The sequence below is a fragment of the Zingiber officinale genome, chromosome 2B (assembly GCF_018446385.1).
Source record: "Zingiber officinale cultivar Zhangliang chromosome 2B, Zo_v1.1, whole genome shotgun sequence".
NCBI classification, from domain to species: domain Eukaryota; kingdom Viridiplantae; phylum Streptophyta; class Magnoliopsida; order Zingiberales; family Zingiberaceae; genus Zingiber; species Zingiber officinale.
Window position 1 is genome coordinate 91,465,655 of NC_055989.1, and position 72,089 is coordinate 91,537,743.

The window sequence follows — 72,089 nt, forward strand, 5'->3', positions numbered from 1 at the left end:
TAAGGATTGTCATGTTAAATACTGCAGGTGGACTTAGTCCGACATGACAATGAAGTTGAGTGGTACTACTCTTGGAGCTAGATATTAATTAAGTGAGTTGTCAGTAATTTACTTAATTAGTGGACATTCGTAATCTTAAACACAGGGAGACTAACACACTCATAATATGTAGGGGTCCATAATGTAATTTGGGATTGGTGTGGTAGTGCGGTAATAACTCTCTAGTGGAATGAGTTATTATCGATGAACTTGAGTTGTGTGTTCGGGGCGAACACGGGATACTTAAGCTCATCGGAAGGCCAAAACCAATTTCTCCTCTAAGTCCCTGTCATAGCCTCATTATAGCCTCAAGTCCATCCGAATGTAAGGCTCTTCTTGGTGTCTAAGAAGTGGGCCGGTCCAATGCTTGGTGACCAAGCAAGGGCCGGCCACATCTTCTTTATAGGGGCCGACCCTTTGCTTGGTGACCAATCATGAAGGGGTCAGCCACAATATTCAAACAAGGAGGGTTGTTTTTAAATTTTTAAAATCTTCTCTTTGTAGAAAACTATAAGTTTTAAAAGAGAGATTTTAATTTTAAAAACTTTCCTTATTTGAATTTGGCCACATGTTATAATAGAGAGTTTTAAAAGTTTTAAAATTTTCCTTTTTTAACCATCCTCATGGTTTAAGAAAAAAAAAGGAAGATAAGTTTTAAAATTAAAATTTTCTATCATCATGTTAAAAAAGTAAATTTTATAAGAGAAGTTTTAAATTTTAAAATATGGTTTTAATTTTTTAGAACTTTCCTTTTTTAACTCCTACTTTAGGAAAGATAGCTTGTAAATTTTATAAGAAGATTTCTTCTTGTAAAATTTTTAAAAAATATATTTCCTTATTCCTCTTGATGAGGTGGCCGGCTACCTTGCTTGGTGCTCAAGCAAGTGGCCGACCATAATTAAAAATATAAAATCATCACAAAAATTAATTTTGGTGATTCAATCAAGAGGAAAGAAAAAGAAAAATTAAAAGGGAAAAGGAAAAACTCTTGGATGATTTTATTTTTTGTAAAAACTTTTTCCTTATTTGCCTTGGACAAATAATATAAAAGAAGGGGTGAGGGGGCTTTATGAGACACAATTCTTATTCTCTTGCTTGAAGATCATTAAGTGGTCGGCCCTCCCTCTCTTCTCTCTTTTTCCCTTTTGCTCTCTTCTCCTTGGTGGTGTTGGTGGCCGGATTTTAGAAGAAGAGGAGGAAGCTTTTGGGTGGTTTTCATCTTGGAGGATCGTCGGCCACACGACGTCCAAGGCGAGGCGAGGAATACGGCAGAAGATCTCGAGGTTATTAGCTTACAAAGAGAAGGTATAACTAGTAGTTTTCTTCCGCATCATACTAGTTATTTTCTTTGTAAGAATTGTAAATACAAGAGGCAATTAGATCTAGTTTTTCGAATTTATTTTTCAAGTTCGTGTTTTCTTCTTTTTCGAATTTATGATTCAATTGTTCTTTTTGGTTAAACTAGAGTTATTTAAGGAAATTAAATATTAGCTTTCCTTAAAAGGCTTTGCCTAAGCGGTGTTGGTTGTTCTCATATCCAAGAAGGCCATGTGCCTCGCCATGCAGTCATGGAAGCTAATTTTGGAAATTAATATTTAATGAAATTAATAACTTAGGTAGATTTGAATCAATAGTGTTAAGTTCTGCTTGCAATTCAAATCTAAACCATCAAGAACAGATAAGTTAAATTTGGAATCAATGATGTTAAGTTCCGTCTGCGATTCCTAATTTAACTTCTAAAGAACACAATAGGTTATTTAAAGAAAGGTTCGACACTTGTATAAAAATTTTTATACAGTGAAACCGGTACGTTTTCCTAGGATTCACCAACATTTCCACCTAGGGTTACCCCCTAGGACTTTTGCCTGAAGCTCTCGACCCGCCAAGACTTTTCACATAGGGTTACCACCCCCTAGGGTTTTCCACCTGCTTAACCGCTGCTAGGACTTTCCTGAAATACTCAATTAAGTGTATTAGATCACAAAACAACTTAACTTTGAATTCCTTTACCATTATCAAAATAACGGTCGATCGTCGGATGTTTCCTGTATCAATACATAAAGAAAGAAAAGAGAGAGAGAAATGATAGAGAAAATAAAAAAAAATAATAAGGAGGATAGAATAAAAAAATATATAAAATATATATCATTTGATAAATTTAAAAGTCGGAATATATCTTTTGATAAATTATTATTATTATTTTAAAGTTTCAATGGGTTAAGCCACATCAAAAATATAAACTTTATTATTCTCTTTACTATAAAAAAAATTAAAATTTTACTATTATTCTTAAAATAAAAACCTCAAGCGTCGTAACTTTTTCATTCAACTTTTACGTTTCAGAAATATCCAGTGGCTTGAGACTTTGCTCGGAGACAAGAAGACATTTCTGCATTGGAAATATTCTCCAGCATTTCTGCTGTTCTGCATGCCCGGCAGAGAACTCTGTTCCATAAAACAAGTGTTTGGTAAGAGTTAGGAGTTAGGCAGAGAAGAGAATTAATTCATCTACACTGCGGACACACTTATAATAACTCAATGAACAAGTTTTTTCAAAGAGAGAATTAAAAATAATAATTAAAGAACAGAAATTAGGCCAAACTCACAATAATTCAGAAGTGAGACAAATTACTCAACAATATTATTTTTTTGTCATATTATATATATGATTTTTTTTTCAAAGACAATTACTCGCCAACTAACTAAAACCAGTTCAAAAGTTGGGAGGAAGCTTAAATAATTGAAAGAGATGGCGTTCACATTTTCAAGGAAACCTACCTAACTCTTATGACAGATATTTCAATGAGGATCCGTATGCATATAATTTTTATTTTATTTTTATTAGGTGTTCAAATTTTATAACCCTGACTAAATTTAAGATAGAGAATCTAATCTTATATTTCACCTATTAAATAATTTCAAATACACATTATGTGATAATTGAATCCTAATTATTTGCCATTACACCAATTCTTGAGAGGCAATGAGAAACTGCCACCTCTAGATGACCTTAGTCTATAAAGGAGGGTATATATATATATAATAATAATAATAATAATAATAATAATAATAATAATAATAAACAGTAGAATTTGCTGGATGATCTCATGATTATCTATGAAAAGATAAATTAAGAAATTATAAATGACCAATAGTAAGATTGTTGGTTCAATTTTACTGAGAATCAATCTTGTTAGTAAGTTATGTTTCTCATAAGTCAATTTTATTTAAAAAAAAATTGGAAATTGAGAGCTGATATTTTGAGTAAAATATTTTTTTTAAAATATGAGAATATTAAATTGGTTTGGTTTTCTAATATCGGTAGAATTTGTTTATGGTGTTATTAGATTTAGTTCTCATAGATTTGGTAAAGAAAGTCAGCATGGTTGACTTAAATGTGTGGTTGTGGTTTCTTTGCTTTTTGTCTATTATCAACCGGATACATCATTTGATTTATTTCCCCCAAATAATAATAAATATTATTATTATTATTATTATTTTTCATCCTAAACTAAATTACGGATATCATTTCATTTCTCTATATCTTTAATATTTAATATTATTTTTAAAATATTTATATTTATAATTTTTATATTCGAATATTAAATATTTGTGCGACTTTTACTAAAATTGGTTAAATCCTTGATATTTAATGTACCTCAAAATAGCTCATGAAAAAGGCAAAGGGCCACGGCAAATTTTGGGAAAAATTCCGCACTTTCTTCGATCGCCTCCAAAAGTCCACTGCGATTCGGTCCAAGTTTCTCCACTACATCGCATGCTTCTCGCTTTCTCTTCCCTTCGCCGCCCACATCCTGCGCCTCCCGGTACGTGTCTCCTCACCGTCACCGGACGATTCTGTTCTATCGCGATTATTCCGACGGAGGCTCGATTTGATTTGAATTTTGAATGTTCTGTTGTCGATTCATTGGTTTGGAGCTTCCGCGATCTTATTTCTCTGGATCCGGTTTTCTTGCCGATCGGAAGTTCCGAACTTTTTGGTTCTGTCCGCCCAAAAGTTGGCTTTTTTTTTTTTGGCCCGTAATGAAACGGAAACGTCCTGCTGTGTTTCTGTTTCTTCGATGATTCAGGGTTGTGATTCCTAGTCTTTGCCGTTTCATTTATTATGGTCGGTTTGCATTTCGTGCCATTTTGAGATTCTTCTGACCTCAGTAATTGACGCTTACAATTTCAAGGCTTCGAGTTTTTCTGATTTCTAAGAAAAGCTGATTGCGATCTTCTCTTCCAAGCCGAGTCTCTAACGTTTGTTTACTGAAGTTGGTAACCTTTTTTTTTTTTCTCTCTCTCTGCTGCAGCTCTATGCATCTGGTTTGCAATTGGCGGCTAAGATCATTTGACGGTAGAGAGTTGTTTTACCCTAATTTCCATCTGATTCTAGTAGCCTGATATGAAGGATCTCCCTCACATGCTACCTGCTAATAGAAGTCGCAGTCAGCCCAGGGCTAGTAGACCTTGGCCTCTATCAGGTTAACATTATTGCTTTAAGCAGACTCACTTGTCTTCTACTTAGTTATTTGAATGATCATTTTTCTAAGTTTTAGAATGACAAAGTTACACCTTTTGTGAATGGTTAAGTTATATAATTGTGGTAATGATAAAGTTACATCATGCAGTATATTTTTCTTTGATGGTGAACTTATTTTTATTTGTTTGCATTTGAAGAAGTTTGTTTAAAAAAAAAAAAAGAAGAAAAGGATTATCTAAGATAATTCAGATCCTTTATGCAACTTGTTAAATTATCTGAAATTTTTTTTCTCAAGGTTGTTCTGATGTTGACGATTAGTTCAGCTTGTTCCTTCTCGTTAACTTTTTTTTTTTTTTTTTCAAATTTTTACTGATCAAAATACTGGATTTTACTATTTTCTTCTTTTAGGCATGGACAACTCAGAGTCACGCCGCAGGCCACAGATTATTGGAAAACTTGCAATGGCATTCATGCTTACAGCCTTATGCATACTGATCTTAAAGCAGTCCCCAAGTTTTAGTGGCCCTAGCGTGGTATGTTTTATTCAATCAATTTGGGTAATTGTTATTTTTTATGATTTTCTCTTTTTCATGAAAAAAAACAATCAACCTGTGTAAAAATAAAACAATTTTGTCTATGGTGTAGTTATCTCTGCCATACTTTCTTGTAACTGTTTCCTCATCCTTATCATGATTTTTACAGTTCCTTGGAAAAGGATTATGGAGAGATAGTGATTATTCTATGCAAATATCATCAATTGCTACTTTTTTTCCTACATAATTCTTTCATTTTCCTTGTTCCTTATTTTCACTATGTTATAAGCTAGATTAGGTTCATCCTGATCCATGCTATAAATTCATACAATCTCAAAGTACCCTGTGAATTCACTATTGCTCAATTTACAGTTTTCTCGTCATGAGGCTGGAGTGACTCATGTCTTAGTGACTGGAGGTGCTGGCTATATTGGTTCTCATGCTGCACTTCGGCTTTTGAAAGACAATTACAGGGTCACCATAGTGGTATGGTAACTTCACTAAGCAGATATTAATGCACTACACCCCCAGTCTATTAACCATCACCTCTGTTGTTATAATTATTCCTTTTGGCTGATTTCAACAGGATAACCTTTCCAGAGGAAATCTTGGAGCAATTAAAGTTCTTCAACAGCTGTTTCCGGAACCTGGAAGGCTTCAATTCATTTATGCTGATTTAGGAGATGCCAGAGCTGTATCCTGACAATTTGACATTCTGAGAAACTAACATTTTACCTTTGTTGACATTTTGGCCAACAGTTGCCCACGAGTTTATTCCTTAACAGAACACTAGGTCAACAATATTTTCGAAAAAAATGCATTTGATGCTGTTATGCACTTCGCTGCAGTTGCTTATGTGGGAGAAAGCACACTCGAACCTCTTAGGTATGCCATTTATCCAATTATATCAGAAGACATGGTAACATTTTTACCTACGATCCATTGACAGTATTCTTTTCATGTTAAGCATACATTAAATACTAGCAACCAATGCACTGCCTTGTTGTGAACACAAGAGTTTGAGAGGTAGTATCTGAATTATTCAGTATTATAATATTGTATTTTCTATCCATTCTCCCTGATTCTAAGTTTGCTTTCTACTGATATTTTCTCAAATATAATAATTTCCAAATAATATTTGTTTCATGTAGCTCCAAAAGGTTTTGAGATCACATACATTTCCTTGTTTTCTTTATGATTACGATCATAGAACCGCTTGTGCTTCCTTGTGCAATAGCAGTGTTAAAGAATTGTAAATTACTGAAACTTAATCCTCCCTAGATCTATTTAGTTTAGTGTGTTCTCAACTTCTCATCACATGACATGCACTTCAGACTTTGTTTCATGGGAACAACCTAATTTCGTCGCTTAATACAACTTGAATATCAGTCTAGCAGTTGTTTATTTGATTTTTGCCTGCCCATAGGTACTATCATAATATCACATCAAATACTTTGGTAATTCTGGAAGCCATGGCAGCACATGGTGTTAAAACTCTTATTTACTCAAGTACATGCGCAACTTATGGGGAACCGGAAAAAATGCCTATTACAGAAGTAACTCCTCAGGTGAGAAACCATGCCTACTTTCTCGAAGAATTTCTTTTTCCAATATTTACTAATATTGTCGCACTCATGAACTTGGTTATGTTTATCACGTCATGTGCGATACAGCATCCTATCAACCCATATGGGAAGGCCAAAAAGATGGCGGAGGATATTATTTTGGACTTCTCAAAGAGATCAGACATGGCAGTCATGATCTTAAGGTCTCATTCTCTGATGATAATTTAAGACTGGCTAGCCTGCTTAGAGCACGATCTAATCTCTCTGTGTTGACAGATATTTCAATGTTATTGGATCAGATCCTGAAGGAAGGTTAGGTGAAGCTCCAAGACCTGAGTTACGCGAGCACGGGCGCATATCCGGTGCTTGCTTTGATGCAGCACTGGGTATCATACCTGGTCTGAAGGTATCTTCATCATCCTCTTTATGACAAAGTGAAACAACAGTGGATGTTAAATTTGCATCTGGCAAACCTCATTGATACAGATGCAAATATAAACAACAATCTTTTTACTGGCTTCACTTGTAGGTTAAAGGAGTAGACTATGCTACAAGTGATGGAACCTGTATCAGAGATTATATCGACGTTACTGATCTCGTTGATGCTCATGTGAAAGCCCTCGACAAGGCAAGGCCTAGCAAAGTCGGCATATATAATGTCGGTACTGGAAAAGGTGCCTTTCTATTTCCATTCCTGCATGTTCTGTAGAGCAAGAATACGGCAACAAAACAACTGATGAGTGTTCTGTGTTATATATCCAGGTAGGTCCGTGAAGGAATTTGTCGAGGCCTGCAAAAAGGCCACTGGGGTGAGCATCAAAGTCGACTACCTCGAGCGCAGACCTGGAGACTATGCTGAAGTTTACAGTGACCCGTCAAAAATCAACCGCGAGCTCAACTGGAGTGCCCGCTACACTGATCTTCAGGAGAGTCTTTCGATCGCTTGGAAATGGCAGAAGTCACATCCAAATCGTTATGAGTCGGAAGCAGCTGTGGCTCTCTGATCGGGTCGTTTCGATCTTTAACTTATCTGTACAATACTTCATAAAGATGAGCTTTTCGCTGCTAGCCAACTTTTGGTGCTCATTGAGAATGGATTCAGAGTATATATATATATATATATATAAATCTGTTATCTTACCATAGTGAAGATAGGAAAAGATAACTAAAGATTGAAGCTGATGATAATTGAATTCATTCATCAATTTGGCATATACTATTCTTTACTTATTATAAATGTCATTTTTATTCTTTTTCTCGGATCAAAATAGATTTGTGATGTTTTATTACTTTTGTAAACTTTGCTGCCAAAGAGAATTTTAATGATCATCCCTATCTTTATGACTTGTAAGATCTTTAAAGTCATAATATACTGGAAATCTTTAGCAATTATAGCAATATTCAAGAGATCCTTCTGATGATCTCTGTCTTTATAACTAGTAAGGTTTTTTTCTTGGGAGTGACCGGTTCGGTCGATAGAAATTTTTTATCGATCATCAAAATAAATTAGGAAGCATACGTGATGGTCAGACTAGGAAACGGTGTCTCATTTTCCGTCTTTACAATATAGACAATTAAAATAAATCAAATGGGAATTTTAAAAGTAAAAAGAGAGAGAAAATAGTCTAGCTCTCGACAATAAGGAACTGCAAAAAAAATCTGCCATAATTACAGTATGGAAAGTACTGTATAGAGTTACTTTGTCGTAACTACAGAATCTGACATTAAAAAAATAACGTAACTAGACATTAAAAAATAACGTAACTACAGAATCTGACATTAAAAAAATAACACTATGTATAGAGTTCTATTATGTCAAAATATTGAATTAAAATTATTTTAATATGATCACTCTCATTTGAAAATTTTTGTAATGGCCACTTTGTAGTAGTTGTCTTTGAAATTTTGCTTGTAGTAGTAGTTTTAGTAACTATCTAAGTAGCTCTTTTTAACAGCTACTAAATTACTTTTATAAAAAATTTAAAATTATTTTAGTCAAATTAAAAATATTTTAATAGAGTTTAATTATTTTAATTAAATTATAAACTATTTTGATATAATAATTTTGAGTATAATGTGGAACGCCATTTTAATTTTTGTTCAAAATTTAAAAGCAATAATAAAAAATAATAATTAGGATATTAAATAAATCGAGGAGATAGAGATCCAGAAGGCACGCACTGCTATTGGAGTCGGTTCCCTTCCCCCGAAGCCAAGCCAACTCCGATTCGTCTCCTCCGTTCCTCGTCCTCCCATCTGCTCCGTCGATGATCCAACCCATCCTCCATTGGCTCTCCTCCGACGCTGAGATCCTCCGCTAGGATTTCCCCTGCCGGATTTGAGGCTTCGGGGCCGAAGCTAGAAGGCCGGCCGCCAGCGCTGCCGTCGCTTACAATTGGGGAAATCTGGGCATCTGAGTTCCTTGGTGATTGATTTAGGGCGATCGGCTGCCAAACCCTGGGTTCTCTTCGGTAACTCTGGAGGTCCATTTTCGCCTGCCTGTCTCTTCTTAGCGGTTTAGGATTTTGTTGCTTAGACTAGTCGTTTGTGATTTCGCTCTTGGTTTTCGATTTTGATGTTTCCGGTTCTTCATCATGGCGTGTCTCGTTGGAGTGAGCATTTAGGCAAATGTTTTTAGCGGATGTAGTTGTTGCTGGTCATCGAATAGATAGTGTGAATATGTTCGATCTTCACCTTTTTTTTTTGTTGAAATGTTTCTTAGAAAAATAACTGTTGCATCCTGTATATGATTCTATCCTTGCAAGTAGGATGTTATGAAGCCATCCAGTTAATTAATGATACTGTCTTTTTTCTCCATTTGTGTTTATTCTAATTGTGTTGCACTGACATTTTTGTTCTTGTGAGCTTCTAATATGGTCACATTAGAAGTACATTAGTAAGTTTTGTAAATGTTGTTTATTTGGCCTGTTTCTTACATTATCCAAGGTGCAGCTCGTGATGAACATGAATCAATCATGTGATATGCATTGTTTGCTCCTAGTTTGTTAGTGTTAACTTTGATGTCTCTGTTGCCTCATCACTTTGCTGCTTCCTTACACTCTCTCCGATGCTTTCTAGATGTTTACTGATTAGACCATCTGTCTCACGAGGTATGATTAGACTAGTTGCAACTCATCTTAGGCAATAGTGCTACTAACCTTTGGGAATTACTTTATGCAGGAAACCTTTGAGTACCTATTTGCCAGTTTGGGCAGGTGTTGCATTGGTCCTGTGCGTAGCTATAGTTTGGCTGCTGAGATATATGGGATAATTCTGGCATTTCATGGGAGGTTTGGAGGATGATGAACCGGCAGCAAAACGTGTGAAAGCATCCTCCATAGAATTGAGGAGCCCCTGGAACACCTCATCTCTTTTAGTGCTCACTGGTTGTTCCGGAGCTACAATGGCTAGACCATTACCATCCCAGGGGAAGGAAGATATGATCGGTAGCAAAGGGGTTATTAAAAGGGTTGAGTTTGTTAGGATCATTACTCAGGCCCTTCATTCCCTTGGTTATGAAAAAAGTGGACAAATTCTAGAGGAGGAATCAGGTATTCCTTTGTATTCACCAACAGTCAATCTTTTCAGGAAGCAAGTGCTTGATGGAAAATGGGACGAAAGTGTAATCACATTGCATAGGATAAGTCTTCTGAATGAAAATTCACTGAAATCTGCTACTTTCTTGATATTAGAGCAGAAGTTCTTTGAACTCTTGGAGAAGAACAGGTTCATGGAAGCATTGAACACATTGAGAAGTGAGATTACTCCACTTGGCATCAATGAAAAGCGGGTTCATGAACTTGCTGCTTGTGTTGTCTCTCCTTCACAGCGTGTTTTACTTGGGTTTGCTAGCCTTGGAATAGAAAATTCAAATTCTAGACTAAAATTTTTGGATGAGTTGCAGAAGTTGCTTCCTCCAACAGTGATGATACCTGAGAGGAGATTAGAAAATTTGGTTGAACAGGCACTGAATCTGCAGAAAGAATCATGTTATTTCCACAATCCTCTCAGTAGTTCTCTCTCACTGTATACTGATCACAAGTGTGGAAAGGATTTATTACCTTCTCATACCATTCAGGTTTAGCAGTCAATCTATCCTTGAGTTATATAATTATGCCGCTTTTCCTTTTTATATTCATTTAAATACAACAAAAAGTTGCTATATGCAGAGTTACGTAGTTGAATAAAAGTACCAAACTGGTCGGAGTTGGCATGTGATAAGAGAAGGCAAGATGTTTCATCTTTTTAGTGATCTACCATAATGAATATACTAGAAATATGAATTCCGATGGAACATGATTAAAACATAGATGCAAGAGCTGGTGCTGTAGAATGATGAACTTCACTAAAATGGGATGATGCTCAAGTGGTTTGAACTTTGCTTTGATACTAGATAAATTGAATTCTTGGATGAATGACTATGGACTTGTAAACCAGCTGCAGATGATTTTTTATGATGTTTATAGGGTAATACCTGTAGTCGAGCAGTTTGATATGGAGGTCCTCATGAGTTATGACAACTGTCAATTGGATGCATGATGAATACAAGCAGGTTTGGGTGTGCTTCAAGTAATGGTTATTAGTCCAGGAATTTTGTAGCTGGTTGTTGGTTTTGATTACATAACTTTTAATGGTTTTAATTTATCTACAACTCGACACCACAGCTACTCATCAATCATGGAGAGTTGTTCTAGAACTTTATTGACTTAGCCTACTAGTTGTTTAATAAAATTGGAAAAGGTAATTTCTCTTAAGCTTAGTTATTTATACTCGTTGAGAAAGGAAAATGAAGCCTCTTTAGATATCATTCTTTTCAGTTTGTTATTTGGATATGATTGTCTGGTTTAAGGGAAGGAGAAAAGAGCATAGATTACGGGTAACGAATTTTTTCTTCCTTAACTTGCTATGATGTTAAATCTGAAAAGAGTACAAGAATAGACCTCCAAGTAAGATTGAAAAATGAATTACAGAAGAAGCCGTGAAAAACAACTTGCCATATGTGCTTAAAATACAAGTACATCTAGCTGTTACTAGTCTATCCTCATAAGTATTTATCTTCATTCTGTTATCATTAACATGCTACCATAATTTACTTTTTGTAATTGATTACAACCATGTTACATTTGGAAACTAAATGAATCTTACAATTGAGATGTACTGTCTACTTGCATCAGGTATTGCAAGAACATCAGGATGAAGTATGGTTTGTTCAGTTCTCTAATAATGGAAAATATCTAGCTTCGGCTTCAAATGATAAGTCGGCAATTATATGGGAGGTAATTATTAATATTGGTGTACCAGTTTTACTCCTACCTTGTGTGGGGTTTTACCTTGTAATTAACAGTTTGATTACATTCTCACTTATTCCACTTCATGTTTGACTAGCATAAATTGAGTTGGTTCTCTGTATCTGTCATATAACCTTTGTTCTTTCCTTTGTTATAATCATTCTTACTACAAGCAATTTGACATGTCTTCATTGTTCAAAGCCTCCTGCGCCTGACAAATTATGTCTAAGCCAGTTGTCATATTTGACAATGTCCAGTAGTAGGCACTAGTATGAGACAGTGCCTTCATTCCTTTTGTTGCTACTGCCTTGAATGCCAATTCTCTATCTGTGCTCCATGACAGATTGATAGTGGAAGTCAGTTTTTTTGATGAACTATGGGTGAGGTTTGCAGTGTCAATATGCTACACTCCCAGACTGAATAGAAATCTAATTTTACAGTTGGTCACGTATTTCATGTTAAACATGTCTGATATGCTGCTTTCCTGCTTAGTAGAAATTTTTACTGATCAGGAGGGAATCCATTTTGATTGTAGTTTTTCTATTCCTTTTTTATTCGTTTATTTCTTGCTGTTTAAACCTCCATCTAAATGAAGTATGAAGCATCATGAACAATTGCAGCTTACAATAAACTTGAGGTGACCACACAAACACTATTCAAAATTAGGGAAAAGTTTCCCTGATGATATTTTGATGGTGTTAACTTTGGTGAAAAAGAATACTGAATTGCATTCAAACGTGTTGAGATAATAACACATCACTTATACTTGGGCGAAACAAAACTTAATTAGTTAATATAGTTACTAACAATTCGATCTTAGATCAGCATACAATTAATGATGTCTTTGAGCTCATATCAGAACATCAATGAGAGAGGAAAAGGATGAAATGAAATGAGAATGAAGAGTGATCTCAGGAGCATATCTTTCGAGTGGGTTGCTCTGGGCTGTCATGAAATGGAGCGGGCTGCCTGTTCTGGGTATGAGTTCTCTGTTCTACCCTGATCTTGGGCTGATGCTGGACTCCAAGACATCTCCATTGCTGGATTTGCTTGGGCCAGGCTGTGGGCATATCCCAGAGGAGCCGGGCTACCAAGGAGTGGGCTGCTCTCCCCCTTGGGGGGTTGTTGATGGTCTTACTTTACAAGCTGGGTTGATTGACCTTGGAGGCTTTTGGGACTTCATCACATACTGGTTGAGGGGAGGGTCTTCTAGCTACGTGGGATGGTTGATGTTGTTGCATGATGGCTTGGCATCAGTTATGTTGGTGTATGAACTTGATTGGGCTTGTTCAATCCTGGTGGTACCTTTTTCTTGGATATAATATATTTTTACTTATCCAAAAAAAAAGATAGAGGAAAGAACTTCGACATCTTGGAGGAAGATGGATAAACTGAGGTTTTTTTTCTTCTATTGAGCTCTTCATTGGAGATGGACAACCAAATCAACCTTTTGCTCGAAGTAGCAAATTGAGAGCACGATAGTTAAAAGTCTTTTACTAGATAGGAGGAAAGGGAGCAAAATCAGTGTAGAGGTGGCAATGGACTCTGACTACCTCCCAAGAGCCAGGCACAACCTAGGCACGGACCTTATGTACTTTACACCTCAAATACCAAAAATGCTCCACTATTTTTAATGAAATAAATAAATTCTAAGGCTATTTTAGTTTTTCTATTAATAAAATGATTAAAAAAAATAAAATTCTTTTGAAAATAATTCATTTAAGTTCACTCATACTAATTTCTTATTCTCTTCTCTACTCTTTTATTACTAATCCTATCTCTTCTTTCTCTTTTTAACCCTTGAAACCTAGTGTTGTGTAATTGCTGAGAACATTGCTGTTGGCTATGATCTACTCATTCAAGCATGTAGACAAGAATTTCATATGTTCTAATCTCTGTAATCTGTACTTGTATAGATTTATGTTAATCATTAGTAATTGTTTAATATCAGTAACAGTATAAATAATTTAAAATTAATAAATATTTATTTTTTTAATATAATTTTATGATGGCCAGTTAATAAAAATCCAACTTTGTCATTCCAGGCTTGGGCCATGACCAACCCAAATAGCTCATTTGACATCTTTATTTGGTATTACTGTGTGAGGGATCTCTTAGGACGTTGACCTCTTGGTGGCGGCAGCCGTTAGTCCTCGAGAGCAACTCGGGTGTGTGTTATCATATGAGTAAGCTAGAAGGGATGATGCACAAAGTCTTTTGCTGCTTCTGCATAAGATCTTGCAATGTCTAACAAACACCCAATGATGTCTCGCGGTTCGGGATGGGTTTGCAGTGATGTCTCACAGTGTGGGCTAGAGAAGGCCACCATATAACCTATTGAGGAGATAGTTTGCGTTGATGTGTTGAAAACAAGGACCAATGGCTACCCACTATTGATGTTAGTACTTGTACACGTGCTGTGGCAACGATGGTGGCTTTCTTAGATGTAGGTGAAATTGCAAGTGGGAGGCAGCAACCTGCCCCTTGGAGAATACTTTTTTGAGAACCCTAATCATAAAGGGGTACCAGAACATCATGTTGTATTGTATTCAATGTGAGATAACCATCTTCCTGAATATATAGAACTAATAATTAGAAGACTATTGAAGGTCTAAACCTACTATGCCTAATAACCCTATTAAACTAAAATATGAGATGGGAAACATGTGTACCAGGAAAAATTTATTCTCCAGTTTCTGAGAATTTTATATATTGAATTTGTTAAGGTTTGGACTCATGTTTAATAATCTTAAGTGACATATATGATTTTACAGAACTTTATCCGACCATTTGGTTTTGCAAGTCAATCCCTGTGCTTATAAATGATATGCATTGCACCTTGTTAACTGTTTGCTAACCCATTGGAGTTTAAGCCAAGAGAGGGCCTTTTTATAAATAGGAAAAAAATTCTTTTGTGGTAATATGCTGATTTTTTTTCTGTAAAAGATTATCAACTTAATGAAAGGTGCTACTTTCAAAAAGGAAGTTAGATTTCAGTTTTCAGTTTTTAGTCAAACGTATGTTTTTGCTGAACTTCATTCTGGGAACTTTGTTCAGGTCTCAAAGTTAATGTATTAGTGCAATTATATCCATTGTAGCAAGTTAACCCCTTGCTAATTAATTGGAGGTTAAGTCAGCATTGAAGGTTTTCTTTAAATGAAAAAAAAGAAAAAGAAAAAGCAGTTTTTTTATAGTAATTTGTTTTTTTTATATTAAAAAGCTTTATCAACTTAATGATCTTTCAAAAGGGAAGCTAGCTTTCATTTTTATGATGTAAAATTTGTATTCCACTTTTGTTCAGGTTCATGAGGATGGACGATTATCATTAAAGCACAAACTGATTGGCCATCGAAAGCCTGTTTCAATGGTTGCCTGGAGTCCGGATGACTGCCAGCTTCTCACATGTGGAACAGAGGAAGTTGTAAGACGCTGGGATGCATCAACCGGAACATGCCTCCACGTCTATGAAAAAGCTGCCTTTTCACTGATTTCTTGTGGTTGGTTCCCAGATGGAAAACAATTATTCTCTGGTGTCACCGATAGGAGTATCTGCATCTGGGATTTGGAAGGTACTGAAATTGAGTCTTGGAAAGGGCGGCTAAAAAGCATGGCCTCAGATATGGCCATTACGAAAGATCACCAGAAGATCATAAGCATGTATAAAGAAAATGTGATTATGTTGCTAGATAGGGAGACAAAGACGGATAAACTGATACAAGAGGAACAGACTATTACTTCATTTACTCTCTCACATGATAATAATTTTTTACTTGTAAATTTGATAAACCAGGAGATTCATTTATGGAGCATAAAAGATGATCCCAGACTTGTAAAGAGATACAAAGGCCACAAGCGTAGCAGATTCTTAATTCGATCCTGTTTTGGAGGCATCGAACAAGCTTTTATTGCCAGTGGAAGCGAGGATTCTCAGGTACTTTGATTCAATATGGGAACTTTTCTGGTTTTTGATTATGCTAATGCCACATATTATAGTTGCTAGATTATATGACACAAACATATCAACATTTAAAGATGAGTAATGGCAAAGCAAAGTAATTTAGGACATTCTAGGGAGTTGTTTTATTTTACATAGTTACACTGTTAAAAATTAGCTTTATATGATTATGATGGCTTTTAATGTTGCACAATGGGTTATCTGGAGATCAGGTATACATATGGCACCGAAATAGTGGAAATCTTGTTGAGGTGCTCCCCGGGCACTCCAGTGCTGTCAACTGTGTCAGCTGGAATCCGACGAACCCCCACATGCTAGCGTCTGCAAGCGACGACTACACAATTCGCATATGGGGACTCAGCAAGGACAACCTGAAGTGCTATGAGACCCACAGCAATGGAGTTGCCCACTGCAATGGCAATAGTAAATGACAGTGGCTATGGTAAAGCCAGTTCACTGACATCCTTCATCAGTCTACTGATTTGTCTGTAAATTCTTTAAAACAATCTAGTCATCCACACAAACAAACTAAATTGCAATGAAACCATGCGCTTTAAACAATCCCGTCATCCCTTAAAATTGTTGTCTTGGTATTTTGCTGCTGCTATTCATCGTTTTTTAGGCAATAAGAATCTTTTAGAATGATGATAGAACCAACTTTAATTCTTCTAGTGCTAGTGCTATCCATCGCTTGGATTGAAAGGCTCACCTTAGGAATGTCAATGGTCGGATTTGAGTCAAATTATATATCTTGTTTCCATCCTTATTTATTATATTCATTTTTATTAGGTATTTAATTTTCATTGTTATATTTATTAAAGAATCGAATATCCATACTTCATATAATTGAATCGGATATTCGGTCAAGTATGGGTAGGACTCATCATAGCTATTTTCATATTTGAATTTGAAAATTTTCATACCTAATTATTAATCTCCTTATTTGAATTTGAAAGTTTTCATGCCTAATTATTTATTCAGATTTAAATTTGTTTTCATATTGATATTGAATTTGAAAGAAATTATCATCTCTATTCACCTATGAGGAGCACTAATGAAAATTTGTTAGTTTTCTTCAAGTGGTGGGTTAAAGATCGAGCATGTCTTTTTTTATACATTCGTGATTTACTTTTTTTTTTTTTTTTTTATACATTCGCGATTTACTCTTTTATCACACAAATAAAAATTTATTAGAAAGTAATTTTATTTTTTTTAAAAAAAATTTTCTTAAATAAAATCAATCAATAAAAGATAATTTTCCATAGGCTTACAAATTTTACTCATAATTTTCTACGAGCTCTAAACACTATAATAATAAAACATCTTTAAACAATAGCAAAATAAATGGAGTGTTTTAAAAAAAAAACATAAAGAAAGAGATGAAAGAACAGCCAATTTGAGAGAAAAATAATTTTCTTCCCGATAAGGGCTAAAATAGAAGGAAAGTTGAAAATTGTTTATTCTTTTTAGTCGTATATTATGCAATTGATGGAGTTTTAAAATTTATTATTTATTTATTTATTTATATCCATTTCGAAAGGATTAACTTTAAAAAGGAAAATAACAATGAGTTTGTCACTCGCCTCTTCTCTCGATCTCGTCAGCGCCCTGGACATGGACGGCGGCGATGCCACGTCGTCTGCCAGTCCCTCCTCGCCGCGGCCCTTCGGGGTCGGGGCCGACGGCGAGGAGAGACTCGGTTCTCGTGACGAAGGCTGCGATGCCCTGGCGAGCGCGATTGCTTCGACGCTGGGGGCTGTAATGAGGGAGTTCGATTCCAGGGCAGAGAGCGCTGGACAGAGCCAGGACGAGCTCGTCCTCTCCCTAGATTGTCTCACGGGAGGTAGAATCTTATCTTGATACATCAATTCTGGAATCTAAGTTTGAAAATTAGTATACTTTGCGTGTTCGAGGGTTTTTGGTTTCTCATATTGACAAAGTAATTCGGAATCCTTTTCTTCTTCTTGTTTTTGTCACGATTTTTTGCGATGTGATCTATGTCTTACTTGGATCCCCCGCAAAAAGAGGCGATTTGAATTTGATAAAAGTAATTTTTAATGAGTTAGATGTTGGTCTCTATAGTATTTGATGTCTTTATCTTTTCTATATAATGAAATGTGTTCTATGAATTCCATTTTTTCTTTCAATTCGTACTTGAAAAAGTTAAGGGGGCGTTTGGTTTGCGTTTTCCACGTTGTTTTCTGTTTTCATTTTCTGAGAAAATGGAAAATGCGTTTGGTTTGCGTTTTCCACGTTCATTTTTAAGAAAATGAGAGAGCGTTTTCTAAGAAAACGAAAAACGCGGAAAAGTCATTTTCTAAAAAACGAAAAACGCACGTTTTTCAGAAAATGAAAATGGAGCAAACCAAACGCACCCTAAAGTTCTCTGATGCAACATTGTACTTTTGGTACTTGTAATTATTTGATCTTGCAAGTTCTTCTTTCTTGTATATACAATAAGCACGAAGCTGTTTCAAAATGCGCAGTTAAGATAACTCAAAACAAACTCATCAAAGATTCAGTTTCTACATCTTATACTAGTCATTGGGACTTGTGGGATCTTTCATCTGGATGTATTTGTGGGATTAAGTCCACATGGGTGGACTAAATCCAATTAAGTCCACATGGGTGGGCTTAATCTCCATAAGGTGGGCTTACACTTGATTAACACACAACTAATTGCCATAAGGAAATTAAACCCCAATCAAGTGATCTAATGCTTGCTTGGATATAAAAGGGTTTGGATTAAATAGATGTGGATTCAATGTGGAGATCCAATAACCCGAGTCATTAACATTAATGGGTTGTTATTGATGGATGAACTTTAAAGTGGATAGTTCCTATAGGATGAGCTTGGTATATAAGAGAAGATGCTTATGGATTAGGGTATGTTCTTGAGCTTCTTCATTGTTCTCCTCTCTTCCCCATTGAGGAGGAATATGAATTGCCGCTGTCCACTCCTGTAGAAGATTATTCCACGCTTGCAGAATCGCCAGTGACAAGTAAGAAGCAATAGCCTTGCGATAGATTCAGGTCAGCTCTTCGTTAGCTATTGTTTTAGTTTCATTATTACTTTAGTGATTGATGATAATTAGATCATGTTGTAGATGCATCCTTTAGTTCATTATTGATATATCACAATTCTTACAATTGATATCAGAGCTAAGGATTAACTTATTAGTTTTTAAGGTGTAAGGATTATTTTTCAACTATTTGGCACATATACATCAATTTTTGCATTTGATTCCATATGGATGAGCGAAATTGATGTATATTCATTGAATATAGCATGGATAGGTTAGGATTTAATCATAGTTGTTAAAAGTGCATGAAGCACTCGCTTAAGCACAAAGCACAACGAGGCACAAGCCTTGCGCTTCCGAGACCTTGGAAGCACACGCTTTGCGCAAAAATGCACGCTTGCTCTTTTGCGCGAAGCGCAACTAAGTTTCGCTTTTTTTTCTTCGTTTAAAGTCCTAATCAATACGTCGTTTCGTATTCACCGTCGGATTGTTTGCCTCTCGTGCCTCTTGAAGCGTCTACTCGATCATCGGTAAGATTTTATTCGCATTTTCTTTGTCAGTCGGTTATTCTTTTTTGCATTTTCTGGCATTGGCGCCATCGGAAGTGTCGCGGGATGTATCTGGCGATGCCAGGAGTGCCCTATGACATTTCCAGGGCCGCCGAAAGAGTCATGGGTTGCCTCCGGCCGACAGCATCGTGGGACGCCTCCGGCAGAAAGCATCATGGAACACCTCCGCACGAGATGCGTCCTGATGCCCTCGGCATCACAGATTGATGCGGACGACACATTGTGATGACTGCGGCTACCGGCTACAACGGTTTTTTTTTTTTTTCGGATTTATAATTAATTAATTAATTCAAACAACTCCTCACTTAAATGGGGATAATTCGAATAGGCTTTTATAAATCCTAATTAAATTACTCCAATAAAATATATTTAAAAATATCTTTAAAATATTTTTTTTATAAATTTTATTAATTCTAATTTTATATTTAAAACAATTTTTTAATAAATATTATTAATTCTTTATATTCTGATTTCTGATAATTTAATATTTAAATTGAAAAATCTAATAAATATTATTAATTCATATAAATCATACTTTTATTCTAATAATTTATATTTAAAATTAAAAAATCTGATAAATATTATTGATTCTTATAAATCATAATTATATTATAATAATTTTTAAAAAATAATAAATTTTATTAATTAATTTATATTCTAATAATTTATATTTAAAATTAAAAAAATTCTAATAAATTTTATGAATTCATATAAATGCGATTTTTATTCATAATTTTAAATATGAAACTAACAAAATTATAATAAATTTTGTTAATTCATATAAATCAAGATTTATATTCATAATTTTATATTTAACAATAAATTTTTTAAATATATTTTATTAATTCATATAAATCAAATTTATATTTTGTCATCCTGAGATTTTAGTGGTCTTAAATCTTAATGTCAAATACAACAAGTCCTTCAACTCGAAAGGATATTGCTTGGTGTTATGCAATATATTCGGATCCTAAAAATCCAAATATGGTTGTATTTTTTTTGGTGGTAAAGTAACAAATGGCGGAATTTATCGACATAAGTTACATTTAGAAATGCGAAAGTTTGTCCAAAATGTCTTGAGCATGTCAAAGAAGAAATTAGAGAGTTAATGCAAAAAAAGAGTAATTTGAAGAATCAAATGGATGAAATTCTTCATTCTGATAGTATTGATGATTTAAAAGATTTGGAAGAATATAAAGATGATCTTCAAACTAAAGTGAAAGGAAAACAGCCAAGCATTCATCGTACAGTTCAAGGCAAAAGGTGTAGACAAACTGGACCTATTAATCTTTATTTTATGAAGATGTTGATGAAATTGTCAAACAAAAACGTGTAAAAAACAAAGGACAATTCGATGAAAATAAAAAGAAGTTAAGGGATATTGAGAAATTTGCTAGATGGATGTATGATACCGGTTTCAACGCCGTTAAATATGATTCTTTTGAGTCTTGTATTGAAGTTATTGGACAATTTGGATCAGGGATGACGCCTCCATCATATCATGAAGTCAGGGTTAAGTATTTGAAAAAGGAGTTGGCAAATAAGAACTTGCTTCTCAAATCCGACGAAGAAGATCATGCTAAGTTTGGGTGCACAATCATGGCAGATGAGTGGACGAATAAAAATGGTAGGATTCTTATAAATTTCTTGGTAAATGGTCCTAAAGGAAGCGTATTTCGTGAATCAGTTGATGCTTCAAAAGCTAATAAGATGTTTAAGTTACTTTCTAAATTTGTGTATTGCATTGGAGAAAAAAATGTGGTTCACGTTGTAACACATAATGCAAGTTGTAATGTTAGTGCATGTAATATTTTAAATTTATATTATTTTCAATTAAGAATTGGATCACATTTTTTAATTTTTTGACTAAATTTATTTTATTTTATTTTAGGTCGTCTTTTGGAAAATCGATTTCCACATTTGTATTGGACTCCCTGTGCAACTCATTGTTTAGATTTGTTGCTCAAGGATATATTCAAAATTCCTTATCTCAGAAAATTATATGAATGAGCGTTGATGATAAATGGTTATATTTATAATAGACCACAAGTATTGAGCATGAAGAGAGAGTTTACTGGACAGAGAAACATGGTAAGAATTGTAAAGACATATTTCACAATCGTTTTTTTTTTTAACTTTAGAGTAGTTTCGTGTACAACAAGTAAATATGAGAAAAATCTTTACATCTGAAAAGTGGGCAAATAAGTTGATTTTATAAAGAGGTTGCAAGAAAGCGTATAGAAGAAGTGATATTGATGTCTTCTTTTTGGAAAAATATGACTTTTGCATTGAAAGTTGGTGGCCCATTGGTGAAAGTATTACGGCTGGTAGACGTTGAAAAAAAGTCTCCTATGGGTTATATTTATGAGACAATGGATAGAGCCAAAGAAGCTATCGCTGCGTTATTTAATAATAAGGAAGAAAAGTTTCGTAGCATTTTTGAATTCATTGCCAAAAGATGGAATGTTCAACTCCATCGACCTTTGCACGTAGCCGAATATTTCTTGAATCCAAAGTATTTTTACTCAAACCTTGACATAAAAAATGATACAGAAGTGATGGAGGGTTTGTATTAGTGCATATCTAGATTGGTGAGGTGAGGATTTACATGAATCAATGGGAAAAATGTAAGATAGCATGACTTTTTGGTTTGTCAATGACTATCAGATAAAGAACTTCAAAATTACTAGGTAAATTTATAAATAATATATTATGCATTATCAATATTCTAGTAATAAAATCTTATATGTCTTTGTGTTTCAAACTGATGGATGACCTTCTTATGGTGCATTAACACCTGAAATACAAACCTTTGCAATGAAGATTTTGAACCTCACATGCTCTTCTTTAGGTTGTGAACGTAATTTGAGTGTTTTTAAACATGTAAGTTAGAATTTTATAATATGTAAAAAATTTTATATTATGGACTCAACTTTTTTTACTTTTTTATTTTTTTAGATAGATTCTAAGAAAAGAAATAAATTGTCTAAACAACGATCCAATGATTTGGTATATATCAAGTACAATAGAGCTTTGAGGAGAAGATATGACATGCGAAATAAGATTGATCATATTACTTTGTCAGAGATAGATGATAGTAATGAATATGGTTGTTGGGAAAATTGGATGATAGTGATAAAAGATAATGATAATGATTTTGTCTATAAAGGTGAAAATTTGCATTGGAGTGAGGTAGCACGAGCATCTGGGATTGGTGAAAGTGCATATGACTTTCGATCTTGAAATGCATCTTCTTTAAAAGGAGCATCCTCATCTGCATCAACAAAAAGAAAGTAATCTTCAGCTCTAACTAGTCTTATAAATGAAGAAAAGATTAACATTGAAGACGAAATTGAAGAAGATACTGATGGATACAAATCAAGCGATTGAGCTGATGGCGTAGGTTGGACAACGAAGATGAATAAGATGATTATTTTGATATTTGATATTTCATCTATAGCATTTTCAAAGACTTTTGATTTATTTTTAGTTTTTTGAATAATCTATCGCTTCATCAATGTTATTTGGATTTTTAAATATATTTTCAAAGACTTTTAATAGATATATTAGTCCTTTTGTTTATTAGTTTTTTTTCCCGTAAAGCGTACGCTTCGCATTGCGCTTTAAGCCCCAAGACTCTTGAGCATTTTTTTACGCCTTGCGCTTTTGACAACTATGGATTTAACTTATGAATCGAGGTTTTTGCATTATCCGCGAAAATAACGATTGGCGGCGTAGTTTTAGGGTTCTTTGGGCTGAAAAATCGCAATAAAAAATTAGATTTTTCAGTTACCAATCACTAATTGATTACCATATGGGTTCAATCGATTAAGATGCCTAAAATCACGAATAGAGAGTTCCCAAATCGATTGGGCTAATCGATTGGTGTTAAACAATCGAGTATGAGGGCTAATCGATTAGGATTGCTAGATCGCGACGAAGGTTCCCAAATCGATTGGTATTTACCAATCGATTAGCATGAGGGGCAATCAATTGGGATTGCCAGATCGTGACAGGGTTCCAAATTGATTGGGTTGATCGATTGGTGTTCACCAATCGATTAAGCCAATCAATTACTTGAACCTAACATTCATCAATCGATTACCAATCGATTACGGAATTTGAGGATGCCCAGAGAGTTTCCGAATCGATCGGCTGATCGATTCACCAATCGATTGGGCAATCGATTACGATTATTTGTGTTGTCCATAAAAAATTTCTGAATCGATCGACTGATCGATTCACCAATCGATTGGGCAATCGATTACGATTATTTGGGTTGTCCACAAAAAGTTTTTGAATCGATCGACTGATCAATTGATGTTTACCAATCAATTGAGCAATTGGTTACAGTTCATTAAGTTATCCACAAAGGATTTTGAATCGATCAGCGTTCGCCAATCAATTACGCCAATCGATTAAAGTGGATGAACTGTAAACAGTGACCTTCGAAATCGATTAGGGGATCTATTGCTGTGTACTAATCGATTGTCAATGTTGAGCAATCAATTATCGTGCATGTGAATCGATTTCCATCTATTCTTAATTGATTAAGAAGAGTGTCAATTGATTGATATTTGATATGAATCGATTGATAACTGAATTTAACTTAGTTTTCAACTGTTTTTTCAGGATTCTTCTTCACTTTTGCTACTTAGTCAAACCTATACTATCGCCAAAGCGAGAACTATTGGGGAGAATAGGAGTCTTAGCATAGGGGGATGTATGCCCATGCTAAGGGTGATTGACCCAAAGGAAAGCCATTTTTATGTCGGATATATGTTTGAGAAAGCTCACAAATTAAGTTAAACTTCTAAGCTGTGCGCATAGTGTGCCGACCCAAAGGAAGGGACACTATATAGTTGATTAGAAGCGTTGTGAGTAATAGTTGGAAACATAAGCTAACTAAGAAAGTTCATAAATAAAGTATCATGTACATAATGCGTCAATCCAAAGGAAGGCGAGTTATATGGCAGATGAAGGTAATTATGAGTTGCTTGGAGAGTACCAATAGCAAGTTACAATTAAGTTCAAATACTTAATGCAATGTTGCACTAGGTATCTCTATTATTGCTCATATGATTGCATGTTTTGTTTGTTGCATTTTGTTTTGACATAACTATAAAGATACATGCCTTGATTGTTAAATTGAGCTATGTTCCTTGCTTTTGTTTATCTAGTACTCTCAATGTCTGCTAATTTGAACATCCTTATGCTTACTGGCACAAATTTTGGACAATGGAAAGAGCATATTATAGTTTTGTTGGGCTGCATGGATGTAGACTTTGCATTTAGGCATGATCGCCGAACACCTTTAGGTAATGATTCCACCGCTGATCAAAAGATGATGTCACGCCCCAGAGGAGTCCCTGTCCGAAGAAATTTCGGCAGCATCTCCCCTGTACGGCGGACAATCTGAAACTTTCTACATCTCCATATACCTCAGCCACATGCGGCTGGAATAATAACAGAAATAAAATACAATACACAGACATTCCATGCAGTTTATATAACAAGTAAACGGAAGAATAATACTCTGACTCGAAATCAACCCTACTCCACTATACCCATAAAGCACAAATCCGATTTACTCACCTCTTCTGCAGTCCAGGCAGGCATGTAGTAAAACACATCGAAATAAAATCCATCGACACAAAAATTCATACCAGATCCATAGTATCAAAAATCCATAGTATCAAAAACACAATAAGTCTGAACATAGACTAATAAAGAAGAAAACCAAAAGATTATTAAGCCCTCGTGGTCAGCAAGGACTCTCCTGACAGCATCACCGGAAAATAACAACAATGGAGGCGGGATGAGTCCAATACTCCTGATATACAAAGTAAGGAAATAACACTAGCACTAATCAACTGTCTCCGATGTAATAAAGGTAAATGCAAGTAAGCAGGAGAATACTGTACTAACCAGACCGGGTATAAGGAGAAATGTTGATATGGAAATCAGATGTATCGAACATAGGTATCCAAACAATATCGCAGCATATAAATGCAACAAACACAAACCAGCAATAAATGCATCATGATGCGATGATCGTCTGGTCCACGACGCCAATGATCATCTCACATAGTGAGGCCGAGTGGGTAGTGCTGTGACAACTGTGCTCCTGATGAGTGACCGAGTGGGCGGGATGTTGTCGAGTACACCTATCCTCCTACCCCAAATCATAAATGGGGGCGCGCAATCTCTCGGTACACGATGGCGGGAGGAATCTCTAACACATTGTGTCACACTACCCATGAGCGGACCAACGGTGCCTAACAGAGTCCTTGCTGTAACACACTCTGCCTGAATCGACCACTAACCCATGAGTGGTGGTGTGTGCAGATCCATGTAACTGGCGATGTGTTCAACAATAATGGAGCGAACTATCGCACAGCATGCAATCATGCAAATGGTGCATGACACTAATCACAAAATATCCTGACCTAATCCATATATATATAAAAGTACATCATAGGTCAACGAGTCAAATCAAATCAAAGGTACACAGAAGGTATAAAACCTAGGTCCTGAACATGGTGAAGTATGGTATATCACTACCCCTACAAGCATGTATAAACAGGTAAAGTATACATGAGATGCAAACCAATCAATCAATCAAGCATGTATCAAGTTTTGGGTAGTGATTAACCGAAACAGAATGAGAAACATAATTAATGCAATTTGTTAAATTCACTACTATGTATATCAAAGACATAAAGTCAAAAGTATCCGCCTCCAATAGGAATGTCCAAATCCGACATCGAGATGCTCGTCTCGCGTCAAAGTCCTGTATCCAATAGATATACGATTATTTAGCTAAATTCCTATAAATAGCTAAATAAATTCCTTAACCCTAAATTAGGGCAAAAACCTTAATTTCAAAACACATAAACCTAATTCATCAACATGCATAACCATCTAGAAATCAAATCAAACCATGACCTACGATTAAAAATCAATTTCCCTAATCGAAGTATGATCACTAACTAACCAAGTACACAGATTCCAACCTTTAAAGAAACCTGTTACACATCCCTATTAACTGAACATCTAGATTAAACTAACCTTAACAGCTTCCTCCTTTAACCCCTCAACTGAACCAAGATTAGCCGCAGCAGATTGAAAACCCTATTCTGCCATATAAACCAAATCCAAACACTTATCAATTCCTCCACAACAAAATCTGAGAACAGAACCACAACCTAATTCCAATCAAAGCTAGGGTACAGAGCCTATAATCTGTGATGGATCGAACCTGTGGCCGGCGACAGTGCAAGGGCACGGCTTCGGCAGGGCTCGGCTAGGGCACAGCGTCGGTAGGGCTCGGATAGGGCACGGCGTCGGCTGTGGTAGCGGCGGCGCGTCGCTCAGCGAGGAGGAAGAGCACCCGGCGATGCTGTCGGGTGGAGAAGGCCGGCGTCGCGAGAGATGAGTGAAGAAGGGTTCGACTCGGGCAGAGGAGAAGAAGAAGAAGTGGAAGGGAGGAAGAAAAACCGCCGTGGCCGCGTGCGGTTAGGGCAAGGAGAGAGGGCGTCGGGCGCACAGGCGGGGGTGTCGACACGCAGGTTTGGCAGAGAAAGGGAAAAGAAGAGAAAATAAAGAAAATAAAAGAAAATAAAAGAAAAGGAAATGTAAATATAAACATTTCCTCGCTTAAACGGGGTAGCCTAAACAGGCTTTCCCGGAACCCAAATCTTATCCCCGTTAACTCGTCCATACGAGCTCCGAAAAATTCCCGAATTTTTTTCAAAAATTCCGGAAAATTCCCTTATCAATATTTGCCTATTTTCGGTATTTTACAGATAATCTTTGACAAGTGGGAGCGATCAAATCATATGAGTTTGATGATCATAGGATGTCTATTTCAAAATTACTTAGGGGTTCAATTACTGAGAATGAGGATGTCAAAACCTTCCTTAACGAATTAGCGGACCGATTTACCACAAATGAAAAGGTCGAGGCTACTACACTTCTCACGAAGTTAGTGTCCATGCGGTACAACTGAAAGGGTAATATTAGGGGATATATTATAGAGATGTCCAACTTGGTTACAAGTCCTAAGACACTAAAGTTAGACATGTATGAAAGTGTCCTTGTGAATCTTATCCTAATCTCTCAGCCTATGCAGTTCACTCTTTTTAAGATTAGCTATAATACTCAAAAGGAGAAATAAACACTAAATGAGCTCATAGCTCAGTGTGTAAGAAGAGAGATTGAGAGGTGACACATCTCATAGTGCTCACTATGCATCCTCATCTCAAACAAGAAGAAAAAAAAGGTAATGGTAAGAGTAAGGGTAAACAACTTGTAATGACTGGAGCTTCAGGGCATAAAGTGCAAAAGCAACAAGATATGAACTCAATTTGTTTATTTTGTAAAAAGAAAGACCATCTAAAGAAGGATTGTCCCAGATACGTCAACCGTGTCAAGAAAGTTATACTTCTCAATTTTGTCAGTTCAGAAGTACCTAATAATACTTGGTGGATAGATACTGGCGCAACTACTCACATAAGTATAACTATGTAGGGTTGCCTCAGGAGCCGAATGCCAATTGATGTTGAAAAATTTATCTATACAAGAACTGTCAAAAAAGGTAAAAGTAGAGACAATAGGTATCTTTAGAGTGTGTTTGGAGAACAGTGTACTTTTGAATTTGGAAAATACATTTGTAGTGTCGTCTTTTAGGTGGAACTTAATTTCTATTTCATGTTTGGACAAATCTGGATATACTTGTTTATTTGGAAATGGAAAGTTTAGTATTTTTTAAAATTCTATCTTGTGTGGTACAAGTTCCTTGATTGACAAACTATACAAATTAGACACTATAACCTATACAGATAATATTGTGATGCATAGTATAGGCGTGAAGCGTGGTGTAACAAATGATAATTCATCCATGTTGTGGCATAGGCGTTTAGGGCATATCTCTAAACAACGCCTAGAGAGGGTAATTTCACTAGGAATTCTTGATTCTCTCGATATGCCTGATTTTGAAATCTGCATTGAGTGTATCTAGGGAAAATGACTAACAAAAGTAATAAGGGTTCAAGCCGAAGTAATGGTGTCTTAGAGCTTATATATACAGATATATATTGACCGTTCCCTTAGGCTTCTTGGAATGGTCAAGTATACTTTATAAGCTTTATAGTTGACTATTCTCGATACAAATACTTGTACCTTATTCATGAGAAGTCGCAATCCTAAGACATGTTCAAAACCTTCAAAGTCGAAGTTGAAAATCAACTTGGTAAGAAGATTAAGGTCGTAAGATCATACCGTGGTGGTGAATATTATAGTAGATCTGATGGATCAGGTGAACGACGTCCTGGACCATTTGCGGATTACCTTGCTGAGTGCGGTATCGTGGCGCAATACACTATGCCGGGGATACCTCAAATGAATGGTGTAGCAGAGCGACGAAACTTGACCCTTAAGGACATAGGGAGAAGTATGATTGCATTTTCTTCTCTGCCAGAGTCCTTGTGAGGTAAGACACTTAAGATTGCGATTTACCTACTCAACATAATTCCTAGTAAGGCGGTAACAAAAACCCCATACGAGTTGTGGAAAGGTAGAGCGCTTAGTCTTATGCATCTATATGTCTAGGGTTGTTCAGTTGAAGCTAGATCCTATAGACCCAACAAAATAAAATTGAACTAAAAAATCGTTAGCTGTCATTTTATAGGATACTCTGAAAACTCAAGAGGTTTCAAGTTTTTCGACCCCTAAATCCTTTTACGAGACAAGAAATGCCAAATTTATTAAGGAAGGTGGGAGTGATAAAGTTAGGGAAATATCATTTGAGGAGAATATTGATGATCCTAATATGATAACTACTGATGTAGCTAATAGTGAAATAATTACCATTCCGCATACAGTTGAAATTGCACAACTGGTAGGGGTAGTTAGACCACAATATGCCCACGTCACCTTCAATTCAATTGGAAGGTACGCCATCTCAAATTGAAGTATTCCCTCCTATGATTGAGAATGACTTCCAATCACCTTAAGATTAAGTACCACTAAGGAGATCCATTAGAGAAAGAAGATCCACGATGTCTCGTGATTATGTATATCTCCAAGAGCATGAGTTTGATATTGGGTTGGAAGATGATTCAACATCTTTCAAAGAGGTTAAACAATGCCCTCATCTAAAAAAATGAATCGAAACCATGAAGGAAGAGATGAAGTCTATGGCGGACAACGACGTTTGGGAACTTGTCGAATTGTCTGAAGGTGTGAAGTCTGTTGGTTGTAAATGTATATTTGAAACCAAACGGGATTCACATGGCAATGTCAAAAAGTATAAGGTATGCCTAGTTGTAAAGGGATTCACTTAAAATGAGTACATTGATTACAATGAAACTTTTTCGCTGGTTTCGACGAAAGATTCCTTAGGGTAATCATGATACTTGTTGCTTATTACGACTTAGAGTTAACACCAAATGGATATTAAGACTGTTTTTCTCAATCGAAACATTGAGGAAACTATATACATGGTGCAACCGGAGAACTTTGAGCTGAGAGATTCAAAGCGCCTAGTATGTAAACTAAGGAAGTCCATTTAATGGTTCAAAGCAGATATCTTGTCAATGGTACCGGAAATTTGATCAAGTGATTTTTTCTTATTGTTTTAAGGAGAATCCAGTTGATCAGTGTTTGTATATCAAGTTGGAGCAAGTTTATCATACTCGTTGTCTATGTGAATGATATATTGCTTGCAAGCAATGACAAGAGTCTGCTACTAGAAACTAAGTCATTTCTGTCGGTGAATTTGAAATGAAGGATCTTAGTAATGTATCTTTTGTCTTAGGCATACAAATTGTACTTGATCGTTCAATGTACACACTCGGACTATCACAAAATGCCTATATAGAAAAGGTGCCCTTTCGGTATGACATGCAGAATTGTAATCCCAGCGATACTCCGGTGGCAAAATGTGATAGACTTAGCTTGCAACAATGTCTACGTCATGAACTTGAGATTAAGGAAATGCAGCAATTCCCTTATGCATGTGCAGTAGGGAGTTTGATGTATGCTCAAGTATGTACGCGTTCGGATCTTGCGTACATTGTGGGAATGTTGGGTAGATATTTGAATAACCTTGGACCAGAGCATTGGAAAGTTGTAAAGAGGATTATGCAGTATTTGCAAAGGACGAAGACTACATACTCATATATCGGAGATCAGGTCATCTAGTGATCATTGGATATTCAGACTCTGATTTTACTGGATATTTAGATAGCAAGAGGTCCACTTTAGATTATGTTTTCATGATGGCAGGAGGGGTTGTGTCATGAAAAAGTGTCAAACAGACGCTTATAGCCACTTTCACTATGGAGACAGAGTTTATAGTCTGCTATGAAATTTCCAACTATGAGATATGGATATAGAACTTTATCACAGGTTTACAGATCATTGGGGGTATTGACAGATCATTGAGGATCAACTGTGATAATAAAACTGTAGAATTGTATTCCAAGAACAACCGTAGTTCGTCGAAGTCTAAACACATCGACATAAGTTTCTGACAGTTAAAGAAAGAGTTCAGAATGGTCAAATAATGATAGAGCATATATGGGCAATTCTATGTTAGCGGATCCACTCACAGAGGGTTTGTCACCCAAGGTGTTTCATCAGCATATGTTGAACATAAGGGTTCTTCTTTTTGATGAAGTACTCATTATATAGGAATCTGTATTTTGTATGATGTTCTATATTCATAAACACATATTTTGGCTCATTATATATATTGTAGTTTTTTTTATATGTGTGTATGACTTTAACTTTTTCTGACATATGAGTATCATCTTTATTGTTGTGGTTTTGTATTTGATTATTGTAAATATGATGTGGACTCCAAATGGAGTCATAAGGTTAAATTATGATTTATCATTGTGGTTTAACGTAAGGTTTTGATAAATATGATTTAGATCCGGTTTGGGTCATAAAGCGGACTTATTGAAAATGTACACTTATAGATCACATTTTGTGTCATTCTTGTACTACACATTCATATTTGATCTATGTCGTTAATGATTTTAGTACTATGATTACTATTGGGTCTTGTTACAGTTATAGTAGGTGTAACTTCTTTAATCTGGTACTAATTGATTTAATGGATCAGATTGTTTAAGGGGTATTTAACCCATAAAGTTTGACATGTTGAGCTCAACTAAGCGGTTGTGTGGTGTAAAAGGAATCAAGTATAGCCCAAGTAAGAGATTGTAGGATTAAGTTCACATGGGTGGACTAAATCCAATTAAGTCCACATAGGTGGGCTTAATCTCCATAAGGTGGGCTTACATTTGATTAACACACAAAACTAATTCCCATTAAGGAAACTAAACCTCAATTAAGTGATCTAATGCTTAATTGTATATAAAGGGAGTTTGGATTAAATAAATATGGATCTAGATCTAATAACCCGATTCATTAACATTAATGGGCTGTTAATGATGGATGAGGTTTAAGGTGGATAGTCCTTATAGGATGAGTTTGGTATACAAGAGAAGATACTCATGGATTAGGGTATGTTCTTGAGCTTCTTCATTGACCTCCTCTCTTCCCCATTGAGGAATACAGATTGCCGCTGTCCATTCTTATAGAAGATTATTTCATACTTGTAGGATCTTTGATGACAATTAAGAAGCAATAACCTTGCGATGGATTTAAGTCAGCTCTTTGTTAATTTTTATTTCGGTTTCATTATTATTTTAGAGATTGACGATAGCTAGATTCCGTTGTAAATGTATCATTTAGTTTATTATTTATTATTGATGTATCACAATTCTTACAGTATGCACCTGTATGATTTCCCTTTTTTCAGAATTAGACAAGCTACTAGAAGATGCACCATTACCATTCATTATGCAGTATGCTATGAGAATCTCCACCATACGGAAGAGAGTTTCAGCATTGAACTTTACTTTGAAGACAATTCAGAGGCGAATTGATAATATGGACCAGTTTCTTTCTATGGGCATACCTACAAGTATTGATTGACCGATTGAGCTTATCATTATCTTCTGGACTAGGCGTCCATTCACTCCATAATAGTCTTCTATTTATCTTTATTGTCAGTTTGATTCCTACAAGTTTTATTTTTCAGGCAATCACCAACCAACAGAACAGCCACATCATTAATAACTTTGTAATCCAGGTACTTCAATTATTTTTGGCCGGTACTCTTAGTATTGGTTTTTTCAGTTCTTCGGTGTTGTTTTTCCAGTTCTGGTTATATATGGTGCAAATTTTGCTATGTAAATACCATATGAATAGCATTGATTATTAAAAGCACAAGGATTATATAATCTGATTATTTGAGCTGGAAATGTCAGTTTTAAGTTCCTGGTTTTGTGATGCAAAAAAGTTGTAGTCAGACCAACTACATTTATTTTGAACTTTACTGTTTGTTTCTCATTGTCAAAGAAAATAGATTATGTTTTGCAATTTGTATTACAATGATTATACAAAAAGATTATGGTTGAGATCTCGCACGGTCGAAGCACATTGTTCCTATAAATTATCAATATTCAATATTTATCAGTTGACGTCTATGAGAATTGTCATGCTGACAATCTGCATAAGCCTCGATCGACTATAACCTTATGCTTAGGGATATATCTTTCTTCTTTTTATTTTCTTCTACTCTGCTAATTTGCCACTGATATCATACATCGGCACTTCATAAGAATTTTAATTTTGTCAAATTACCTATTTGATTTTTGTGAGAATAGCTTTTAGCTTCTTGTTTTTGGCTTCCTTAGATGAGCATTATCTCGTTTGATGAACTGCTTCGTTTGGTCCTCGAATATTCAGTTAAAACATTTATAGATCCTTGTTGCTAAAAATTAGTATATGGCTAAATTGACTGGATCTAGTTAGGGTTGTAAATTAGTTGAGCTGAACTTTATGATATTCAAACTTGTTTGATAAGATAATCGAGTCAAATCGAGTTTAAAATGAGTCAAGTTTTTGAAATGATTATTTAAGTCTGGCTTAGTTTATTTTTTATAAGTTTGAGTTTGTTTGAAACTTGGTTTGAGTTTGATTCGTTTAGATGCTATTAAACTTTTAATTCAAACTTGACCCATTGATTGACCCAATAGACGTGCAAGGTGCGACCTTATGCTAACATGCATTGAGCAGCTCGTTAGATTGATCATTCTTGTCAAACAATTTAAGTAGATTGGATTAAAATTTTATCAACTCAAATCTTCTATGGACTGATGCAGCTAGGCTCATGCGGTTTAGTCTTCAACGGACATGGATTGATCTACATATTGAAAAATATATATAAATTTAATTTTATGTCAATTTATTATGATTTTTTATTATAAATTTGTATAATACTTTTTATCAAACGTACTATATGTATAAATTTAATTTTATGTCAATTTATTATTAATTTTTATTATAAATTTGTATAATACTTTTTATCAAACGTACTATTTATGTATATTTATTTTTAAAATACTTATTCGTGACATTTAATTGATAAAATATTTAAAAAAACGTTAAAAATATAAATTTTTAAAAAAATTTTAATGGACTTACAGATTGACACATCTAACTTGCGATTCGCCTTTCATTAGATTGAAAATTTTTTCAATCCCCTAAAGCAACGAATCAGTGTCCCTCCTGCTAAATGGTCGCCCGTCACGGATTAGACCGTTTGACCGTTTGCAGATGCGAATTGATAAAGAGAGAACGCACATTACACACCAAGCAAAAAACGGTGGCACTGGCACGAATTTTAAAGCAATCCATGGATTTCAGGCCCAAAAATGGCCTTCTGGATATAGAGGAGGAATTAATTGGCGGAGAGGGAGAGCGCGAGGGAGAGAGGGGGAGGGGGTATGGATCCTCGCAAGCATTCACCACCTTATTCGAAGATCTCGAGCCCTGAGGGCTTCCGGCTCTTGTTCCTCTTCCCAACGCCGCTGGTTGGCTTGGCCGCTGCATTGGCCTTGTCCTTCTTCTGCGGCGAGAAGAGCTGGCCGGCGAAGCCGAAGACCGGACCGGTCTTCGCGAGCGAGCAGACCGGAACGTTGAGGACCGGAGTGACCCGGACGACGTTGGACGAGTAGGACCGTTGCATCCCCTGCAACCGCAGCCGTGGCCCACCGGTGAAGCTTCCGGGAGTGCTCGAGCTCCGCTCCAACCCGTGGAAGACCACTTTCCCCGACGGGTTCATTCGCGGGCTGTCCACGGGCAGGGTGATCCCGGTCCCCGTCGTCGCTGGCGCCGCCGCTGTATCCGAAGACCCAGCGCGCCTGATCCGCCCACGAAATGGCGGCTCTGCCGTGGCTGGAAGTGGCCGGACCAGCCTGAGCATCGCCATGTGGTGGTGGGGCTTCTCGGCGTCGAGGGATAGATGAGGGAGGCCCTCGTCGTCGCGGCCTGCGGCACAGGACGAAGAGAGGGGAAGCCGGGAAGAAGAGACCGAGACCGAGACCGATTCGGAGTCCGATTCACGAAGAAGGGGCAAGCTCATCGCCGGGTCGAGAACAGATGGCGATTTAGGGTTCCGGTGAAAGAAATGCTTCCGCGACCCGATGGAAGAAGCAGCGGCTGAGGCATTCTCGTGCCCGAGCTTCGATCCAGCGGCCCTCTTGAGACGGAGTAGCTCACGCCACCGGATCGCACAGCTCGGCGCGCGGGGAGAGAACAAATACTGGTCCGATCCAAGGTCCTCTGTTCTCCACCGCGCCTTGGGCTGCTCCGATGGGCGGATCTCGCCAGCACATTCCGCCACTCCGCGCGCAGCCGACGCCAGGTTCAGCGGCACGAGCTTCCCGTCCACAAAAAGCTCGTCGGCGTGCAGCACTGCGACGGGATCGCGGAGCCGGAACTCGAAGTCGGCGCCGCCAGTATCCTTTTCATCGGCTCTCTCCCTGGACGGCTCGAGGGAGTTCTCGAGGGAGAGGCGGAAGAACGCAGGAAAAACCGGCGAGCGGGCGACGTCGGTGACCATGGCGGTGGCGGTCATCTGCACATCAATCGAGCACGACGAGTCCGTGAGTGCGAGGCAATTGAAGCGCTAGAAGCCGACAACGGATGGGACGGGTTTTTATAGACCGGTCTACCCCAGGCTCCGGACGAACCCAACCGCGACACGCACGCGATCCTACGTCGCTCGCGACCATCGTGTTTCCCGTCAGCACTATCGGTACCCATACGCACTGTACCCGTACCTCCACACGTCACCACTGGCCGTCCTGCAGCAGGCCCCACCCGGCGCGCCCCGCGCTGGCGTGCCGGTAGACGTAAGTGGCAGCCTCTTAACGTCACCGTTCTCGTGACTGTCGCATCGGTAGGTGTGGCGGTCCGCCGGGCAGTTGTTTTTGGCCGGGCATCGGGTCTCCACTCTGACCCCTACCTCGAGGCAGATGCCATGCGTCCGAGCACGTGACGAATCGACGGCTGCGAGCGCTCCAAGCTCCGTGCCGGTCCATCAGTTTTTTATATGTGTCAGACCGTCCCGAATGAAATGACATAAACGCCCTCGGCAGAGAGCGTAATTTCGCGATCAGACGATTGTACATGAAATTTGTTGTTAGGAAAGGCGTGTCCGCACAAGTATCCTTTGTTTGTTAATGGCAATTATATTAAAAAGCCTTCTCCTTGTCCAATCGCCTTAATTATGTCCTAATTGTCTCTTTAATCCGGGACAATAAATTAGGAGCACGGGATCACCACGTTCCTTCCAAGTAAACGCCAAACCCAAGTCCACTCATGAGGAACATGGAATTTGCCACGACAAAGCCCAAAAAAGGGGGAAAAAAAAAAGATTCGGCAAAGATTTTTGATGGCCGGACAGGATCTAGCCGTGGCATGAGATCTAGTGCTAGATCTCATGCTTGTTTTTCGATCGTAATTGTTTCGAAATAATCAGGAAGTTAAAATATTGCAACTGTTTGCCAATGGATGCTCGAAATATATGCAACTGTTTGGTCTGGGGAAATCAACAGTGCGGTTGTCAGGATCAAAATATGAATTCAGCGATAGAATTTCTGACACGCAGAAAAAGATTGCTGATTATTTTCAGCAAAAAAGTAATCATTCGATCGAATTTTGGCACTTGGCCACCTTCCAAAAGGCCTTTTGGCATCGAGGACTCTGATGGATCCTTTTCGTTCAAGATCTGAGCTGGAGTACTGGACTGGACTGGACCCTTTGCGCTGCTCTGGCTCGCCTCTTACCATCCCACATGGCTCCTCGCCGAGACTTTCGCAGTCGAAAAGTGTTATGGACCCATGTCGGCGGCCGGACCAATCACGTTCATCAGTGTTGGAACAGTTTAGAATCTTTGCGGACAGTAATTCTTTTGTTTGATGTCTCTTTTCTACATCTATTTATGATCCGGAGATCCATAGTTGAACATCAAGTGAGTTATTGATATTCCAAGGGCAAGACCTCTCTTTCAAACACCTACTTCGCTATTTGGCCCTAAACCTAAACCCTATGCCACCAACACAGAGAACCCAATTCTGGTGGTGTTGCTCGATTTCTTGGGGCCTAGTCATCTCAACGATGAATCGACCATTAGATATATAAGTATCCCAGGTTAATTTTGATATGATCGAGTTAAATTAGATTTTATATTTTTTTATACCTTATGTCTAAGTGTACATGGACTTAGTGTTAATACAGTTAGTATCAAATGGTCAAACTCAAGTTTGATAAATAACAAATGGATTAAAGTTAGTTGTTATGTTTATCTAACCTCTTTAACGAGTATGCAGGAATTGACGAGTTTAGAGGACCTGATATCAGGTTAAAATCTAGATGTACGATTCTGGCAAGAAGTCTAACTAGGTCCGCGGGACCTAAAAGTTGGCTGAAGTGTAGTCGGGATGTTCGATTCCAAACGATTGACTGAAGTTCAGATGTGCGATTCCAACAGGAAGACCTAGTGGGTCAAGAGAAGTCAAGAGACTATAAATGGTAAGTGAGGTAAGTAACTGGAGGGGAGCTCCAGTGAGTACGCGTTCCCAATTGAGGGAACAGTAGGCGTCAGTCTGACCTAGGGTTTCAGCGAAACTCAAATTTAGGACTGGACAGTCTAGAGATTGTCAAATATTTTATTACTATTCTTTTTTCTGTATTATTGCTTGTTATGCTAACCTTGTGAGGAGAAAATCATGTGGTTGAAAAAGGGCCCTAGGCGCTTGGACATAATCCTAGCGTTGGAAGGTTTGGGCATCCGAAATTAGTCTAGGTGCTCGGAAAGGGGCCGAACAGGCGACTAGTCGGGCTGAGGTGGCGTACGTTGATTAGCCAGCATATGTCACATTCCAAGGGCCCGGACCGGTCCAAGCATTCAGAATTCGCTAGATTTTTCATGGATAGAGCTTCACTGATCGAGGTACGTCCACGTCAACGATTCAGATATCCGGGGGTGGTCCAGACACCCGGAGTTGACTATAAAAGAAGCTTCGAACAATAACTTTAGAATGTCACTTGCTCTGACTTTCGTACTCGTGCATTACTTCGAAAAGACTCCGACGATACCAAAATGTTACTCCAACAACCAACGCTCAAGCAATTACTTTTTCTGTTGTTGGTATTTTTATTTAACAGTGCTTATACTTAAATTTTGTAAACATTTTCAAATTGATAGTGATTGCCCAGTGAAAGCACTTCACGAGTGCGGGCCTTGGAGTAGGAGTCACCAAAAACTCTGAACCAAGTAAAAAAAACTTGTGTTAGCGATTGTTTGTGTGTTTTCATTTCTTTCTTTACCGTTGCATTGTTTTAACTCATTACAAATGCTATTCACCCCCTCTAGCGTCTTTACAATCCTACACTTAGGAGTACAAGAATTCGAGTAGAAGATGCAGCGAGCGAGAAGTATGACACGGGAAGTGAGTTAACGAGTTCGATGTATCTAAGAGATAAGGAGCTACGGAAGAGTACACCACTGGACGAGAAGGAAGCGCACGACGTTTTCGAGGGACGAGAAGTCGGGGAGGAAGACTGCTCGAGGAGAAGGTCAGAGTTGGGTTCGAGTGAGCTTAACTCTTGAAAGTTAGAGAATTACCCAAGTGACCAGACGAAAAATCGATCAACCTGGAAGTTGATCGAGTCCAGGTGCCCAAACCAGGTTCAAGCTCTCAGGCTCTAGGCGTCCGAACCAGGTTCAGGCGCCCTGGATGTCTAGGCCAGATCACCAAGCCATTGCAGCGAGGATCAATACTGGAGTCCACGTCAATCGACTCCAGGCGCCTGAAAATTAATAAGTCATTGGCGAAGAGCCATTGCGGAGTGGATTGAGTCGACCGCGTCCAGGCGCCCGGGCAGGCTCTAGGCATCCGAAAAGTGTCACATCAACAAATGACTAGTTGCGACCAATGAGATATAAATAGAGCCTTGGTCTTCAAAGTTTGCAATAACACACTTTAATTTCATTTCATTTCATATTTTTATTTGCATTTCATTTGTTCTTTAACGTCTAAAAGAGGCTACTTCATCTTCACGAAGGATATCTTTTATTTGAGCTTCCATTACCTTGGATTAGCAACATCTTGGGTTGCAAACCAAGTAAAACTCTTTACTTCTTCTATTTTATGTTTATCTTAATTAACTAATGTGTGTTTGTCCTTGCTAAGTTTAGAAGTAAAGGAAAGTGCTTATTTTTATTGCAAGCTATTCAACCCCCTTTAACTGACCTACTTGGGACTTATAATTGATATTAGAGCTCAACCGCTTCAGAATGACTTACCACCGACTAAAGTAACAAGATGATGGTCGGATCGAGCATTCACCCACCAAAGTTTAGGGGGATTTCGCTATTTGAAAAAAGAGAATGTAGATATTTTTTAAAACAGACTTTGAAATTCTGTTAACAATAAAATATAGTTTTGTAGCACCCAGAGATCGGCACAGAGAAGAAAAAGAGGAACATCTCTGGAGTAAGAAGGAGCTGGCTGATTTTGTGGCAAACGAAAAAATAGAATTTCATCTACTAAGAGTTCTACCATTGAAAGAAGTCAACCGAATTATAACCTACAACTCTGCCAAGGAATTCTAGGAGAAAATCCTGGAACTATATGAAGGAACCTCAGAGGGTAAGCTAGCGAGACAGGACCTACTTTGGAACCAATTTAGTAATCTCCAGATGGAAAAGGAAGAAACAGTGGCCCATCTACACATCAGAATTAAGGAGCTGATCACCGAACTTATGAACCTCGGAGAATCGACAACAAATCGGGACTTTCTAAGGTATATGTTAAATGCGTTTCCGAGAACACTGGAATGGATGTCTATATTGGACTCCTTTTACATCTCAAAAGATTTTGAGGTATTTACTTTAGATAATTTATTTTCTACTTTCGAATTATAAGAATTGAGATGCGCAAGTCTTAGAAAAGAAAAAGAGCCGGTCAAAACCTAGTACTAAATGTTGGTGCGGGAAGCATCCGACGATCGAACCTAAGTTTTGACAATGACAAAGGGTTCAAAGTTAAAGTTATTTTTTATCTAACGCGGTTGAATGAGTTTGCAGGACAGTCCTAAGTGTACTTAGGCAAAAGTCCTAGTTGCAGTTAGGCAGGTGGAAAACCCTAGGAGATAGTAACCCTAGGTGGAAAGTCTTGGCGGGTTGAGGGCTTCAGGCAAAAATCCTAGAGTCGAGGACTCTAGGTGGAAAGTCCTGGTGTCGCGAACCAGGTGGAAGACTAGATGGGTCGTGGAGCGGATGCCCAGCAGAAAGTCTTGGAGCATCGGGTGCTAAGCAAAAGTCCAGTCGGTCTGGAGGACCGGTGTGGCAACAGGTAAACTCTCCTGAGTGGAGTAGGTGAGGATGGGTTCCCCAGTGAGGGAACAATAGGCGTCGGTTCGACCTAGGATTTCCGGACGAGAAATTCGAAGTTAGAATCGGACAGTCTAAAGACTGTCAAATATTTTATTTATCATATCTATATTGTGTTAGCTTTGTTTTGTAGGGCATGGTTAGTTTTTTGGACTAACATATTTTGCAGGAAGCCAATCGGACATGATTGCCTCGGATGAACAGTATCCGAGGCGCCCTCCATGGAGCTTGGGGGCACCTCGAGCACCCTCATCGATAGCTCCATAGCAAAGGCGCGAGGGCGCCTCCATGGAGGTGCCCTAGACGCAGGCAGAGGGCGCCCTCCATGCAATTGGAGGCGCCCTCGGACAAATAAGCGGCGAAGAGTCAAAAGTTTATCATCGCTGCGGATTCGGCGGAGATGAGGGCGCCCTCCATGGTGTTGGAGGCACCCTCTACAGGCTACTTAAGCCCAGTTCGAGCAACAGCAAGGGAATAACAAGACCTCACAACCATTCTTCCATGTGCTGCTCAAAGGATGATCCGATAAAGCTGTAACAAGACACCGACAGCCCGAAGCTTTAAAATTCTGTGTTTTTCGTTGTCGATATAATTTCATTACTGCTTTACTTGTACTTCAAATTGAAAATTTTCGAACTTATAGTGATTGCCCAAAGTAAACGCTCAATGAGCGTGGGCCTTAGAGTAGGAGTTGCCATAGGCTCCGAACCAAATAAAACTAACGTGTCATTTCTTTTATTGCTTTTATTCCGCTGTGTATTACTCAATTGCTTTAAACGAACGAAATAGTCACGAGCGCTATTCACCCCCCTTTAGCGCTTTCGATTCAACAATTGGTATCAGAGCGGGATCACTTTGAATTGGTGAAACCACCATTCAAGCAATTTTTTAGTGGTAATTTTTAGTTTTTCAGAGTCGATAGGAAATAGTAAAATTGTTGCCTTCCGATCTGTTTTTATCGCAATCAACTTTTTCCTCGAAGTTGGTACAACACCACTCGAGTTCGCATTTTAATTTCTTAAATCCCCACTACTAAATCAAAGACCAAGTTTTGGAACAAAATTTCTTATCTTTTTGTGTGCGAGGTTTTTTTCTAAAATGACCCATCAAGAACGTTATAGCACAGTCCGACCGCTGCTCTTCTTCAGTGAAGATTTCGGCTACTAGAAGGGTCGAATGGAATCTTACCTCCAAACCCAGTTCGAGATATGAATGATCATCAAAATCGACATCACACTCCCACTCGACGGCACGGGAAAACTAGTTTCATGCGAGAACTAGGGTGCAAGTATAATAAAGAAGGTCGAGGCCAACGCCAAAGAGACATGTACCCTTCAGTGTCTAAGTGTATTTTGATATGATTGAGTTAAATTAGACTTTGTATTTTTTTATGCTTTGTGTCTAAGTGTACATGGACTTAGTGTTAGTACAGTTAGTACCAAATGGTTAAACTCAAGTGATCCTGTCCGAACGCTGAATCAACGGACGCTGGGCACGTGGCGCTCTCCGAACTGATGACGTGGATCTTCGGCCGGTAGTAGGGATCTCCGGCGAACCTGCAAAGAAGTCGAGCTCGGAAGGGGTTCCCGGCGATGTCCCTCCGACGCTCAAGTCAGGCAAGAGGAAACTAAGAAGTGGCTCCGAAGATGCGAGAATGCGTACTTCCGGCGAAGTATGAGGACCCTTATCTAGAGCTATGAGGAGGCTGATGCACACATACCGAGGTGAATACATGTCATCATACCATACCTCAGTATGGGCTTGTTAGAGGAGCTTGCCTGACACCATACTGCTACAGTCCAAGCATCTCTCTGATGGGACGTCAGAACCTTCTGTCGTAAGGTTCAGCATAGGGCTCGGTCACTGGACATGCTTGTTGTCAGAAGATGTTTCCCGATGTTGCCCTTGCCCTTTTGTCTCTTCTGCTCCTGCGCCGAGCGTCCGGCCGCTCGGCAGTCCCATCGAGTCTGACCGGACGTAGGTACGGATCCGCTCGGGAGATTCCAGGTTGGGTGCTCGGGTGCCCGGATGAAACTATTCACAACATTACTGCATTATGCCTCGGCCGAGCGGGCTACCCACTCGGCCCGACGACCCTGTTCACCATGAGCGTCAGAGACCCGACTCCCCGTCGGGTTGTCTTTGCTTCCGCTTAGTCCCCGTTAGGTGGGTCGGACCCCCTTTCCCGGTCGGCCGTTTGACTTTTGACCTCCACGTGGCGTTGACTTCCCTCAAAGGGGGTCCCCCGTCGGTATTGCCGGATCACTTGCCTCCCCTGCAAGTCTAGTCGAAGGAGGCGATTAGTCTGACTGACTAGACCATCAGTTGCGTCGAGCGGTGTCCATATGCCACTATCCTCCGCTCGGCCCCTACGGGGGCAGCTAAAACGCCAGTCAACGCCAACATTCCTCGGTATCTTTTCGAAGTTTTCGCCAATCTCCATCATTAAGATCGAGCACGCGCTCATTAAATGCGTTCCAGTGGCTGAATGCCACGTGGCGATGTTGCCGTCATTGTACGGTGGCGACGTGGTGTTCCGACGGGATCGAGGCGGTTCGAAATGGATGGCGCGATGCGTGCTTCGATTCTTGCGACCTGAATCCAACTGTGGAGGCCGCTCGGATTGCCAACTACCGTTGTTCATATTCCCTTAATTCTCCTCGTTATTTGCCTCTTTTCCCACCTTTCTTGTGTTCGAAAGAGATTTTTACAAGTGTTTTGCATATCTGGTCCGCTCGGAATTTTTATAATCGCCGACGCGACTCTCGATTTTTAACGTCGGAGCTCGACGGTCTTCCGGCCGGAGGGTTTATTATCGCCGGCACGACTCTCGATTTTTAACGTCGGAGCTTGACGGTCTTCCGCTCGGAGGGTTTATAGTCGCCGGCGCGACTCTCGATTTTTAACGCCGGAGCTCGACGGTCTTCCGCTCGGAGGGTTTATAGTCGCCGGCGCGACTCGATTTTTAACGTCGGAGCTCGACGGTCTTCCGCTCGGAGGGTTTATAGTCGCCGACACGACTCTCGATATTTAACATCGGAGCTCGACGGTCTTCGGCCGGAGGGTTTATAGTCGCCGACGCGACTCTCGACATTTAACGTCGGAGCTCGACGGTCTTCCGGCCGGAGGATTTATAGTCGCCGGTGCGACTCTCGATATTTAACGTCGGAACTCGACGGTCTTCCGGCCGGAGGGTTTATAGTTGCCGGCGCGACTCTCGATATTTAACGTTGGAGCTTGACGGTCTTCCAGCCGGAGGGTTTATAGTCGCCAGCGCGACTCTCGATTTTTAACGTTGGAGCTCGACGGTCTTCCGCTCGGACTCGACTCTCGATTTTTAACGTCGGAGTCTTTCGGCCGGAGGGTTTATAGTCGCCGGCGCGACTCTCGATTTTTAACGTCGGAGCTCGACGGTCTTCCGCTCGGAGGGTTTATAGTCGCCGACACGACTCTCGATTTTTAATGTCGGATCTCGACGGTCTTCCGCTCGGAGGGTTTATAGTCGCTGGCACGACTCTCGATATTTAACGTTGGAGCTCAACGGTCTTCCGCTCGACTCTCGATTTTTAACGTCGGAGCTCGACGGTCTTCCGCTCGGAGGGTTTATAGTCGCCGGCACGACTCTTGAATTTTAACGTCGGAGCTCGACGGTCTTCCGCTCGGAGGGTTTATAGTCGCCGGCGCGACTCTCGATATTTAACGTCAGAGCTCGACGGTCTTCCGGCCGGAGGGTTTATAGTCGCCGGCGCGACTCTCGATATTTAACGTCGGAGCTCGACGGTCTTCCGGCCGGAGGGTTTATAGTCGCCGGCACGACTCTCGATATTTAACGTCGGAGCTCGACGGTCTTCCGGCCGGAGGGTTTATAGTCGCCGGCGCGACTCTCGATATTTAACGTCGAAGGTCGACTGTCTTCCGACCGGAGGGTTTATAGTCGCCGGCACGACTCTCGATTTTTAACGTCGGAGCTCGACGGTCTTCCGCTCGGAGGGTTTATAGTCGCCGGCACGACTCTCAATTTTTAACGTCGGAGCTCGACGGTCTTCCGCTCGGAGGGTTTATAGTCGCCGACACGACTCTCAATTTTTAACGTTGGAGCTCGACGGTCTTCCGTTCGGAGGGTTTATAGTCGCTGGCACGACTCTCGATTTTTAACGTCGGAGCTCGATGGTCTTCCGCTCGGAGGGTTTATAGTCGCCGGCGCGACTCTCGATTTATAATGTCGAAGCTTGACGGTCTTCCGCTCGGAGGGTTTATAGTCGCCGGCGCGACTCTCGATTTATAACGTCGGAGCTCGACGGTCTTCCACTCAGAGGGTTTATAGTCGTCGGGGCGACTCTCAATTTTTAACGTCGGAGCTCGACGGTCTTCCGCTCGGATGGTTTATAGTCGCCGGCGCGACTCTCGATATTTAACGTCGGAGCTCGTATAACGACCCGCCTTCTACTGGCTAAGCTGTGAGGCCGATCGTTACATTAATCTATGCTAACTATTCCATGACCATCATTAAATCTAAGTGCGGAAGCTGTACTAATTGAAATTTTGCTAAACTATCATCATTTCTTGGTTCTACATGTGCTAAGCAGTGTAATCTAAACTATTCATGACATATATTACATCCCCCAATGGTCAAGGAACTTAACTAAGAGTTTCTTGCTGATGTCAAGCCTCCCAATCGATCCACGGATCGATTGGAATGGCCGGATCGATCCATTGATCGATACAGGTGGCTACTGTATGTGGAAGTCAGGTTGGATCGATCCAGTGATCGATCCAGCACGCTACTGTGCTCGGCCAATATTCTGGATCGATCCAGACTGAACAATCAATCCAGTGATCGATCCCAGAGCCTACTGTTCGCGACAGAATTTGCTGGATCGATCGGCTGATCGATCCAGAAGCCTACTGTTCACGGTACGAACTCCCCAATCGATCGGCTGATAGATTGAGAAGCCTCCAATCGATCGACCGATCGATTGGGGTTTCTGATTTCATAACAGAACTCTGATTTTAGACCAGAACTCTGATTTCAGCACTGTTTCGTGCCAAATTCATACACGTAAGTTCTAACATGGCTATGAACATACTGACAACATTTAACTGACATTCTAAGCATAATTACTAACAATCTAAACAGGTCTTTCATGATTCATGCATCAAAATAACTAAAAATGCGGAAATAACGTTATATAAAACTAAAGTTTTAGTTTGCTAGTTTCTCCAAGATCTCTACTCCAGGTTCCTTCCACACACATCTTCATCATTGCATTGACCTCCAGCCTTCGCTAGTCTACCTTTCCTTTACCTTTATCTGCAGTATAAGGAAAAGAAGTATCTTTAAGCTTTCGCTTAGTAAGAAACCATCTACCTCACTAAACATGCAATCGATGCAAATCATGCTTTGAAAACATGCTATTTGAAAAGAACATACTGAATATGCTAAACATGGCATGACATACAACACATAGGAATGAAACTGATCATAGCAATAGAACTAATCATAAACTATCATGTTGTATCAACAGAAAACTAAACTGATATAAAACTGAACTAAGCTAATACTAATCTGATGCTAAAGCTGACTGAACTCACATGACTAATTTGTGATGTTTGAAAACTATATTCATAAGTAGATTAAAATAATAATCAAGCTGCTGTTTGGGCCCGGCAACTGTACTTTGCTGTGCGCGCATCCCTAACTAGACCCGGGTTTGCAAGTCCCGAATTTAGTAGGGTTACTAGGTTAGCTGAACCTAGGGACGAGTATGGGAGCCCAACCCAACGGATATCTAATCCTGTACAGTGCCACTGAAAAGTAAAATACTGAACATAGCTAATATTTCTTGTCTTGCTTTTACTAGGTTATCTAAACCTAGAACTAGGTTGTCTGAACCTAGAGGTGACTGTGGGAGCCCACCCATTGGACATCTAGTCCTATAAAAGTTGTAGCAAGACCATATGAGCTGTAAAATGCTTTTATGGCATTTATCTAGACTATTAAAATGCCTAAGATGGCATTTACCTGAGCTAAACATTTAATCGAGCCCTCGGTGTGCACTAATGCACACCCTGTGTGCCTAAAACCGCATATAATTAAACTAACGCCTAAAAATCATACGGAAGCTACTTATACTGCAGGTGAGGGGTTTCTTACCTCCTGTTCGGATTTTCTTACGATTCTAATCGCTAGATCTCCGAAGGAGACGATCCTTTCGACTATCTTCTCGCGTCCACGCGTTCCTCTCGCGGAGGGGAGCGTCCTCGTGTCGAAGTCGTCGCCGGAAGGTGCCCTTGGGCGGAACCCTAGCCTTCCTTGTGGTTGGCGCCGAGAGAGGAAGAAAAGAGAGGTGGGCGGCGGTGAGGTTTTGAGGAGAGGAAAAATCACGATCCAAATAACCCTTCACTTAATTATTTCTTATTTATACTAAGTGATCTAATTCGGCCCAACTCTAATATAAATTTAATTGCCTCCCTTCCCTTTCAGCACGACCCTACTGGGTTCAACTGGTTACTAGAATTATCCGTAAACCATAGGTCTCGGGTTCCATTCCCGCTTAGGCCGTTTTCGTTTTCTATTTGTTTTTGCTACTTCCGCTACTCTAAAAATTCTGTAAAAATATCTTAAAATTTCAGAAAAATCATAGAATATTTCTAAAATAGTTTTGAGAATTTTCGGGCACTACAGCTTGTCGGTCTTCCTCTCGGAGGATTTATAGTCGCCGGCACGACTCTCGATTTTTAACGTCGGAGCTCGACGGTCTTCCGCTCGGAGGGTTTATAGTCGCCGGCACGACTTTCGATTTTTAACGTCGGAGCTTGACGGTCTTCCGCTCGGAGCGTTTATAGTCGCCGACACGACTCTCGATTTTTAATGTCGGAGCTCGACGGTCTTCCGCTCGGAGGGTTTATAGTCGCCGGCGCAACTCTCGATTTTTAACGTTGGAGCTCGACGGTCTTCCGCTCGGAGGGTTTATAGTCGCCGGTGCGACTCTCGATTTTTAACGTCGGAGCTCGACGGTCTTCCGCTCGGAGGGTTTATAGTCGCCGGCGCGACTCTTGATTTTTAACGTCGGAGCTCGACGGTCTTCCGATTCGTCTGACGATGCCTTGTGCTAATTTCCCGATTTTTTACTCTTGCATTTCAAATATACAGTCGAACGGAAACTATACAATATTTATTACATTGGCGCACCTTTCACCTCGCCCGGTAAGGTTTGAGGCGGTTCGCGCTCCATGGTCGATCCAATTATCGTCCATCTTCATCCTCCAGATAATAGGCACCCGAGCGGAGCTTTTCGATGACTTTGAAGGGGCCCGATGAAATGGAACTGTTGCCGGTGGTGCTTCCGCTCGGCCTCCCGACACGGACGTCGCTTGTTGCTCCATCCGCTCGGCTTGCGCCTTCTGTTTCTGTTGTTCCACAAGCTTAGCTGCTCTTGCCTCGATCAGAGTGTCGAGCTCCTCCGTGGAGAGCATCACCGTATGCGGTCGTCCAGCTTCGTCCATTGCTTCCGCCCGGATGCAGGTGCGTTCCCACAGACGGCGCCAATTTGATCCTGTCCGAAGGCTGAATCAACGGACGTTGGGCACGTGGCGCTCTCCGAACTGCTGACGTGGATCTCCGGCCGGTCGTAGGGGTCTCCGACGAACCTGCAAGGAAGTCGGGCTGGGAAGGGGTTACCGGTGACGACCCTCCGACGCTCAAGTCACGTAAGAGGAAACTAAGAAGTGGCTCCGAAGATGCGAGAATGCGTACCTCCGGCGAAGTATGAGGACCCTTATATAGAGCTATGAGGAGGCTGATGCACACTTACCGAGGTGAATATGTGCCCTCTTACCATACCTCAGTATGAGCTTGTCAGAGGAGCTTGCCTGACACTATACCGCTACAGTCCAAGCATCTTTCTAATGGGACGTCAGAACCTTCTGTCGTAAGGTTCAGCATAGGGCTCGGTCACTGGACATGCTTGTTGTCAGAAGATGTTTCCCGATGTTGCCCTTGCCCTTTTGTCTCTTCTGCTCCTGCGCCGAGCGTCCGGCCGCTCGGCAGTCCCATCGAGTCCAACCGGACGTAGGTACGGATCTGCTCGGGAGATTCCAGGTCGGGTGCTCGGGTGCTCGGATGAAACTATTCACAACATTACTGCATTATGCCTCGGTCGAGCGGGCTACCCGCTCGGCCCGGCGACCCTGTTCACCATGAGCGTCGGAGACCCGACTCCCCGTCGAGTTGTCTTTGCTTCCGCTTAGTCCCCGTTAGGCCGGTCGGACCCCCTTTCCCGGTCGGCCGTTTGACTTTTGATCTCCACGTGGCGTTGACTTCCCTCAAAGGGGGTCCCCCGTCGGTACTGCCGGATCATCAAGTTTGATGAATAACAAATGGATTAAAGTTAGATGTTATGTTTATCTAACCTCTTTACTGAGTGTGCAAGAATTGACGAGTTTAGAGGACCTGATACTAGGTTAAAGTCCATATATATGATTCTGGCAAGAAATCTAACTGGGTCTGCGGGACCTAAAAGTTAGCTGAAGTCTAGTCGGGATGCTCAATTCCAGACGATTGGCTGAAGTTCGGATGTGCGATTCTAACAGGAAGACCTGGTGGGTCAAGAGAAGTCAAAAGACTACAAATGGTAAGTGAGGTAAGCAACTGAAGGAGAGATCCAATGAGGACGCGTTCCCGATTGAGGGAACAGTAGGCGTCAGTCTGACCTAGGGTTTCAGCGAAACTCAAATTTAGGACTAGACAGTCTGGAAACTGTCTAATATTTTATTACTACTCTTTTTTCTGTATTATTGTTTGTTGTGCTAACCTTGTGAGGAGAAAATCATGCGGTTGAAAAAGGGCCCTAGGCGCTTGGACATAATCCTAGCGCCCAAAGGTTCGGGTGTCCGAAATTAGTCTAGGTGCTCGGAAAGGGGCCGAACAGGCAACCAGTCAGGCTAAGGTGGCGTATGTTGATTAGCCAGCATATGTTGTAACGCCCTGCCCCTTCCTGCTCTAGCTGACGGGGGTTACTTATCCTTACTTCTAAAAACACAGCGGAAGTCTTATCTATAGCATATATATTTATTTATTTATTTTTCTTTTCTTTAAACCTTTCTTTTTCTTTAACACATCATCATCAACTACCTATCATATGAGTCACATAACATGCTTAACATAAACTTAGACCATGATATTAAAGAGTATGATGAAGTGTCATAGAGTTATAAAGGAAAACAACATGAACATAATTCTTTATTAATTAAAAGCAGGTTTTTCCTCTTTAGCCAAGTCACTACTACACACACCCTTCTTGCCCCCTCCTGCTGCTCCCTTAGTACATCCATTCTTTGCCCTTATCTGTGGTACAAGGAAAGTAAGTTGTGAGCACTTAAGGCTCAGTAAGATCCTTTCCTACTCACAAAAACCGTATAACATAAATAAAGCTTCAATGCATAAAGCATAAAGACAACTCATCATATCATGTATAGAAGCATCATATCATAACAAAATCATATGGTATCATGGCATATCCTCATAAAGTCATAAAGTGCATTCTAGCATAACATGATCATGATCATAACATATCAAAACATAATCATAAGGTTCATCCTAACATAACATAACATAACATAATCATAGGCATCATGATATATCGTAACATAATCATAATGTGTTATGCAAGATGACTTTTAAAAACATGATTCATGCAATAATATATATATGCAACATGTCATTTGAAAACTTATTTCATACGTACTTAAACATAATCATAACATGGTTAGGGCCCCGGCTTGTACCACTTACATAAATGCGCGCGTCCTATGTAGGTCCAAGGTAGCAAGTCTTGAACCCTACAAGGCATACATACTAGGCCCATTTCTTAGTCCATCGACCTAGGGGCACTTAGGAGCCCATCCCTAACGAGGCCCGTTTCTTAGTCCATCGACCCCGGGGTGCTTATGGAGCCCACCCTTGGTACAAGCCATACATAAAGTAAAATAGCATGTCTTACATATCATGGTTCTTATCATTTCTTGCACATCGTATCTCTTATCATATCATACCATATAGAATTTTGGGCACACAGCTCATCATAATGGTATGTAAAGATTTGGGCATACAGCACATCATATATTTTATGCATAAATTGGGCACACAGCTCATCACATATATCATGCATAAATTGGCACATAACTCATCATAAATAATACACACCATAGCATAAGGGTTTTCATCATGTATAGATCATAAGTGTGCATAATTAAACATAGAAGCATAGAAATCTCATAATCATGGCATATAATATACATGGAAAACATAATTAGGTTTCTAACCCTAATGTCTTATAGTGGCCGAACCATATAGATTGGGTTTTTGGTAAAAACTCCATACCAACATGTGAACCCTAAGTAAGCATCATTTCTTATACCATAAGAAACACCATGAGCAAGTTTAGGTAGAGTTCTAGGATTCTTAAGCTTACAACTTATCATGGCCGAAACTTGTCAAGCATACATTGGGTTAAAAACTATCATTCAAGCATGAGAACCTTAAACAACTTTCATAGCAAATATTTCAAGGAATAACATGAGCATAGTTAAGTTAGGTTCTAAGTTTCCTAAGCCCTTAATCATGAAGTGGCCGAAACTTGTAGGGCTTAAAACTAGGGTTCAAGTGTCCTAAAAGCATGAGAACCTTAAACAACTTTCATAGCAAATATTTCAAGGAATAACATGAGCATAGTTGAGTTAGGTTCTAAGTTTCCTAAGCCCTTAATCATGAAGTGGCCGAAACTTGTAGGGCTTAAAACTAGGGTTCAAGTGTCCTAAAAGCATGAGAACCTTAAACAACTTTCATAGCAAATATTTCAAGAAACAACATGAGCATAGTTGAGTTAGGTTCTAAGTTTCCTAAGCCCTTGAACATGATGTGGCCGAATGTTATAGGACTTAAAACTAAGATTCAAGTGTCCTAAAAGTATGAGAACTTTAAACAACTTTCATAGCAAATATTTCAAGAAATAACATGAGCATAGTTGAGTTAGGTTCTAAGTTTCCTAAGCCCTTGAACATGATGTGGCCGAATGTTATAGGACTTAAAACTAAGGTTCAAGTGTCCTAAAAGCATGAGAACCTTAAACAACTTTCATAGCAAATATTTCAAGAAACAACATGAGCATAGTTGAGTTAGGTTCTAAGTTTCCTAAGCCCTTGAACATGATGTGGTCGAATGTTATAGAGCATGTAATTTAAATTTCCATGCAACAACAAACATAAGAACATTAAGTTAGTTTCATAACATTTCATCAAGGAGGTCATGAGCATCTTAGACTTGTTTTAAATTCTCCTAAGCTTCAAAACTAAACATGGACGAACCTTCATGGACATGAAATAGAGTTCAACTTAACATACAATCATGGGCATATCATAATAGTTTCATATCTTATCTTAGGGAGATCATGGCATGCTTAGTTTTAAATTAAAGCTCTCCTAGGCCCTTAGTTCTACCATGGCCGAATACTCATGAATCTAAGTTCTACCAAACATTTTAACATAGAGACATGATATAAATCCTTATCATAAAATACATGTTACAAGAAGAATATCGAGCATATCAAATTTATATCTTTTCATTCCCTAGGTCCTTCCTTTGGTTTTATCTTGGTTGGAATTCTTCATGATGTTTTCTTAGATTTTTATGTAACCGAATCTTCATAGAACAACAAGAGCTATTGTACCACAGGTGAGGGGAACTTACATACTTTCGCTTGTGGTTTTCCTTAGAGAGAAAAGTGTTCTAGGTGTCAAGGAAGGAGGAAGCTTCTTCTTCTTGTACCTCCTTTTGTTTCCTTTGCTTGTAAGGGCTAGAACTTGAAGGTTTCTTCTCAGGAATTAGCTTTCTTGGAGAAGAACTTAACTTAGCTATTGGAATGAGGAGAGGGAAGTTTTCTTGGTTCGGTGAAGAATGAAGAAGGGAGAAGGAGGAAGAAGAAAAAGAATTTAATCCCTTGTTTTTCTTCTCTAACCTATTTATCCCTTTGCCAAATGAAACATGTCCTCATTCATTCCCTCAACTCCTCTTTTCCCCCACTCCTTTAATTCCCACGAAAATAGAGAGAGGGAGGGAAGTAGACAATCCCTCTTTTGCTTGCTCCTTTTCTTAACCAAGAGGGAAAGGAAGGTAAGCAACTTGGTTTTCTCTTGCTCTTTTTTCTTTGTTTTCTTTTCTTCTTTAACTAAATTTTTCATTCCTTTCTATCCAATTATTTCTCCTTATCCTAATGGTTAACATTCATCACTTTATCTCCATCAATTGTGGGAGGTTCAAGGTTCAATCCTTGACCTCACCTCTTCTTATTCTATATTTTCTTTTTGTTTTATTTTCCTTTTTCTCTTATTCTTTTCTTTTCTTTATGCTCTAAGGAAAATAATATTCATATACCTATCGTATAATTTCGTGGGTGTTACATATGTCACATTCCAAGTGCCCGGACCGGTCCAAGCATTCAGAATTTGCTAGATTTTTCATGGATAGAGCCTCACTGATCGAGGTACGTCCACATCAGCGATCTAGGTGTCGGGGGTGGTCCAGGCGCCTGGAGTTGACTATAAAAGAAGCTTTGAACAATAACTTCAGAATTTCACTTACTTTGACTTTCGTACTCGTGCATTGCTTCAAGAAGATTCCGACGATACCGAAAGGTTACTTCAACAACCAACGCTCAAGCAATTACTTCTTCTGTTGTTGGTATTTTTATTTAAAAGTGTTTGTACTTACATTTTGTAAACATTTTCAAATTGATAGTGATTGCCCAGCGAAAGCATTTCACGAGTGCGGACTTTGGAGTAGGAGTCACCAAAAGCTTTGAACCAAGTAAAAAAGACTTGTGTTAATGATTGTTTGTGTGTTCTCGTTTCTTTCTTTTCCGTTGCATTGTTTTAACTCATTACAAATGCTATTCATCCCCTCTAGTGTCTTTACAATCCTACACTTAGGAATACAAGAAGTCGAGTGGAAGATATAGCGAGCGAGAAGGATGGCACGGGAAGTGAGTTAACGGGTTTGGTACTGTTGGGATGTATACTATAAGTCTATCTTTTGTATGAACATCTGTTTTGAAATATTTTGAAATGAGAATCACTTTGGTCAAATGTTTACATTATATATATATATATATATGTCAATGCAGTTGTCCATTTAATTTATATTGTAGATAACATGGTGTGTGGTGCCACACAGAAGATCATGTTATCAGTTTCCTTATCAATTATAAATAGTAGCTCACAACCAAGATGGATTGGGACAAACCATTCGAACGGTTGTAGTGTAATTTGGTATTAGTCTGTCTTGACTATAAAATTATACTAGTACACTATGTGTGTATTGAGCAAGACCGTTTGAAGTTGTTTGATTTGTACTGACTACATAAAATAATAAAACCTCTGTTGTTATGGATGTGTGTCCTCTTAATCCCTATATAATAACAAGCATATATACTTAGTATTTATTTCTTTAACTTATCAATGGGTGAGATTTATTCGTTAAATCAATATGCCCGATGAGTTGGGATATAGTACTGTTTATATGATGTGTTGTTGATTATAGAAGGAATCTGTGTCCTAATTATTTAGGCTGATGATGTCTCCTTGAGGAGCTCATAAGGATTATCATGTAAACCTTGCAGGTGGACTTAGTCCGACATGATAATAAAGTTGAGTGGTACTACTCTTGGAATCAGATGTTAATTAATTGGGTTGTCAGTAACTTATTTAATTAATGAGCATACGATATCTTAAACACAGGGAGATTAACGCACTCATGATAAGAAGGAGCCCATATTGTAATATGAGATTGGTGCGGTAGTTCAATAATAACCCTTTAGTGGTATGGATTATTATTGATGGACTTGAGTTGAGTGTTCGAGCCGAACACAGGAAGCCCAAGCCCATCAGGAGGTCTAAACCAATTCCTCCTCTAGGTTTCTATTGTAGCTTCTATATAAAGCCTCACATCCACCCATCCATGGTTTGGTTAATCCTACCTTCCTAGGGCCGGTGATAAGGGTTATAAAAGGGAGTAGGTGACGCCCTCTAAAACTTAATTTTCCCATAATTCTCTTCTCCTCCTTGCTAGGGTCGGCACCTCCTCTTGCTTAGAATCCTTTGTGTGCGGCGGCTTGGAAAAGAGGAAGAAGAGGAGAAGACACCCATCCTAGAGCTTGTCTTGGTGACCGACGATTTGGAAAAAAAGGGGGGAAGGGTGTTTGTTGTCTTGGTAGATCGTCGGCCATACGACGTCCAAGAAAAGGTGAGGAATACAGCAGACACTACAAGAAAACAGGGCTTTAGAGACGAAAAAATCAGTTTCTGAAAGTCACTTTTCCGCTTCTAAAAAAGGTTTGAGACGGAATATTCCGTGTCTAAAATCCGTTATTGATAGCCCCGTTGTTAATTCAAGAGACAAAAATATTCCGTCTCTAATTAGAAACAGATTAAAAAGTCGTTTCTAAATATGTTTTTAAATTAACCAAATAAAATAAATTTCAAATACAAAATTTGTTTCTAAATTTTGTTTTAAATCCGTCATTAATCCGTTTTAAATAACATATAAAAAATAATTTTAATCTGTTTATAATTATATTTATAAATATAAATATAATTTTATTTTAAAATTTATTGCTATTTTTTTATTATATTATATTTCTATATTCCTATCTACTACAAGAAACTCACACATTTCAAATAAATATTTAAAATAACTAATTTCTAATCCAAAAGTATCATAAAATTAACATTGGGATAAATAAATATTTACATCATCTAAGCAAATGTATAAATTTTTAAATCTCACCTTAAGTAATCTAATCTTTACATTCTGTCACGACGCTCATGATCACAGGGATCAGATCCTCCTAGATATAAATGATTTGAATATTTCACCTCTTGAATCATTTTACAAACCTTCTCCTTTTCTTTGCTTTGCCTACCTTACTTGATAAACTTTTCTTCCCATTTTTTGTGATAAGAAGTTCAATACTTTTTTACTTTCAATAATGTCTTCATATATCCTGTTGCTAGTAGCATACATGTCTATGATTTCTTCCCTTTGCCCTCCCTTGTCTCGAATTCCATGAGATGAATTACTTCATACAGATTAATGAACCAACCAAGTTTGTTGAGACAATCTAGCAAAATCAAACATGAAATGATTAAGTTTAATAAATATAAAAACAAGTATGCAATGAAATAACCTATATAAAAAAAAAAACTACTTACTAACAGTACAAATTTATATTATCTCCATTGAGATTTGGACCACAACCTAGGGGAGAAATGAGATAATCAAACTTAGGACAATTAGCATGCAATGACATTATTTGTTTAAAAATCTATACTTGAGTCTGGGTCATAATTCTTATATTCTCGCAAATATGTTGATCCTGTCCGAACGCTGAATCAACGGACGCTGGGCACATGGCGCTCTCCGAACTGATGACGTGGATCTCCGGTCGGTAGTAGGGATCTCCGGCGAACTTGCAAAGAAGCCGAGCCGGGAAGGGGTTCCCGGCGACGACCCTCCGACGCTCAAGTCAGGCAAGAGGAAACTAAGAAGTGGCTCCGAAGATGCGAGAATGTGTACCTCCGACGAAGTATGACGACCCTTATATAGAGCTATGAGGAGGCTGATGCACACATACCGAGGTGAATACGTGTCCTCTTACCATACCTCAGTATGGGCTTGTCAGAGGAGCTTGCCTGACACCATACCGCTATAGTCCAAGCATCTCTCTGATGGGACGTCAGAACCTTCTGTCGTAAGGTTCAGCATAGGGCTCGGTCACTGGACATGCTTGTTGTCAGAAGATGTTTCCTGATGTTGCCCTTGCCCTTTTGTCTCTTCTGCTCCTGCGCCGAGCGTCCGGCCGTTCGGCAGTCCCATCGAGTCCGACCGGACGTAGGTACGGATCCGCTCGGGAGATTCCAGGTCGGGTGCTCGGGGTGCCCGGATGAAACTATTCACAACATTACTGCATTATGCCTCGGCCGAGCGGGCTACCCGCTCGACCCGGCGACCCTGTTCACCATGAGCGTCGGAGACCCGACTCCCCGTCGGGTTGTCTTTGCTTCCGCTTAGTCCCCGTTAGGTGGGTCGGACCCCCTTTCCCGGTCGACCGTTTGACTTTTGACCTCCACGTGGCGTTGACTTCCCTCAAAGGAGGTCCCCCGTCGGTACTGCCGGATCACTTGCCTCCCCTGCAAGTCTAGTCGAAGGAGGCGATTAGTCCGACTGACTAGACCATCAGTTGCGCCGAGCGGCGTACATATGCCACTATCCTCCGCTCGGCTCCTACGAGGGCAGCTAAAACGCCAGTCAACGCCAACATTCCTCAGTATCTTTTCGAAGTTTTCGCCAATCTCCATCATTAAGATCGAGCACGCGCTCATTAAATGCGTTCCAGTGGCTGAATGCCACGTGGCGATGCTGCCATCATTGTACGGCGGCTGCGTGGTATACCGACGGGATCGAGGCGGTTCGAAATGGATGGCGCGATGCGTGCTTCGATTCTTACGACCTGAATCCAACGGTGGAGGCCGCTCGGATTGCCGACTACCGTTGTTCATATTCCCTTAATTCTCCTCGTTATTTGCCTCTTTTTCCACCTTTCTTGTGTTTGAAAGGAATTTTTACAAGTGTTTTGCATATCTGGTCCGCTCGGGATTTTTATAGTCGCCGGCGCGACTCTCGATTTTTAACGTCGGAGCTCGATGGTCTTCCGGCCGGAGGGTTTATTATCGCCGGCGCGACTCTCGATTTTTAACGTCGGAGCTCGACGGTCTTCCGCTCGGAGGGTTTATAGTCACCGACGCGACTCTCGATTTTTAACGTCGGAGCTCGACGGTCTTTCGCACGGAGGGTTTATAGTCGCCGGCGCGACTCTCAATTTTTAACGTCGGAGCTCGACGGTCTTCCGCTCGGAGGGTTTATAGTCGCAGTCGACTCTCGATTTAGCTCGACGGTCTTCCGCCGGAGGGTTTATAGTCGCCGCACGACTCTGATATATTTCCGGAGCTCGACGGTCTTCCGGAGGGTTTATAGTCGCCACGCACGACTCTGACGGAGCTCGGCGGTCTTCCGGAGGGTTTATAGTCGCTGGCGCGACTCTCGATATTTAACGTCGGAGCTCGACGGTCTTCCGGCCGGAGGGTTTATAGTCGCCGGCGCGACTCTCGATTTTTAACATCGGAGCTCGACGGTCTTCCGCTCGGAGGGTTTATAGTCGCCGGTGCGACTCTCGATTTTTAACGTCGGAGCTCGACGGTCTTCCGGCCGGAGGGTTTATAGTCGCCGGCGCGACTCTCAATTTTTAACGTCGGAGCTCGACGGTCTTCCGGCCGGAGGGTTTATAGTCGCCGGCGCGACTCTCGATTTTTAACGTTGGAGCTCGACGGTCTTCCGCTCGGAGGGTTTATAGTCGCCGGCATGACTCACGATATTTAACGTCGGAACTTGACGGTCTTCCGCTCGGAGGGTTTATAGTTGCCGGCGCAACTCTCGATTTTTAACGTCGGAGCTTAACGTTCTTCCGCTCGGAGGGTTTATAGTCGCCGGCGCGACTCTCGATTTTTAACGTCGGAGCTCGACGGTCTTTCGCTCGGAGGGTTTATAGTCGCCGGCACGACTCTCGATTTTTAACATCGGAGCTCGACGGTGTTCCGGCCGGAGGGTTTATAGTCACCGGCGCGACTCTCGATATTTAACGTCGGAGCTCGACGGTCTTCCAGCCGGAGGGTTTATAGTCGCGGGCGCGACTATCGATATTTAACGTCGGAGCTCGACGGTCTTCCGCTCGGAGGGTTTATAGTCGCCGGCGCGACTCTCGATTTTTAACGTCGGAGCTCAACGGTCTTCCGCTCCGAGGGTTAATAGTCGCCTGCACGACTCTCGATTTTTAACATCGGAGCTCGACGGTCTTCCGCTCGGAGGGTTTATAGTCGCCGGCGCGACTCTCGATTTTTAATGTCGGAGCTCGACGGTCTTCCGCTCGGAGGGTTTATAGTCGCCGGCGCGACTCTCGATTTTTAACGTCGGAGCTCGACGGTCTTCCGGCCGGAGGGTTTATAGTCGCCGGCGCGACTCTCGATTTTTAACGTCGGAGCTCGACGGTCTTCCGCTCGGAGGGTTTATAGTCGCCGGCGCGACTCTTGATTTTTAACGTCAGAGCTCGACGGTCTTCCGATTTGTCTGATGATGCCTTGTGCTAATTTCCTGATTTTTTACTCCTGCATTTCAAATATACAGCCGAACGGAAAATATACAATATTTATTACATTGGCGCACCTTTCACCCCGCCCGGTAAGGTTGGAGGCGATTCGCGCTCCATGGTCGATCCAATTGTCGTCCATCTTCATCCTCGAGATAATAGACACCCGAGCGGAGCTTTTCGATGACTTTGAAGGGGCCCGATGAAATGGAACTGTTGCCGGTGGTGCTTCCGCTCGGCCTCCCGACGCGGATGTCGCTTGTTGCTCCATCCGCTCCGCTTGCGCCTTCTGTTTCTGTTGTTCCACAAGCTTAGCTGCACTTGCCTCGATCAGAGCGTCGAGCTCCTCCGTGGAGAGCATCACCGTATGCGGTCGTCCAGCTTCGTCCATTGCTTCCACCCGGATGCAGGTGCGTTCCCACAGACGACACCAATTTGATTCTGTCCGAACGCTGAATCAACGGACGCTGGGCACGTGGCGCTCTCCGAACTGATGACGTGGATCTCCGGCCGGTAGTAGGGATCTCCGGCGAACCTGCAAAGAAGTCGAGCCGGGAAGGGGTTCCCGGCGACGACCCTCCGACGCTCAAGTCACGCAAGAGGAAACTAAGAAGTGGCTCCGAAGATGCGAGAATGCGTACCTCCGACGAAGTATGAGGACCCTTATATAGAGCTATGAGGAGGCTGATGCACACATACCGAGGTGAATACGTGTTCTCTTACCATACCTCAGTATGGGCTTGTCAGAGGAGCTTTCCTGACACCATACCGCTACAGTCCAAGCATCTATCTGATGGGACGTTAGAACCTTCTGTCGTAAGGTTCAACATAGGGCTCGGTCACTGGACATGCTTGTTGTCAGAAGATGTTTCCCGATATTGCCCTTGCCCTTTTGTCTCTTCTGCTCCTGCGCCGAGCGTCCGGCCGCTCGGCAGTCCCATCGAGTCCGACCGGACGTAGGTACGGATCCGCTCGGGAGATTCCAGGTCGGGTGCTCGGGTGCCCAGATGAAACTATTCACAACATTACTGCATTATGCCTCGGCTGAGCGGGCTACCCGCTCGGCCCGGCGACCTTGTTCACCATGAGCGTCGGAGACCCGACTCCCCGTCGGGTTGTCTTTGCTTCAGCTTAGTCCCCGTTAGGCCGGTCGGACCCCCTTTCCCGGTCGGCCGTTTCACTTTTGACCTCCACGTGGCGTTGACTTCCCTCAAAAGGGGGCCCCCGTCGGTACTGCCGGATCATATGTCATCAACAACATTCTTTTGCAATTATATTTACACTAGAAAAAGAAACTCTTGGAGTTAGAATTTTGAACCAAGAATATATAAATTACTTTGATAGATATTTCACAATAGCAATGAGTCACCATATTCTTAAAAACCAATTTTAGAAAACTACTGTCTTATTCACTAAGAATTTCCAATCAAAATATATGAAATTACATATGGAACACCGACCAAGTCATCGACCTTGATATTTGACATATATTCTAATACAATTTACAAAATTTAGAATCATGGATATATTGTATATCAGTAAAGCAATATAACAAGTTTAAAAAACATCATTTAGTATTTACCTTGCACTGCAGTTGTCTAGCCTTGATAGGAGAGGAACCACTAAACCAATTTAATGATTCAACACTGAATGTCAGCCGCCTTTTATTTAATGAAAAGTAGTTTCTTGATTAAGAAACCACATTGTTATGTACAAATTTTTCAGCAACATACCTGCAATGATTGATTTAAGTAATATGAAACTGAACTAAACATTAGTCATAAGTTACAGCTGAATCATGTAATACAGTGAATATCAGAAAATAAAAGAGAAGCATTTCTATCACCACTGTAGTGTTTATGCAACGAAACGAGGCAATAGAGCAAGATATGTGCTGAGGCAATACAACATACTAGGGTACACTAGGAAGCCATAGACCTTGTTCTTTATGGAATTCCGATCAAATTTAACTTTGACAGGTAATATAGACCTTGATATCAGCGTCTGAGGCCTGATAGATCTCTAGAGCCTTAGCTTCGAGTTCAATCTTCCTCTCCTCAAACTCCTTGGTGATCTCCTCCTTCAACATCAAGATAGATTATATATATAAGCAAATTAAAGAAGAAGAAGAATTAAGAAGAAGAAAAAATATTGTTGGGAATTAATTATCGACCTGTGATTATGTGCAAATTTTTCAGCAACATACTTGCAATGATTGATTTAAGTAATATGAAATTGAACTAAACATTAGTCATAAGTTACAGCTGAATCATGTAATACAGTGAATATCAGAAAATAAGAGAGAAGCATTTCTATCACCACTGTAGTGTTTATGCAACGAAACGAGGCAACAGAGCAAGATATGTGCTGAGGCAAAACAACATACTAGGGTACACTAGGAAGCCATAGACCTTGTTCTTTATGGAATTCCGATCAAATTTAACTTTGACAAGTAATACAGACCTTGATATCAGCGTCTGAGGCCTGATAGATCTCTAGAGCCTTAGCTTCGAGTTCAATCTTCCTCTCCTCAAACTCCTTGGTGATCTCCTCCTGCAACATCAAGATAGATTATATATATAAGCAAATTAAAGAAGAAGAAGAATTAAGAAGAAGAAAAAATATTGTTGGGAATTAATTATCGACCTGTGATTCCTCAAATGACTATTGGAAAAATAAAGTGCACGAATTTAAACCTAACTATTGGAAGAAGCATTTTGTCAAACACCTTAAGAGCATGAATCAAAATGACATGGGTACATGCAAATCTAAAACATGGGAGAACAACTTAAGTACCGAAACATCAAACAATCAACCACGCAAATCAACATATCGACCATTGAAGAAGAAGCTTGCTGTTCAGAATCTGATGAAGGCCGGAGATGTCTGTGGGAAGCCGGTGCTGAGCATGAAGTGAAGAGCTCTCCGAAAGAGGATTGCTGCTTGCTTAGGGCGGCCAGATCTTGGAGATGCCGTGGCCGGATGTTGACTATGAAGGACCTCTTATCTTCTAGCCTGAAGAGAAGAGGGTTGCGGTTTGGATCTGAAGTAGAGAAACTCCGTCGTGGCCTGGATGCTGGTGTCGGCGCGTCGGGGCAGAAAATCACGAAGAGCTACTGGAGGAAATGATGGCGTTGGCTGGAATTGCGGGTAGAAAATGACGGTGGGAAGATGGAGAGGAGATGGCCGGCAGTGGCGGTGGAGTGGTGGCGGACCGCCGGCCCCTTTGGTTGAGTGATGGCATAGGAGGGAGAAGTGGCGTACCGGCCTTCGCAGCGTGAGAAACCCAGCGAAGGAGAAGAAGATGCATGCTTGTGGATTTTATTTCCACAAATCTGATCCGACGGTCCTGATCAATCCAAATCTGATGGAGTGGTTGAGATCAAATCTGAGTGAATGGTCGAGATCCATTGGAACCCATTGAATGGTCAGGATGGCTAGATCAAGATGAGTGGCTCAGATCATGCTAGATCCCCACCTTGCAGTCCTGCACGATTTGGGATTGGAGAAGAAGATCGTGTGCGCGATTTGGGACTGGAGAAGAAGATCGCATCGCGTACGTGATTTGGGAACAGAGACGCGTCGGGTGGAATTTGGGAGAAATTGCAAAGGGTTAGGGTTTTTAATGAATTAAAATAAAGTATTTTTCTAATTACTTAATATATTTTTTTTCAAATTATATAAATTATAAACGAATTTTTTTCTGTTTAAAATATTTATAAACAAATAAAATTTTGTATCAAATTTCGTTGTTATTCCGTATTTATTTTTGTTTATAAAAATTTATTTATAAATTTTGTTTCTAATTTATTTTAAATTTTGTTTTAATTTTTTTTTCTATATTATTTTTATTAAAAAAAAAGAAATAGATTAAAAATTTCGTAGCAAATCCGTTTATAATTTACAAAAATTTAAAACAGATCTTATTTCCGTTTTAAAAATATGTTTCTGAAGCCCTGTTTCCTTGTAGTGAGAAAATCAAGAGGTCTTTAGCTATAAAGGAAAGGTACAACTAGTTCTTTGATTCCACTGTATAATTAGTTTAGTTTCTTTGTATCGATCCTGAATACCAACACAAGAGACCAACAATCTTGTACTTCGATCAAGGTATGCTTTGATCCGTCAAGTACTTACTCGATTGATCAAACACATGTCTGATCGAACATGTAGGTTGCTATTAAAAGTTATGTACTTGTGCAATTTTTACATAGGGGAAATTGAAACAGAACGAAATTCCAACGCCTTCAGGTACATCTAAAAGACGAGGAGCTATGGAAGAGTACACCACTAGACGAGAAGGAAGCGCGCGACGCTTCCGAGAGACGAGAAGCTGGGAAGGAAGATTGCTCGAGGAAAAGGTCGGAGTTGGGTTCGAGTGAGCTTAACTCTTGAAGGCTGGAGAATCACCCAAGTGACCAAACGAAAAATTGGTCAACCTGGAAGTTGATCGAGTCCAGGTGCCCAAACCATGTCCAAGCGCTCAGGCTCCAGGTGTCTGAACCAGGTCCAGGTGCCTGGGATGTCTCGACCAGATCACTAAGTCGTTACAGCGAGGATCAATACTGGAGTCCATGTCAACCGACTCTAGGCGCCCGAAAATTAATAAGTCGTTGGCAAAGAGCCATTGTGGAGTGGATTGAGTCGACCACGTCCACGCACCCGGACAAGATCTAGGCGTCCGAAAAGTGTCACGTCAACAAACGACTAGTTGCGACCAATGAGATATAAATAGAGCCTTGTGTAGGTACAGCGGAGGCCGACAAGAGGGGGGTGAATTGCCTGAAAAAATTAAAACTATACTCTCCTCGGATTTTTCAACTCAAAACTGTAATAGCAATAAAAATAACTGAAAATAAAGTAACAGAAATAACCTAGAGACTCAGCAGTTAACCTGGTTACAACCAAGAAGGTTGTTAATCCAGGGCGATGAAAGAGCGCACTAGAAAAATCTCCTTTGCTGAAGGCGGAGAAGCCTTTTACACACTAACGGCTCAGAACTATTGCTAGGAAGTTGTTACAGAGTTGAATGAACAATTGTTGTTTCTTTCCTAGCTCCAAGGGCCTTTATATAGCTCCTGGAAAGTCTATCCTGAGCGTCCAAGGTGCCTCCAACGAGAGAGGGGATAAAACTTTATCCAAACAGCTCAACGTTCACTTCTGCCAGGTTCGAGGTGCCTTCAACAGGGGTTGAAGGCGCCCTCAAGCTGGAGGCGCCTCCAAGCTGGCTAGCAGCATTTTCCAGCTTGAATGCTTCTTCACTTCATCTTCCGAAGTCTCGTTCTTTTGGGTGATTCCGGCCAACCAAAATGGGGCTCACCCGAACCCAATTTCCGACCTTCTCCTCGAGCAGGCTTCCGTCCGGCTTCTCATCCCTCGAACGCCGCGCACGTTCTTCTCTTCCACTGGAGTACTCTTCTGCAGCTCTCTCGGCCTTCGGATGCACCGAGCCCGTCGGCTCTCTTCCCGTGCCATCCTTCTCGCTAGCTGCGTCTTCTACTCGACTTCCTGCGCTCCTAAGCTTCTGCACACTCAGACACAGGGATCAAACACAAAGCATGACCTAACCAACTTGGTTGATCACATCAAAACACCCACGGGGACCAACACCTTGGTCTTCAAAGTTTCCAACAACACACTTTAATTTCATTTCATATTTCTATTTGCATTTCATTTGTTCTTTAACATCTATAAGAGGTTACTTCATCTTCACGAAAGATATCTTCTAGTTGAGCTTCCATTGCCTTGGATTAGCAACCTCTTTGGTTGCAAACTAAGTAAAACTCTTTGCTTCTTCTATTTTATGTTTATCTTAATGTTTATCTTAATTAACTAATGTGTGTTTGTCCTTGCTAAGTTTAAAAGTAAAAGAAAGTGCTTATTTTTATTGCAGGCTATTCAACCCCCTTTAACTGCCTACTCGGGGCTTATAATTGGTATTAGAGCTCAATCGCTTCAGAATGACTAACCGCCGACTAAAGTAACAAGATGATGGTCGGATCGAGCATTCACCCACCAAAGTTCTAGGGGGATTTCGCTATTTGAAAAAAAAAGAGAATAGAGATATTTTTTAAAACAGACTTTGGAATTTTGTTAACAATAAAATATAGTTTTGTAGCACCCAGAGATCGGAACGGAGAAGAAAAAGAGGAAAATCTCTGGAGTAAGAAGGAGCTGGTTGATTTTGTGGCAAACGACAAAATAGAATTTCATCTACTAAGCATTCTACCATTAAAAGAAGTCAACTGAATCATAGCTTACAATTCTGCCAAGGAATTTTGGGAGAAAATCCTAGAACTATATGAAGGAACCTCAGAGGCTAAGCTAGTGAGACAGGACCTGTTTCGGAACCAACTTAGTAATCTCCGGATGGAAAAGGAAGAAATAGTAGCCTATCTACACGTAAGGATTAAGGAGCTGATCACCGGACTTATGAACCTCGAAGAATCGACAACAAATCAGGACTTTCTAAGGTATGTGTTAAATGCGTTTCTGAGAACACTGGAATGGATGTCTATAGTGGACTCCTTTTACATCTAAAAAGATCTTGAGGTATGCACTTTAGAGAATTTATTTTCTACTTTTGAATTACAAAAATCGAAATGCGTAGGTCTCAAAAAAGAAAAAGAGCCAAGTCAAAACCTAGTGCTGAAAGCTAACCAGAAAGACAAATCAGACTTCGACACATCACTCGACGAAGACAAAGCAGCTCTTATGATAAGGAAATTTTCAAAGTTCTTTAAGTCTAATAACTTTGATAAGAGACATGCCAACAAGATTCTATGGGCAAAGAGGAAAATTAGATGCTACAACATTCAAGAAAAAGGGCACATCAAGGATAACTATCTGAAATTCAAAAGCAACGAAAAAGACAAAGGGCTAAGATGATCGAAACATAAGAATCTGAAAGCTACATGGGACGAAACATCATCAGAATCCGAAGTTGAAGCGTATGCCAGACTTACACTAATGACATGTCACCAAGAAGAAGAAGAAGATAAAACCTCATCTGAGATGAGCATCGATGAAGGGGAAGCTTCATATTACGAGTCTGATACGGTAAGTGAGGTATAACTCTTACCTCCTGATTAACTTTATAAAGTAATATAAATATTATCTAGATCTCTATGTAAATTACCAACTAAATGTATGAATTTTAAAAAAAGATAATAATATATTAAAAATAAACTTAGCTAAAGCATGTCCATTAGAACATTTTTGATAAAATTCAAATAGAAAATTCAAATTTTGAAATAAGTAGAATTATTGAAAAAGAATGATGCATGCACAAATTCTTTCCCAATTTTAAATTTTAGAAATTATAAAAGGCTAAATTGATATATTAGAAATCAAAGGGCCTAAATTGTAAAAAATTCTAGCAATTATATTTTAAGAAAATTTCTATAAATCCAGTAGGTAGAAATTTATTTTGAGTTCCTAAATATGTTCTAAACTATTAAATTGATTTTATTTGCATGCTTAAATATTAATTTAATTTATTTTCAACTTTGTTAGAAAAATTAATTATTTTGTAGATCTAATGTTTATGTTTTCTGTTGATTTTTTTTTGTGATACACAAATGGATTAGCTATTAGTATAAAAACTTTTAGAAATTTTTGACTAGTAATTAATTTTTTATAAATTTCTGATTGAAAATCAAAATTTTTTCAGAGATCAATTTTGAGAATCATAATTTTTTGGCTAAAGACCGTTATATTTTGAATGCATAGAAAAATCATCAATATTTTTAGATGATAAATTCTATTTTTAAGCATTTAAATTTGAAAATAAATTCTTGTTTAAAAATATTTATTTATGTTAAAAGAATAATATTCTATGCATGAAATTTTTTATCATATCTTCAAATGCTTATGATTGTTATTGACAAAAATTTTTGATATTTTTTGAAACTTAAAATAAATTTTGTACAAATAGAGAATTAATTAATAAAAATTATTACTTTTAAAAAATTAATTTAGGTAAAAAGACATATCTTGAAAATTCTGTTCAAAACCCTTAGAAAAATTTATCAATATTTTTTCTAACTTTTTAGTATTTTTTCTTATATTTTTTTATGTGATTAGGGGGAAATTATGGATTAATTTAAGGGGAGGAATATCTATTTTTTTTTTTATGTTTATTGCAAATTTATTATTGGTACTAAATTGAAAATTTATTTGTTTTAGAATAATATTATTTTATTATTTTTTTTACCTTAACTTAACATGGGTTGATTCACATTGAAAAGGGGGAGATTATAAATACTCAGGTTGATTTTGATGTGATTAACCGAGTTAAGTTTGACTCTATATTTTTTGATGCTTTATATCTAAGTGTACAGAGACTTAGAAACACAAGAAGTTAAGTGGAATATGCATCAAGCGAAAAGGATGGCACGGGAAGCGAGTCGACAGACTCGGTTTATCTGAGCGATGAGGAGTTATAGAAAAGTACACTGGAGGACGAGAAGGACACACGTGATGCTTCTGAGAGATTAGAAGCCAGGAAGAAAAACTGCTCGAGGAGAAGATCGGAATTGGATTCGGGTGAACTCAACTCTAGAAGGCTAGAGAATTATCCCAAGCGACCAGAGGGAAAATCGATCAACCTAGAAGTTGACCGAGTCTAGGCGCCCGGACCAGGTCTAAGCACTTGGGCTCCAAGCACTTTGACCAGGTCCAGGCGCTCAGGATGTCTCAGCTAGACCACTGAACTATTGTAGCGAGGATCAACACTAGAGTCCACACCAATCGATTCCAGGTGCTCGTGCCGGGTCTAGGCGCTCGAAAAATCGATAAGTCGTTGAAAAAGAGCCGTTGCGGAGTGGATTGAGTCAACTACGTCCAGACGCTCGGACAGGGTCCAAGCACCCAGAAAGTGTCACACCAGCAAACGACTAGTTGTGACTAGTAGAGTATAAATAGAGTTCTGGTATTCAAAGTTTACAAAAATATACTTGTATTTCATTTCCTATTTCTATTTTCATTTCGTTTGTGCTTTAACGTCTGTAAGAAGCTATTCCATCTTCACGAAGGAGATCTTCTAATTGAACTTCTACTATCTTAGATTAACAACTCTTTGATTACAAATCAAGTAAAACTCTTTGTCTATTCTATTTTATGTTTTTCTTAATTGACTAATGTGTGTTGCTTCTTGCTAAGTTTAGAAGTAAGAGAAATTGATTATTTTTATTACAAATTATTCACTCCCTCTATCTGTTCTATCCAAACCTACAAGACAAACTGGATTGAACTCGGTTGAGTTCAGCTAAATGGTGCCATAACAATGATCCTAAAGACATCAGGTTTATTTATACAATAATTGAAAAGAATATGAATAAAAATAAATATAATGAAATAAGAATAATGAATCAATACATTTTTTTTTAAAAAAAAAAGTCTAATGACGGTGCAAGGTAAAATCACAAATTAGTTTACGGAGAAGCTATGCCGTAGAATTGCACCCGTTCGCCCTCTTTCACAGGCCTTGAAATGGATGTGCCTTTTGTTCGATGTTGGGATAGGACTACTCGAATAGCTAGCATACTGTCTAGGCCCAACGATGCATCCATCGACCTCCAATGGGTTAGAGCTAGTCTCCTACGCTATCACCTAATCTTCTCTTGATCGTCCGATGAACTTAGCCGGCCATCCAATTTTTAATCTTGGTTGAGATCCATATTTTAATTGGACAAGATGGGATTGGGCTGTGAGGCCTCATTGGTGATTTAGTTTGTACATGACCCAATAGCCCAAATGATTATACAAATGAAACAATTATGTCTTATGAAAAATTTTATAGATTTTTTTTTAAAAAATGGTTGATTGTGTTAGTAAGATTTTATTTATTTTTCCATTAAAAATTATTATTTATTAGTGTTGAAAGAAAAGTGTAGAAAGTGTTGGTACAATCGACCTCAGATTAAGATGGATCAAATTTGGGTTGACTCGAGTTTGAATTTCGATGTTTGATTAATATATTAGTAAGATATCAAGTAAGTTAAGATTGACTAGATAATTGATGGTAAAGAAATCAAATAGGTCAAGGTTGACCAGATACTTAATGATGTCAAAAATCTAATAGGGAATTGGCACGAGAAATCAAGCAAGTTGAGGTTGCCGGATATTTGACTCGAAGTCGGAAGTCTAACGGGAAATTAACAAGAGAAAAACCTAAGTGGGTCACGGAGGATTGAACACTTGGTGATCAGAAGTCTAATGAGAGTTGACAAGGGAAAAGTTGAAGTGGGTCACGGAGAACTAGACACTTGGTGATCAAAAATTCAATCGGAAGTTAGCAAGGGAAAACCCCAAGTGGGTCACGGAGAATCAGACACTTGGTGATTGGAAGTCCAATGAGAAGCTGACAAGAGGAAAGTCTAAGTGGATTAAGATTGACCGAACACTTAGTAATTGGAAGTCCAACGGGAAGTCGACAAGAGGAAAGTTCAAGTTGATCAAGGTTGACCAGACATTTGATGATCGGAAGTCTAATTGGCAAGATGGAAGTCAAAGTGGGTCATGAACTTGACACTTGGTATGAGATGGAAAATCTAAGTAGGTCACGGAGGACCGGACACTTAACATTAGATAGAAGGTCTAAGTGGGTCAAAGGTGACTGGATACTTAGTGACGAGATGTGAAGTCCTAGCAAGTCAAGGTTAATCGGATGCTAGACAACAAGGAAGTTCTGACATAGCAAACTTTTGAAAGTCATAACTTTTGACTCGAATATTAGAACAAAGTGATTTTCATTGCAAAACGGAGCTCGCTCAAAGATCTATGTTTGTCAAACTCAAGTATCAGTTGACTGTTGCATTTAATTAGTTGACTAATGGATTTAGAAATCGAAAAGAAGCAAATTGACTCAACTAATTTGGGAACTCAGTTGACTGATATGGAAATTAGTACTGATATGAAAATATGTCGAATCTATTTGGTTTAAAATAAAAAAGAAGCAAATCAATTTGAATGATTTGAGAAATCAATCGATTGATATGGTCAAACATGTCAAAAATGAGCCATTATACAGGTTTCAACTGTCTAATTCATTAGACCAGTCGACTAATTTGTAAAATCAATCGATTAATAGGCAAAAATTAACCCGAGCAGCAATCTTTAAAGGATGATTTCAAAGAGGTTTGAAAGGGCAAGTTCTTGAATATTTTGAAATGAAGTACTGCATTTTCGAGTCAACAAAAGGTATTTCCGAGCAACTAGAGATCAAGTAAGCAAAGTTTTGATTGTAAAATTATTTTCAATTGCATTTCCTTTTCTCTTTTTTTTTTTTTGTTGTGTTCTTGTAAGAACAAGATTGCATGGGCTTCTCAACCTTTGAAAAGTTTTTAAAAAGGAGAGTGTTCATAGTGAACATGATAGCTGGTGCAGAACTTTGGATTAGTCATCTTAAAGAGGTAGATACCAAGTAAGATTCCAGAGTTGTGCATGTGAAGTTGAAATTGATTCAAGTTTCCGTTGTACATTCAACAACAAGCACAAAGTAACTATGAAAAGCGATCAAAACTATTCACCTCCCTCTAGCTCACACAAGTTCTAACCAAAAGAATTGAAATGAATTTTTTTTACACTATGTTGTATAGTATGGACAAATTCTTGGTAGAGTAGGCATTAATCGGACTATCTCATATCACTTTTCTTCTTCTTCTTCTTCTACTATTATGTAGTTGTCATCTCGTGGCATTAGAAGAAATTGTTTTATTCTTTATACTTATATAGATGATGATTAGCAATGTGATTTGACTGTGAATTTCACACTCTAGTTTCAATCTAGTACCATGTTAATCATCAATGTGTTATTTTGACCTGACTCCTTTTTGTGCTTGTTCCTTGTTTTACATACCAAGCTTGTTCCTTTGATCACATTCCTTTCATGCTTGCCTTAAGTATGTAAATAAAAAACAAAGTTTGTGATAAGTAGAAAATCAACTAAAGGTGTTGTTAGGACATATAGAGAATTAGAAGGGGGTGGTGAATACTTTCTATTACTTCTTTGAACTTAATTGATAGTAGAAAATTTAAAGTAATGTTAACATCTTCGTTTTACTTAGTTTCCATCTATTTGAGGTGACTAGTTCAAGGGGTATTGATCCTATGTAGGCCGGTTAGAGGAGCTCTGATCCTCGCTGTAATGACTTGTTGATGTGGCCGAGATTGTTCGGGCAAGCGCTTGGACCTGGTCTAGGCGCTTGACTGAAGTCAACTACTAATCTTGACTTTATCCAGTTACTTGGGTGATCTTTCAACCATTCAGAGTTGAGTTCATCCGAACCCGTCTACCCTTCTCCTCAAACAGTCTTCCTCCCCAGTTTTTCGTCCCTTGGAAGTGTCGCGCATGTCCTTTTCATCCGCCAATGTATTCTTCCGCATCTCCTTATCCCTCAGATGCACTGAGCTCGTCATCTCACTTCCCGTGTCATCCTTCTCGCTTGTTACATTTTCCGCTAGACTTTTTATGTTCCTAAGTCCCTACATACTTAGACATAAGACATCAAACTGCAAATCCTAACATAATCTGGTTGATCATATCAAAACTTACTTGTGATATTTATAATCTCCCCCTTTTTGATGTGCATCAACCCAAGTTATGTTACTATTATAACAAACAATAAAACAATTTAAACAAATAAATTTGCAATTTAGTATAAAAATTTACAATTAAATTAAGAAAAAGTTTATACCACCTCCCCTTAACTTAATTCCTAAATTTCTCCCCCTTTGATCACATCAAAAATATATTAGAGAAAAATATGAAAAACAGTTAGAAAAATATTGAATCTTTTTCAAACGGTTCTAAGAAGATTTTGAGTTATATGTATTTTTACCGAAATTAATTTTTAAAAGAAATAAAGTTTATCAATTAATCCACAGTTTAGGTAAAAATAATTTAAAATTATTTTAAAGTCTCGAAAAATCTTGAAATTTTTTTATAATAACAATCATAAGAGTTTAAAACATGATAAAAATTTTCATGGACAAAATATTTTTATTTGAATGGTAATAATTATTTTTGAATAGATATACTTATTTTTAAAATTAAATATTTAAAAATAATTTTCGAGTTCTAAAAATCTGGTTGTTTTTTATTAAGATTAATAATACAACGGTAACTTTCTGAAAAATCATGTTCTTTAAAATTAATCTTCAAAATATTTTTAACTTTAAAATTTTATTTATCGATCACAAATTCATAAAAAATTATATAATTGTTGAAAAAACTCATAAAGTTTTATTCTAATAGGAAACATAATTCATTATCGCATAAAAATTAAGTTTTTGAAAAAAAAAATCAATTTTAGAAATATTTTTTAATCATCAAAATTATTTTTTGAAATAAAAAATTAAAAAAATAATATAATGGTAAAAAATTTTAAAAATATTTCTATGAGTAAATAATGTCTTTATTTTTCAAAGAAAGTATTTCAACACAAATTATGAATCGAAAGCATACTAAATAATTATTTTTTGTAAATAATGTTCAAATTCAATTTAATTTAAGCATGCATATTAAAATTAATTTAATTTGATTAAAGATGATTTAG

The 72,089-nt window shown here is 39.1% G+C and overlaps 4 protein-coding genes across 5 annotated transcripts; 3 read left to right on the top strand and 1 right to left on the bottom strand.

The window, feature by feature from the left end:
- Positions 1-3,702: 3,702 nt before the first annotated feature.
- Positions 3,703-7,737, top strand: LOC122046340 (probable UDP-arabinose 4-epimerase 2). 2 transcript variants are annotated; one of them, XM_042606987.1, is made up of 11 exons: positions 3,703-3,925; positions 4,356-4,526; positions 4,934-5,058; positions 5,431-5,544; positions 5,645-5,752; positions 5,852-5,943; positions 6,485-6,626; positions 6,732-6,826; positions 6,900-7,029; positions 7,153-7,297; positions 7,386-7,737. In XM_042606987.1, the coding sequence occupies exons 2-11, from the start codon at positions 4,448-4,450 to the stop codon at positions 7,625-7,627; spliced, it is 1,272 nt and encodes a 423-aa protein (XP_042462921.1). In that variant the 5' UTR covers positions 3,703-3,925; positions 4,356-4,447; the 3' UTR covers positions 7,628-7,737. The 2 variants fall into 2 exon arrangements, with proteins under 2 accessions (XP_042462921.1, XP_042462920.1); XM_042606986.1 differs by having other exon boundaries at positions 3,703-3,866.
- Positions 7,738-8,788: 1,051 nt separating this feature from the next.
- On the top strand, positions 8,789-16,427 carry LOC122046339 (WD repeat-containing protein 26 homolog). The gene is made up of 5 exons (XM_042606985.1): positions 8,789-9,106; positions 9,804-10,701; positions 11,798-11,899; positions 15,213-15,842; positions 16,079-16,427. Exons 2-5 carry the CDS (start codon positions 9,907-9,909, stop codon positions 16,295-16,297), a joined length of 1,746 nt encoding a protein of 581 aa, XP_042462919.1. The 5' UTR covers positions 8,789-9,106; positions 9,804-9,906; the 3' UTR covers positions 16,298-16,427.
- A 995-nt stretch (positions 16,428-17,422) lies between these two features.
- LOC122049282 lies at positions 17,423-32,777 on the top strand. The gene is made up of 3 exons (XM_042610686.1): positions 17,423-17,709; positions 32,294-32,458; positions 32,576-32,777. The coding sequence occupies exons 1-3, from the start codon at positions 17,433-17,435 to the stop codon at positions 32,608-32,610; spliced, it is 477 nt and encodes a 158-aa protein (XP_042466620.1). The 5' UTR covers positions 17,423-17,432; the 3' UTR covers positions 32,611-32,777.
- A 1,441-nt stretch (positions 32,778-34,218) lies between these two features.
- Positions 34,219-35,527, bottom strand: LOC122046341. Its single transcript, XM_042606988.1, has one exon. It carries the CDS (start codon positions 35,456-35,458, stop codon positions 34,352-34,354), a length of 1,107 nt encoding a protein of 368 aa, XP_042462922.1. The 5' UTR covers positions 35,459-35,527; the 3' UTR covers positions 34,219-34,351.
- Between the last annotated feature and the right edge of the window lie 36,562 nt (positions 35,528-72,089).

Coding starts and splice junctions, on each gene's coding strand:
- LOC122046340 (XM_042606987.1), top strand. CDS start 4,448: ATGAAGGATCTCCCTCACATGCTACCTGCTAATAGAAGTCGCAGTCAG. Junction 4,527..4,933: donor TAGACCTTGGCCTCTATCAG/GTTAACATTATT, acceptor TTCTTCTTTTAG/GCATGGACAACTCAGAGTCA. Junction 7,030..7,152: donor GTATCATACCTGGTCTGAAG/GTATCTTCATCA, acceptor CTTCACTTGTAG/GTTAAAGGAGTAGACTATGC.
- LOC122046339 (XM_042606985.1), top strand. CDS start 9,907: ATGGGAGGTTTGGAGGATGATGAACCGGCAGCAAAACGTGTGAAAGCA. Junction 10,702..11,797: donor TACCTTCTCATACCATTCAG/GTTTAGCAGTCA, acceptor TACTTGCATCAG/GTATTGCAAGAACATCAGGA. Junction 11,900..15,212: donor AGTCGGCAATTATATGGGAG/GTAATTATTAAT, acceptor ACTTTTGTTCAG/GTTCATGAGGATGGACGATT.
- LOC122049282 (XM_042610686.1), top strand. CDS start 17,433: ATGAGTTTGTCACTCGCCTCTTCTCTCGATCTCGTCAGCGCCCTGGAC. Junction 17,710..32,293: donor CCTAGATTGTCTCACGGGAG/GTAGAATCTTAT, acceptor CCCTTTTTTCAG/AATTAGACAAGCTACTAGAA. Junction 32,459..32,575: donor TTCTATGGGCATACCTACAA/GTATTGATTGAC, acceptor TTTATTTTTCAG/GCAATCACCAACCAACAGAA.
- LOC122046341 (XM_042606988.1), bottom strand. CDS start 35,458: ATGACCGCCACCGCCATGGTCACCGACGTCGCCCGCTCGCCGGTTTTT.